The sequence below is a fragment of the Lethenteron reissneri genome, chromosome 69 (assembly GCF_015708825.2).
Source record: "Lethenteron reissneri isolate LAM-NWPU_2019-01 chromosome 69, ASM1570882v1, whole genome shotgun sequence".
NCBI classification, from domain to species: Eukaryota; Metazoa; Chordata; class Hyperoartia; order Petromyzontiformes; family Petromyzontidae; genus Lethenteron; species Lethenteron reissneri.
Window position 1 is genome coordinate 9,259,665 of NC_083847.1, and position 71,346 is coordinate 9,331,010.

Consider the following 71,346-nt stretch of genomic DNA (forward strand, 5'->3'; position numbering starts at 1 on the left):
TAATGCTAACTCCTCACCCGGAGTTGGCAAAACGGTATGGGATAGTGGGATCCGCCACGTTGGTAAACGCAGATGGGGACCGATTGTTTATGCGGATGTTTAACCCCCACAGTTCCCCAGCGATACTGCGACGGCGCACCCCGATAGCCACAGTACACCCCCTGCACGCACGCCACTCTAACGACTCGGTGTTCGCACTCTGGGCTGAGGACCCCGGTCGTCCTGAGGGTGAGCAGGACCTGGCCTGGCGAGTTGGCCCAACTCCCCGAGCCGAAGTCGTTCCCCTGCTCGATGCGTTACATGTACCATGGGCGGATTTACCTAAGGGAGAGGCCGATCGGCTGCGCGAGTTACTGCGGGAGTATGCCGACGTGTTCAGCGAACACGACTCGGACGTGGGTCGGACCGACCTTGTTAAGCACCAAATTGACACCGGTGCAGCCCGACCCATCAAACTCCCTGCATACCGAGTGGGCGCACCCGAACGCACCCAGATCAAAGAGGCGGTTGGGGACATGCTTCGCGATAACATAATTCAGCCCTCGGCGAGCCCCTGGTCAGCCCCGGTGGTACTAGTAACGAAAAAGGATGGGTCAACCCGGTTCTGCGTCGATTATCGTAAACTGAACGCAGTCACGCTCGGCGACGCCTTCCCCATACCCCGCATCGACGACACTTTTGACAGCCTCGCCGGAGCGCGATATTTTTCCACCCTCGATCTCGCGTCCGGGTACTGGCAGGTGGAGATGGCGGAGGAGGATCGGCCGAAAACCGCATTCACCACCCCGATGGGCCTATTCGAGTTTCGAGTACTCCCGTTCGGACTCACCAATGCACCCGCGACGTTCCAGCGGCTGATGGAGTTGGTGATGCGGGGTTTGCAATGGGAACAGTGCCTGATTTACTTGGACGATGTGATCGTGTTCAGTAGATCTTTGTCTGAGCATTGGTCCAGGCTACGAGAGGTGTTCCAGCGACTGCGAGCGGCTCATCTCAAGCTCAAGCCACGTAAGTGTTACATCGCACAACGCGAGGTGGGGTACCTCGGGCATCGCGTCAGCGAGGCAGGCGTGCGTACCGATCCGGAGAAGGTACGCGCCGTAGTGGAGTGGCCACGGCCAAGGAATCTGACGGAGATCAGATCATTTTTGGGGCTCGCCACCTATTATCGTCGATTTGTAAAGGGATTCAGCGAGATCGCACGCCCCCTCACCCAACTCACTTCCCCTAAGCACCCCTATCAGTGGACGGGGGCCTGCCAGACGGCCTTCACCACTCTCAAAGACCACCTCACCCACGCCCCCACCCTCGCTTTCCCCGATTTTACCACCGATTTTATTTTGGACACCGACGCCTGCAGCAGCGGGCTGGGCGCGGTGTTGTCACAGGTACAGGATGGGACGGAACGAGTCATCGCGTACGCCAGCCGGACCTTGAGTGGGGCCGAGCTGAACTATTGCGCGACCCGCCAAGAGTTGTACGCCGTGATTTTCGCATGTAAGCAGTTCCGGCCGTATTTGTACGGCAGGAGATGTCGCGTACGCACTGACCATTATGCTCTTCAATTCCTTCTTACATTCAAGGAGCCGCGGGGGCAGATGGCCCGTTGGTTGGCGCAGTTGCAGGAGTACAACCTGCAAATCGAGTATCGGGCTGGCCGGACGCATGCAAACGCGGACGCCTTGTCGAGGCGGCCCACGGTGTACGCCGAGACAAGGGCGGAGGAGGCCTGCCCCTGTTTCACGGGGGGACGCTGCCGGCAGGCAACGGACCCCCGAGAGGCCGCGGCCACTGACCCCCCCCCAGCGAGAGAGAGTGCAGTGTGCGCCACAGAGACCCTCACAGGTGGCACCGAGGATCCCGTCGACCGCCCGGCAAGCGCGGGACCCGCGGCTTGGGACCCGATCGGACGGATCCAGGAGGACGTCGGCTGCGCCTTCCCGGGCCTGAACGACGAGCAGCTGAGACAGACCCAGCAGCGAGATCCGGATCTGGCGGCCGTGGAGGCGGCACTGCGGGAGGAAAAAAGCGCCCTACCAGGACCCTGGAGCGGTTTGTATGCCCGGTTGTGTGTGCAGAACGGAGTGGTACGGGAGTTAACCGAGGCCGGCCAGCCGGGGTGCATCTGTGTTCCTGCCCAGGTGCGACCCCAGCTGCTACGGCTGGTGCATGACCACCCACTCGGGGGCCACGATGGGGAACGACGCACTCGAGAGACCCTGCGTCGCCAGTATCTCTGGCCCAAATTGGCACAAGACGTGGCGGCCTGGGTACAGGGCTGCCGCGCCTGTCAGCAGTGCGGGCCGAAACCGGCACGATACCAGGTACCCCTAAGGCCGTTCCGCGTCAGCCGCACGAATCAGCTGGTCGGGATCGATCTACAGGGGCCATTCCCACGATCCCATCGAGGCAACCGGTATATTCTAGTCGCAGTAGAGTATTTCACCCGCTACCCCGTGGCAGTGGCCATCCCTGATAAAACGGCCTTGGTGGTGGCCCGGGCATTCGTAGAACATTACGTACTCAAGCACGGGATCCCGGAACGAGTCCTCACCGACCAGGGTAGCGAGTTCGAGGCCGAGCTGTTCCAGGCACTGTGCCGAGAATTCGGAATCCAGAAGGACCGAACCACAGCGTATCACCCCCAAGCGAACGGTATGGTAGAGCGCATGAATCAGACCCTAGCGGGGAAACTCAAACGTATGGCGGCCGCAAATCAACGGGATTGGGACGAACACCTCCCCTACGCCCTTTTCGCCTACGCCACCACCGTACACACGTCGACGGGACAAACCCCGTTTTTAATGATGTTCGGCCGTGAGTCTCGTTTACCCGCAGATCTGCTATTCGGCGTCCCTTCCCCCCAGCCGGAGGAGGGAAGCTGCCCCGTGGAACACCTGTTGGAGACCCTGCGAAAGGCCCGAGGCCGAGCATACCCGCAAGGGGAAGCCGCGCATCGGCGGCAGGAACAGGGCACCCGACCCCGCATGGAACCCCCCTTATTCCTGACAGGCGCTAAGGTGTGGCTACACACCCCTCGCGTCGGGGCCGGGCAGGTGGGGAAACTGACGACCTACTGGCGGGGACCCTGGACCGTGGTGCGGCAGATATCCCCCTGGACGGTACTAATTTACGGCGGGGAGAGGGGTCGAGAGACGGTGGTCAATGTCCGCCGCTTAAAACCATGGAAAGCGGCCCCGGCGAGAGAGGACTCCGTCACCCGAAAGCCCCGAAATCCCAGAGTACCCGCACCCCTCGTGTTGGGGGGCCTCGCACACTACATGGGCCCCGCCGGGTCCCCGAGACGCCCCGATCCAGTCCGGAGACGGCGCAGACGACGGCCACTAAACCCTTCCGCTGCTGAGTTTGTGCCCCAGCCCACAGGTGCCGGGGGACGGGGAGAGCCGCTGGAGTGGAGGAGGAGACCGCCGCAGGAGCTACAGAGGACGGAACCACCCGCCCCGAGGCCAGCCACCAGGTCCGGACGGATCCCCCGGACCCCGCAACGTTTCCTCGTGGGCGCGGCCCAAGCGAGGTGCTCCAGTCAACCCGGGACGGGGACTGGCACCTCGGGGGGCTATGTGATGCCGCCGCCACGAAGCCGTTCGGCAGGCACCAAATCCCCGACCTCGCCACCACCAAGCAACGGAGCCGACCCCGCGTCCCCCTCACCTCACCTCACATGAACACACCTGCACTCATTCCCCCCCCCCCCCCATAGAGCTCCGAGGGGAGGTCGCCTGGCCGACCGGTTTTTATCCGAGAGACCCTTATCGGGATTAATTCTCACGGTTTCCGGCGATCAGGGAATTGGATGACCTCCCCCGTGCTACGTGGTACCGCGGCGCTGCTGCCGGCCTTAATATTGTGTGGTCGCGGCGTGGGGCATTCGGCCACCGCGGTTGAGGCGCATTTCCCCCCACACACACCCCCACGAGTCGACGGGGCAAGCAGGGGAGGCACGAGACAGCATGAATAGCGGGGTCACAGGGGCTGTTGCGCATAGTCATGGGGGGTTGGGATAATTGCGCTTGAGCGCGCAGGCCCCATTGTTAGGAAGGGTAAGGGAGTAATTAGGATGTACGCCGCCAACGTCGCTCACTGATTAGCATATCAACAGCGCCTGGGGACTGCCGTGCGCGGGCTTGGGGTGCACGAGCCCATTGTTCAGCGCAGCATCCCCTTTGGAGGTAGGGAGGATAAATAGAGGAGCGCGGAGGGGAAATCGCTCTCTTCTCTCCAGCGACAGGCGACAGGACGCTCTCCAGTCCAGCGACCCGATCGTCCGTGAGACGCATCGAGGTGCGCTTCGAGCACGGGATCAACGAACCGCCGTGGGCATCCAGCAGGAAGTAAGTAGGTGAATTAGAATCATAGCAGATAAATCGGGAATAGGTATAAAGGTATCAGCGTAGGCCAGCCTCGTCGACTCACTGATTTAACATTAAATTACCAGGTATCAGATAATAAATCATTAATAGCGAAGCGTGGTCTCGCGTGATATTGTCGTGCAGTGTGAGCGTGTGGGTGCGCGTGTGTACACTGTGGTTCACCACGTGAGTGAGCGCTGCGTAGAGCGGCGCACGAGTGGGTGTCGCGTGTGTGCAGGTGTGTGCGCTCGTAGTGTGGGTGAAGGGGTCGGTGCGTCCGCAGGTCCCCGATCCGTCTGTCGCCGCCGGGACTCGCGCAGTGTGAGGGCAGTGTCGTTCGCCCCCGACCCCCGTTTAATAGCGCGTGATCCGTGGAGAGACAACGCAGCGTCTGCAGGTGAACGAGGGCGTGCGGCGAGCTATGCCTCTCACACGAGCTCGCGGAGGGACGGACCAGGGAGGGGAGCCGTCGGGCGATGAGCCCAGCGACGGCAGCAGCTGCTCGCAGAGCAGCGAGGGGTCGGCGCACGGCGGAGCCCCTGCCATAGGCACGGAGCAGGGAGGGACTCCGGGGACCAGCGGCCCCAACACACCTTGAGAGGAACCGCTCACTGGCCATGTGAGCACCGCTCCTCCATCGCAACCGCATTTGGACCGTGATGAGGGGCGGCTGGATGCGCTTTGTGCGGGATCATCGGAGCTGTCCGACTCACAGCGTGAAAAACTACGAACCCTTTTGCACGATTTTTCTGATGTTTTTAGTCAACACAAATATGATAGTGGCTGTACTAAACTGCTGCGACACCATATTGACACGGGTGACAGTGCGCCAATCCGCCAAAATCCTTTTCGGTTGAGTCTCGCCGAAAAGGATCATGTCAAATCGGCTGTAGATGACATGCTAGCTGCGGACATTATATCCCCTTCTACCAGCCCTTGGGTTGCACCCATCGTGTTAGTTAAAAAAAACGATGGTTCTTTGTGCTTCTGTGTCGATTTTCGTCGGCTAAACAAGATCTCGGTGGCTGATGCATAGCCGCTCCATCGGATGGATGAATCGCTTGACGCCCTGGCAGGGGCGCGATTCTTCTCCACGTTGGATTTACTGTCAGGGTTCTGGCAGCTCCCTCTGGATGATGATTCTAAACCAAAAACGGCTTTCCAAACGCCGCACGGCCTATTCTAATTAACCGCTTGCCGATGGGGCTCCACTCAGCGCCGGCAACTTTCCAGCGCTTAATGGAATTGGTTCTTGCTGGCTTGCAATGGGATACTTGTCTGATTTACCTAGACGATATCATCGTCTTTAGTAAAACATTCGACGAACACCTCCAGAGGTTGTGGGCTGTTTTTCTCAAGATGCTTGCTGCTAATTTGAATTTCAAGCCACAAAATGTAATTTGCTCTGCGAATCGGTGTGGTATTTGGGCCACATTGTCGGACGGTCAGATATTTCCACAGATCCCGCCAAAACTCAATGTGTCAGCTCTTGGCCGACTCCCACCATCGGTGGGGGAGGTCAGGAGTTTCATTGGATTCGCATCTTAGTACTGGCGGTTTGTTGCCGATTTCACGATGATCGCTAAGCCCTTACATGCCTTGACATCAAAGGGGGTCAAGTTTCATTGGGGCCAGGAGGAGGCTGCTTTTCGCTCCCTCCGGCACGTCCTAGTGGGGGCCCCGCCATTAAGTTATCCCGACTTTTCTAAACCCTTCTTGCTCGATACGGACGCAAGCAACACGGGCATTGGTGGCGTGCTTTCCCAGGTTGTTGGGGGCGTAGAGCATGTTGTGGCATATGGCAGTCGATTTTTGTCTCCGGCGGAGCAAAGGTACGGTGTCACCCGTCGGGAACTATTGGCAATCGTTTACTTCATTCAGCAATATCGCCCATATCTGTACGGACGCCATTTTACCGTCCGCACAGATCATGCGGAGTTACAGTACGCCTTGCGGGTTCAACAGCCATCGGGACAATTGTGCCGATGGTTGGAGATTCTCCAAGATTTCGATTTCGAGACTACATATCGTAAGGGCATTCGCCACACGAACGCAGATGCTCTGTCGCGTTTGCCGCCCACTTCCGATTGCGCTTGCCTCCTGGGTTCGGGGCGTTGCAGACCTCCGAATGAAATCTCTAATTCGGTCCTTGCGGCCGCCACTGATGCGTCTTCAATTGCGGGTCCTATTGAGCAAGAAGGGAGGGATTCCTTGCTGGGATTGTCTGTTGCGGAGTGGGGGCACCTCCAAATGGATTACACCTCCCTCATCGCGTTGCGCCATCGCATCGGGGGATCTGTTCAGGGCGCGGCGAATGTCGACTCATGGGGGTTGTTCCAGGGTCTCCTGATGCATTGGGATGGGAGATCCCGCCGCCACCGGCTGGTGGTGCCTTCCACACTGACGGGTAGGGTGGTGTGGGCTGCTCACGAGCGACTCCTGCACCTGGGGACTCACAAAACCCTTGCCATGCTCCAGCTGGATTTTTCTTCGCCAGGCATGGCAAGGGACGTAGATGATCTCTTAGGGTCCTGTACTCAGTGCGTGCAATGGAAGCCACCAGCAAGGGGGTCCAACCCACCGCTGCAGTCTATTAAGGTTACCCGGGTTAACGAACTCGTCGCGCTTGATATTTTGGGTCCATTCCCCGTTACACCTAGTGGACATAAATACCTATTGGTTGGCGTGGAATATTTTACGCGATGGCCTATGGCCTGGCCCCTCACCAACCAGTCGGCAGCAGCCATCGCGGAGGCCTTTGTCCAGGGCTACGTCCTCGACAAGGGTACTCCAGAGCGGCTGCTGACCGACCAAGGCAAACATTTCTCTGGTAAACTTCTCCACGAGGTGTGCGAGCTCCTGGGTACGAAAAAAATTCGTACCTCGCCATATCACCCGCAAACTGATGGGATGGTGGAGCGTCTGCATCGGACTATCACGTCCATGCTGTCTCACCAGGTGTCTGAATTCCAGACCGACTGGGACCTTCATATCCCGGGGGTTTTGGCAGCCTACAGGATGGCACCTCATGCGGCGACCGGATTTTCGCCCTTCTTCTTAATGTACGGTTGTGTGGCTGAACCGCCTGTTGCGACTCAGCTACGGGTCTCCGCGCCGCATGCTAAATCCAAATTGGCCGACCATGTCAAGTTCAACATCTCTAAATTGACAGAGGAGCGGGAGGCGGCCATCCAAAATTCAGACCTCCGCCAGAAGGCGAATGAAAGGCTCAAGCTGGGCCGGGTACATGTGCTCCAGTGGAAACCGGGCGACAAAGCATGGTTGCACTGTCCCCAAGTTCTGCTGGCAACCTCGTCGAAGCTGTTGTGGCCGTGGACGGGGCCCATGGAAGTGGTGCAGGTCTTGCGGCCACAATGTGTCCGTATTCAGTGGGGGAAGCGTCGGTGGTTCGTGCACCCCTCGCGGTTGAAACCGTTCATTGCGCCCCATGTTCCTACTCTACACACACATGGCCGAACATGTGAGAGGTCCACCAGCTTCCGGAGTCCGACTTCGCTGCATGCGCCTGATTTGCCACTGACTCTTCTGCTTCCAGGTGCACCGGGACTGACAACCCCTCCCGGGGGGATCAGGGGTCGCTCGTCCGCGAAGCCGGACGCTCTCGCACCAGAACTATTGACACCCACCGCTGGGCCAGCCGGGGTTGGCCCTTGTGACGGTCCCGCTGCAAGAACGTGCGCCAAAATGCGCAGGCTGTTGTGAGGTCGGCCTCTTGTGCAGCCCTTGCTGGGGTCGTGGGGAGGGAGGGGGGGAATCCGTTCGGGGTGGGGAAACATGCAATTGTACATATGTTGGTTTCTTACGGAATGGGGTATTTATTGGCGGTACATCGTTTTTTTTCTCGGCATTGTTGTTGTTACTGTCGTTAGTGTGTTTGTTGTTGCTCTTGTTGTTATTAATGCGAGGCACACACGGGTTTGGGGGAATTCATCTTTATTGTTGAATTTTGTTGCAGCCGGGACGGCTGCGGGCTGTACAGGGGGGGGGGGGGGGGTGATGTAGGGGTGTTACGGGAGGGCAAACACACACACAAGGGGTGGTTACGCCCGCACGTGGAAGGATGCCTACATTCACGTCCGCATCGGTTAGCCCTGGGGGGCTGTAACGGCGCTGTGATCCCCCACGGCCCCACCCCTCGGGGGGTGTTGCTATATAAGGCGGTGTGCCGGTGGGCTCGGGGTTCAGTATTCAGCTTCACCAGTGAAGAGTGAAGACCGTCTAGAAAGGCCCTGAGACTCCCCTGGATCGCCGTCCTTCCAAGGACTGACCAGGGCAAGCCAGTGGCGTGGCCCCGAGAGCCCAGAGCCGATGCTCTTGTAAGACGCGGTCTGGTGGCTAAGGGTGCCGTGATCCTAGCTTGGCCAGAGCTGGATCAGCTAGCCTCCCCAAGCTCTCGAGTGGAGGACCTGGGAGTAGGCGAGCGTTAGTGGGGTCTCCCTGTTAGACGAGTGAAGGGGCCGCTACCCCTTCAAGTGTTGTATACATTGGCCTGTGTGGAGTATAAAGTAACAATAAATAAGTGTGCCTCCGACTACGTCGTCTACGTCTCATTGAACTCACAACACATGGTCCAGTTGCGTTAAAACTGTTCTCCAGGACACGATACGGTTACGGAGAGCTGTGCTCCATCAGGCCTTCGTTTTGTAAAAAAAAAAAAAAAGCCAGGCAATTACTTTTTTCGACAGTCACTTGATGCAAGAGAAATTTGGTCACATTCAGCCACAATACTCATTGGTAAATCTGCAAATTACGAATTAACCCCATTCTAATCAAGAAACCTAAACAATGGTGTTTGGTGAATTTTTTTTAACCCTTACTGCAGCCTTGCACCCCTGTGGTTCTCAATCGTTCAAAACACGTATAATGTTAATAATGAAACAAAGTAGTTGTACTTACACGCCTGTGAATAATTCGTTGGAAAATTTACTTCCTAAAAAACTGGCACGTCTCACACCCAGAAAGGGGAATCTCGCAAACCCAGAGGGCGAGTGCACCTCAGGTTACCAATCACTGCATCTAACAATTCAAAGAGCATTTAATAAAGCCTTTGCAGCACCGTGTTGGAACCTTGACGTTGTAAATTAGACACCACATTCCTGCGGAGGGAGCTGGTATGGAACGTTGGGTTGCTCGGTCAATGGCCAGGGGTCAACGGCGGCGTGGTGTATTCCACAAATATGGCCGACTGAGGGCAGCACAATCCGGCGCGAGTTTTATAAGGGTACCACAGGGTAACTTGTGTAACTTTGACATGCATCCAATTGACAGAGCTTCAGAGCTCACGTCCCTAGGATGAATAAATATTTTGATTTAAGGCTGTGGGCACTCTGGAAACAATTTCCACAGGTAAAACTCCAACCAGCTTAAGTACAATATTAAATGATCCTATTGTTTTGCACGGTTGTTGCACATTACCCGTCTTTGTAATGTACCATCAACGGCCAATTACTGCCCCGGTTGAAAACTTCTGGGGCCATTTTTCATGGCAGATTGAAGAGGCATAGGAATGCATTTGTCAGCTGAAATTGTTCAACTGCTCCATTGTACATGACAAAGAATGACTGCCAGTTAGGACAAATTGGGAATGTTTAAAAAAACATTTGCCTATATTAGGTACATCCCACTAGTCCTGCAACGTATGAATTGGAGACCACCGAATCGTTTCCATACTCGCCCTCATTAACTGGGCGATGGTGGTTACACAGTGCTCACAACACCAAGCAAAGACCCCACAAGACCAGAAAAGTAATGCACCAGAGTTTTATTATCATAGGTAAAGCAAAGCAACTGAAGATCAGAAGCTCGTTTCCAATCACTTTGAAGGAGTCGTGTGACGCCTCTTCGAAACAAACATAGCCACCGTGGCGCTTGCTGCGACAGCCATCACCAGCGCAGCCACTCCCAGACCAAGGACGGGAGCAGCACCTGTAGAACACCAATTGAGAGAAAGGGCTGGTGGATAACCGCGGAGCCGTATAGCTAGGGTTTCCACATGCCGGAGGTTGTGAGAGCATTTGACCTATCCAAGTATTTGGTCAAGGTGTGCTGTTCAAATATGTCACTCACCAAGGTTTGCCATATAACACTGGTAGATGGGTTTAACTTAGCATGTCACACATTATATATTATTTAAAACTATCACAAGTATCATTAGGTCTGTTAAACAGTTTGCCATCTTAAAACATATTTACATCGACGACCAAAGGACATTCAAGGAGCAGCATAGCAATACATCTTCGGCATACCTTTAGGGCACTGCTGTAATATCCGTATTTTGTACCTTTTCAACTAGTTATTGGGGGAAGGGGGTTGTAGTTGGATGTCATAGGCCCTTTCATAAGGGAAGAAGATGGAGTTCGAAAAACAAATTGCTTCCTCCCCAAATTGCAGAACGTTCCGTATAGAGATCAAGTATTACAGACGGCCAATCCAAGGTCAACCTGAGAGCGTCATTGCCGCATGGAGGTCCTGGTCTAGCCTCAATTGAATCGGATGGTATGCAAACGGGTTTTACTCTTTCAGGCAATAAAACAGGTGTTAATATATTCATACCAAATTGATATATTTTACAAGGAATCAAGTCTGCATTAACCACACGTACTTTTGGTGAACATGCTCCTTTTATATTGGTATCGTCTTTGAAATGGATTGGGCTACACCAGAGACAACCTTGTTTATGGCCTAGTCCGAGACAAACCAGAAAGCGCCAAAAAGGCAAACCGTACAATGACAATCCATGTATCAGAGCATTTATATCCCTGGGCGAGCAGATACATCATGGGACCTTTTTGCCAGTATCGAAGTATGAGAAATAGCTTTTAACCCCGAGACTGGAAAAGATGTACCATGAAATAATCTGGCAGGATTACCTTTGGATGCAGATGTAGAAACCCGTGGCTGCTGCCGTTTTGCAGGGCTGCTTGGCTCAGCACCATCTGAGAAGGGCTTGGCAATCACGATGGGGCCCAGCATCACATCTTCCACCGCATACGACGGTCCTGAGTGAGAGTACCACATTTGCAACGTGGCGAATGCCCAGGCTTAAGCCCATACACACCTGATGACGATTCCTTGTGTTGCAATCGAAACGTCATGCGAATTAGTGTTATTTGTATTATTTCCCTTCTATGCGACTTTACTGAAAGAACCAAGAATATGAATCCCTGCAGTCACAAAAGCTTTAAAACAAAAGTATTTCTGTTAAGTTTACTTGGCACATTACAGTACTTATTTCAATCGTGATGCCTCCCACTTTCGATTGCCACCTAACACCATTATTTAAGAAAGGCTTACATAGTGAATGTCGCAGTTTGGCTTTGGACACTTTCCAAGAACTTTACTCCCTTGATAGTCAAGGGTCTCCTGTGTAAGACTAAATGTCCGATTACGACGGATGTACTCACCAGTCACTGCTGCCACATCCCTGCGCCTTCTTCCACTGGGGCACGTGGACTCGCAGCAGCTGCACACCGAGTCGGATGCATCAGCAGAGACCCACCTGCATTGCACACACACATATACGAAGGCGCGGCTCAGTTGATGCTCCTGAATTTAGCCACGAGTGAGATTTGAACTCTGGCTACCAGGCTCAGACGAATTACGGACGTCGTATGCAGGCTTCTACACTTGTTGCTAAACGCAAGACCAGTGCAGGAGGCTATGACCAATAACCACCTGAATAAATCTAAACAAGAGCAGACCCGTGGAACTGCACAGGAAATGTTGTAATACCAGTTGCAGCGAGAAACCGAAGTCAGGTCTCGGGGGATCTTGGTCAAGCACACATGCAAGGCATGGATTGAGCTATTGAAATGGAAGATGCTGAAAAACAAATTGCTGAGCAATACAAGGAAGCAGACCAACCTGTATGCAGCCGAGGGGCTGTAGGTGCAAGCTTTATTGACAGCCGTTGGAGATGTAGCAACATCTGCAACCTTCAGCTGGCAGAAGATGAAAACCTGGACCGAGAAGAGGAAGATGGGTTCTTACTCAACCACACTGCCTACCACCTGGCTAAAGACGGTTTCTGTCGAGGCCTGCATGACAGTAGATCACCTGATCGCCATTGTTGGTCAACGTTGTAAGGAAGCGGAAGGAATCTATGAAGAAGCGAAGGACGTTGTCACTTTGCCGGAGCAGGAAGCCAGAAGTAAGGTGAGCATCATACGAGACTTTGCCATCCACAAGACACCTGCACAGACATCGTAGACGTATGACACGTGGCTTTAAATAGGGCAGGCCAGCAGAAGTATAATACTGCACCGAGCCCACCTCTTAAGGGGCTCCTCCCACCCACAAACCAAAGGTCACCAATAACGCACATGGACCACATCTCTCATCAGTAGTGTACCGACAGACACCACGTGAAAAAAAGCAATAACTGTACACAGAGCAAGATTCAGCGGCATTTCAACGTCAGGATGTTATATACTCAAGCAGTGGAATGCCACCTTCACAAGGAGCATACACATTCATCAGGTGGGATTAGGAGAGGGAAATCTCACCCAGAGTTAGAAATTATTTGGTAGCTGAGGGGAGAGTTCCTGTCCGGAACCGGGGTTGCAAAGCAGCTGACCACGAAGATCCGGAGTGGAACGTGGTTCAGTGTCTGCACGCTCGTCTCGACATGCAGAGTCTGGCCCAGCTGGTATACAGTGGAAGGTCGCGCCACACTCCAGTCGTCTTCATAAAAAAGAAACCAATTAGACAACTTCATAAAACACAATTGCCAAGGCCGAGTGCAGACTAAAAGCATAGCCAGGAAAATGCTTGCTCACGTCACTGCTTGTGGAAGAATCCCAGATAAATCATGGGACCTCCTTTGCCAGTACCAAAATGTGAGAATTGGTTTTCCTTTTTTCTGGCAACAGGTGTTAAGATGTTAAAACACCAACCTAAAACCTTTTACAAGGAATCGTGTGCATTAACCACTATTTGTGGTCGGAATGCAAACAAAGAAAACTCGAAAGAAAGCCGCCTCGTGTGGACCAGTTTCAAAGACGATGCATATATTATCAGAGTCTTTGTTTGCATTCCGACCAAGGATTGTGGTTAATGCAGACATGCCTTGTAAAAAGGTTTTAGTTTGGTGTTTTAACATTCTAACACCCGTTAACAGGGGAAAACCTATTCTTAAAACTAGGATAAAGTTTAGGAATGTCGGGCATATTCTTCAATACCAAGCAAACATCTTGAAGGGTTTAGTCTAAACTGCCATCCTGGTAGTAGCCATGTGCATAATAGGCAATCAACGTCCTCACATCACCACTGACCGGTCATGAGCCTCAGCGTGAAGCTCAGCTGCTGCTGCATAACCTTGGCGCTGCTGAAGGGGATCCATGTGGGTTTGATGGCATTGCTGGACACGTTCCCCTTCCTGCAGTGAGGAGGAGATCAGGCACACATTCTCGACAAACGAGCAGAGGTGGGCGATGCTCAACAGCACTAATTGACCAGATTCTTATTGCAATGCTGTTAACATCATCTTACAAGGAGTAGACAAGCGAAGATATACAACCATATTTTCAGAGTATATTTAACATCGCAACGTGCAAGACTTATATCCGACGATAACCAAATAAGATTAAGTAAGAGACTTGGTGCAATGAATGCTATGCAATGGAGTATAATTAAGGGGACCGGGGTTCACATTATGCAAGGCATGCACCACTTCAGGCGTGGACACTTGCAAGGCAGGATGTTTGAGGCAGGCCACGCCATACAGGAGCTTGATGTGAACCCATCAGTAAAGTTGGCACCAAAAACCCCCACGACAGACAGCACAGGGAGACCTTCCATCGGTGGATTAACTCGCTGTTATTTTGGCTTTATTGCAATTCAGGCCTCGCAAAGCTAAAGCACACGAAACGGCACGTAGTTTGTAAAGACAGTGATAGAATTGGAAGCAGTTTAGCTGGACTTCAAAATTAAGCAAATGTCAACAAGAGACTGCTGGTGAACTCGCCTGGGATAGCGGCAAACGACCGGCACGGCGACGTAGTTTGTGCGGATAATGCCCGTGTTGGACGTGGGGCGGTAGTAGAGGTAGTTCTCGTAAGAAAGCAGCTCTGCACTCATCTAAGGAGAGGGGAAGACGTGGGGTTTTTTTACCCATTGCAATACTAGAAGTAAAAAAAACATGCTCAAACACCTTGGTGGAAGACCCAATGCAGCAGTTCCATGGTTTAAATAATTCACCTAGCTCATGTCCACCATATAAAACCACGGCAGATGCAGATTCCCGATGCATTATGGAAGAATAAAACGCTCTAATGTACGACTGGTCATCCAGAACAGACCTTAACATAATAATGCAATAACCGATCTACAAATACCAAGGGAACTTCAAAGTGATACACCCCGCTGTTATTGAAGGAGATTGGCTCGACTCGAATGCGGAATTTTAGTTCTGCATCTACACTCGGCGAAAAAATATAGCAGTTGGACTGCGCAGATTATGTTACAGCAGCATTAGCAGTCAGTTACCTGGAGGCTGCTGCCACAGCTTTCCAGTGCGTAGAGGAACGTCACCGTCCCAGCAAGGGCGTCGCTCCCAGTGACGGGGCAGGCTGGCACTCCCAGGGACAGGTCACTCGCCTGGGCCAGGTGACCCGTGCCGAACAGGTCCCTGCTCACGGTCAGCGTGAGCGTCGCCTCGTCACACACCACACTCACCGTGGCGGAGGTGGCCACTGCAGCTGGCGGTTCCGCACGGGACGAGACGCGAGAGTTACCCAAAGTGACACAGGTGGTCAGTGAAGCCTTAAAAAGTCCGAGACGCGAGTCACAATCATCCACACGGAGCTGCTAATACTAGAGTCCAAATTCCGCAGTATTACCTCAATAAATGTATACACGCGTTACGACAGGTTGAGAATAAATTTTGGCAATCCACTACTGGACCAAGTCTCGCACATTGCGGTCATCAGTTTGACCATACAGATCAATACGGGTTGAATTAGGGCAAACCATTACCAGGACGCAAATTCGTGTTCAGGTATATAGAACAGTAAATTAACCACCACACCACACTACCAAACCCATCGTTAGTACCGGTATATTATGGTGTTCACATTAATAAACACGGCAGTTGCATTGAACGACGAATAAACAAGTTTGTAAAAGCATCTATCGACCAAACTCCACTCACCAGAGGCAAGACATAACAACCCCAAGACCGAAAACAAAGCCCTCGTGGTCTCCATCGCAAGGACAACAAAAACCGAGACTTAGCACGGCACCAGCAGAGCCAACGCAGCTACTGTCCCGACTCTGGGCTTTTATCTGCGCGCGGCCTCATTCAGTTTCAGTAATGAGCCAATTAACTCCTCCTGCGTACGTGCCGCGTGATTTGCGGTGCAGCTCCTATCCATGCACGTGCGCCGAGATCAAGCAAACCTCTACTGATGAGACAATCGGTGAATGGATCTGCTCTGATAAAATATCACTGATGAGGCAATGCGTGGGTGGATCGGATCCAATCTGGATCGGGATCGCTGAGGGCTCTCCATATAAAATGGGTCCATGGCCTAAGGGAAGCGACGCAGTCGTGTGGGTGTTTCCATATCGCTTTGGGTAACTGACCTGCGTGGAGAAATGCATTGAGATAAAAATGTGGAAGTGCGCTCCTGAAATGTCTCGCTTGCACCGTTGTGGGTGGTTGGGGTTACAAAGATGGTATTGCGTGGCGCTGTTCGCACCAACTCCATCGTGCACCGTGCTGGCCTTGAATAGGTGCTCCCTAAAATCACTACTGGCCATTTCATTTTTTTGTGGGATGGGGGGGGGGGCGGTGTTTGCCTCTATTCTCCCCCTGCGTTCTCTCGTCTTGGTGGTCACGTGTCTCGTGTTCCCCGCAGCTTCCTCTGCCTGGGCTCCGTCCACGCGAGGCTTCGCCAGTCACTGGGACCGCGGACGCTGGGGGAGCCGAGTGGTAGGGGGCGCTGCTGCTGCTGTCGCCACATGACAACCAAATCGCGCATTCTTCTCAATATCGATATCGTGTGTATGGACACCGCCATGCACAAGACTATAATGGCAGCGTCTCTCGTGAACTGGAAAAGCGTTACCGGCGGACACGAGTTGCCAACAAGAGCGCTGCCTGGATGAGTTGTGGGGGGGGGGGGGGGGTGAATTTGTTGTGCGCCTGCCGCCGGAGCGGTCACGTGACTGGACGTGATGGCTGCCGCTGGGCATGGGGCCGGCACGTGGGTAATTAATAATCCTCCAGCGCATGGAAAAGGGGGCGTTCGGGGACATTAACTCTCCCTTGCACGTTCCTTTTTTTACGATAATAACTATAAAAAAATATGGCTTGACTGATTGGCACGGCCCTTGCAACTTTACTTAAAAAGTGAATTGTACAGGTTTGTTTAGCACGTAGGCTTTCGCGACCAATATTGTTCATAATCAACGTTTTTGGGTTTAGATCGCGTTATTTATAAGTCTCGTAACCCTCCACCACCCGACACGGCCAATCGGTAAAAAAGCGTCACGTTGACAAAAGACAAATAGTTCACTGCTTTAGCCCACCGGTGTGTTGAAGCGTGAAACCACAACATTTACACTTTGAGTACGACGTTTCGCTGGTAATTGCGATTTAAGGTTTTTATTTCCTTTCAATCAAGAGCAGGCCTCTGCATTGTACAGCCAAAATAACAGCAAAAGACGGGAAAAACCACATGAACGTAACGGGAACAGGGGATCCTTTTTACAACCGATGCACCGAGTACGCCGCGATCGAGTTCCCCTCTTTCACACCCTTTACTCAGAAAAAACAAGAAGTCACCGTCGCAACGGAGGAAGGGGGGGTACGTTCATCCACCCATTCTCATCGAGGGGGGGGGGTCGTTTCGAATTCAGCCTATCCCGCACTTGGGTGGCGGCCATCGCCACTTCGCGTTTGTGGCTGCTCTGCCCGTTGTCGCCCGCTCCACCTCCACCACCCTCTCTAACAGCCCCCTGGCTAGTCGGTATACCTCGGGATGCGACATATAGACGCCCTTAATCAGCTACTGGCGCGCCGTCCACAGGGCCTCTTTTACGGCACCTATGACGGCCCATGCCTGAGCCCAGACCCCACCCGCCCTCTGCCTGAACATCCCCCAAATCATATTAGGCGCTGTGGCCTTTACAGGGCAAAAATGGGACAGCAGGGGTCGACTTAACTCCCACACCTCCTGGGCAAATGGGCACTGTACGAGGGCATGAGCAGCGCTCTCTCCCAGGTCGCAGCCTCTCGGGCAATCAGGAGAGCGGGCCAATCTGCGGGAACACATAAATAGCCTGCACTCCAGCCTGTCCCATGCGGCCAGCCAGGATAAGTCCCGCTGCCTTTTCGTCAGGGCTGCCGATGCTACATTTTCCCAAATTTGTCGGGCCCGGGTACCCCGAGCACCTGGCACCTCTGTGCAGACCTCCTTTTTCTACATTTCCGCCAGGACTTCCCTGGGAACCCATGACCCCCGTGTCCGGTCCGGCTCGTACTTAGTGATGTATTCATTTACCGCGGTGCACAACCACCCCTGAGGCCAAGCCAGGGGGGTGCCGCGCGGCAACGACGCCTCAGGAGCCACGCCAGTCTGTACAGAACATAATACGAGGCTTTCACTTGGAGCCCATTGGAGAAATATAGTCGCAGCGTATTACAGACAAAAATCGTGTCGAGGATGCACGCGACATTCGGGGGCCCCCTCCCACCGTTCTCGGCACGTTTGTACATTGTTTCTCTCTTCACTCGGTCCATCCCTCCCCCCCCAGAACTTGAAGAACAGGCGCTCCAACCTTTTTGCCATTTGCGCCCCCGGCGGGAACACGTAGGCCAGGTAGATAAGTACCGGGAGGATTTCCACCCTCAAGACCAACATTCTACCTTCCATTGAAAGGCGCCTGTCTGCCCAACCAGCCAGCCTGCCTCTCACCATGCACTCTTTTCCCCGCCAATTCTTAGCCGCAGAGTCCTCCCTATAGAACGTGACTCCTAAGATTTTGATCCCCTCCACCAGGACCGTTATACCTGGTGGGCGGCCCTCAAATAACCTGGGGTCACCGAATATCAGCAACTCACTTTTGCTTACATTCACCTTTAATCCTGAGGCCACTGCATTTCTTGAAGAAAAAACGCGTGCAACGCTCACCCTCCTCGACCGCCTTCACCCGAGCCCTGAAAGCAAGTTGCGCGGCCTGCTTCTCCAACACCGCAGAGATCCTATCTATTAGTTGCTTTATTTCTCCCATGACGAGGAATCCCAGTTCCATCAGTTTATACGCTCCCTCCAATCTCTCATTCAATCCCCGCAACGCAACCCCTACGCTCCTCCTTCTGCTCTGGGACTGGAAAAAGGTCTTAATTCGCCCCTTCACCATTCCCCACCATTCAGCTATCATGCCAAAGCAGCACCGCAGGCTCCTCCATTCCTCGTACTGCCTGACAAATTCCTCCACCACCTTTTTGTCCTCCAGCAGTCCCGAGTTCATGCGCCAGATTCCCCTTCCCAACCTCAGCCCATCAGGGATTCTGAGCCCCCCAGCTATCATCTTATGGTCGGAAAAAGAGAAAGGTTCGTTTTCCACCCTCTCCACCTTAACCTTGGCAGAGACAAAGAGGAAATCAATCCTCGAGTGTGAGGTTCCCAAACAACTCGACCACGTGAACCCTGGTCACTTTGGGTGTAATGACCGGTAAGAATCAATCAAATCAAAATCTTAAACCAAAGCCCCCAGCCTCCTAGAGGAGGGGTCCAACTTTCGACATCCGGCAACTGGCAGCGTGTCCGCCAGGGTTAGCGGGCAATTAAAATCACCCCCCATGACGATGTGCCTTCGTGTTAGCAGCAAGGCTGCCACGTTCTCTAGCAACTCCACACGTTCCAGAGAGCCTGTGGGGGCGTACACATTGATCAGCCGGACCGCCGCCCCACCATATGCAACATCGACATAGTGGAGTCGTCCCGGGACCACTTCTCGGGCCTCCTGCACCTCTGTTCTTTCTACCTTGGAGGATAACCACTCCTGAGCACCTATTAGCAATGCTTCCGGACCAGAAGCAGTGTCCCTCCTAGTCCCTAGCCAGATCCTCTCGACCAAGGAAGTATGGCAAGTGGCACTCCTGTAAAAAGTAAACGTCCTTTTTCAGGGACCGTAGGAAATGTAGAATGGCCCCCCTCCTAGCCCTGCCCCACTTTCCCCTCACGTTTACTGATGCTACCGTGAGGTCCATACCCAGAATTGCCTCTCCCTACCCAGGCTCGTCATCCAATAGTTCGTACAGGTTTGTGTCAGCCAATCCCTGCAACTGTTTCGCTCTCCTAGGCTCCTTGGGCAGCCCTCTTCCCTGGTTGGTCTTAGCCGCCACGGCACCATCTTCCGACGACCTCGCGTCCATCGAGGAGTCTGTTGCCTCCAGGTCCCGTTTGCGGGTCGTCCTCGCTGGGCCACGCGGCGCTTTCCGCTTCCTTTTCACCACCTTTTTGAATTTCTCCCTCCTGGTGCTCTCCCTCTGCTGCTCCTCTTCGTCCTCCCCCGCCTCCACTGCCTCCGCCCAGTCAACCACCGTTGGGTCGGGGGGTTTTCCCATGGGCTCCTCGTCCTTGTCCCTGGGGTGCTCCACCTGTCGGCCCGTGGGATCCGCGTCTTCCTCCGACGTCATCTCCCCCTCCTCCCTCCCATCCTGCAGTGGCGTACCCTGCCTGCCCACCTCTCCACCTCCGTCCTCCATCTTCCCGCCGGGCTGCGTTGGCTTCAGCCCGTCCTCGGCCACCTCCCCTTCTCCATCCGCCACCCTGTTCCTATGTGCGCGGACCTGGTTTGCGTACGACAGCGGGCAGTCCCTGTACAGGTGGTCTTTATTCCCGCATAGGTTGCACAATGCCGGGGCGCAGCATTCTGTCACAACATGGTCCCGTGCCTTGCATCGGAAACATATCCGTGCCTCGCACGCTGCAGCCAGATGGCCGCTTCCCCCACATCGCCTGCAGAGCTTCGGCTGCCCCGCGTACACCACGTAGACCCTATTGCCACCAATGTTCAGGGCGCTCGGGATGTGTTGCAGAGCCCCTTCTGCCGTTCTCAACCTCACTCGCCATTGTCTGGCGCCCGTCCAGATCCCTAAAGAGTATTGGACCCGTTTACTGTCCGAAAGCACCAGGCAGTGCTGCCTCAGCCACACCTCGACGTCGTGGTCTGGCAGAGTCTCATTATACAAAAACACGATGACAATTTTTGTGTCTAGCTCGGAGAGCAGTTGGAGCTTAAGCAGTGACAATGGCCTCTCCCCTGCCTTCTCCTCGAACAAAGTCATAAAGCGTTGCAGCAAGTTACTTGTCTTGAAGCTCACGTCAAAAGCCCGGCCACCCGGCAGGGCAATCAAACAAAACAGATCCGCAGGATCCACTCGCAGAGTTTCTATCATCACAGACCGCACGAACCTCGGTCTGTCGATAGTGACTTCCTCTGGCACGTCCTCTTTGAAGGACATCCATACATAATTGTGCCACTTGGCGTGTATCGGGGTGAAGTTCCCCCCCGATCCTCCGCGCCACCGCCCTGCGCGCTCCTGGGGCCGCCCTGCCCCCACAGGTCCAGGACTTGCCTGGACAGCGTCGCTTTGGGCACCCTGCGCCTGCAGGCTCGCCGAGCTCGGTGCTTCCTCCGCCTCCTCTCCTGGGCTGGCCGACACCATTCCATTCCTCGTCGGCTCCTCGCCCTTCCTCGCCCGCTGCCACCAGGTGTCCTGCTCCGCTCGCCTCGAAGTCGACGCTCGCGCCTCGTCCCTCTCCTCTGCGGGTCTCCCTCCTCCAGGCAGTCCCTCCTCACCATCCTCCGCCTCTGCAGCAGCCAACCCGGCCCGCTCACCTTGGCTCACCACCCCAGAGCGCTTGGTCGCCATGCTTCCGAGGGCCTGCGAGGCTGCTACTGGCCAGGCGGCCAGGGAGCCGAGACTTGGCACGACACCAGCAGAGATACAGAGGCACCCCCCCCCCCCTCCTCATCGGGCAATTCGCCAGAATGGTGAGGCTCTGCTGTGTCTCCCGTTCTTATATAGAGCAGCAGCAGGGTGACGTCATCATTAACTCATTAACTCATCAGGGGCAAAGATTTGAGGGGGGGGGGTTATTGTAATTATATACTTGATTAGTAATCAGGTATTTGTTACGATTCGAGTTGTAGATTAGTAATCATTTGGAATGTGTTTTATTGTGATTATGCTACATTAGTAATCAGTTAGTGTTTGTTTCCCTTCTAAGGAATTGTAATGTATCTTATTTAATAATACACTTCCAGGCCGCACTAAGCCTGTAGCTGTCTGAGCGATTAAAGTTATTTCTGTTTCTCTCAATTTCAATGGATTCTCTAATTAGTCTTTGCCAGTAGTAACTCATTTTACACAACACTTCAACGTTGTCAAAATCAATTGAGTGTCCCTGTTGGCATGCATGTTCTGCCACTGCCGACAGTTGTGTTTGCGATAGTTTAATATTTCTCTGGTGTTCTTTTAGTCTTACACTAACGTTACGCCCTGTCTGTCCAATATAGCATCTGCCACATACACAATTAATCCGATATACACCTTCTGTTGATAATTTAGGTAATTCGTCTTTAGTGCACGTTACTAGTTGTTGAATTTTGTGTACTGTACCAAATCTTACTGTAATGTTTTGCTTTTGCAAAACACGGGCTAATTTGTCAGTTACTCCTGAGATAAATGTAGAAGGTTTGACTGCGCACGACTATACGTAACACTCGCGTGCAAAATCCTCATGACCTTGTTCCTTTCCACTCGCCTTGATAATTTGCATTTATCAGGATCTACCTTGGCAACTTTCTACTACAATTTCAAGAGTCTAATGCAGGGGTCTACTACCAAAATATCATGTTTCAACCAGCGGCTTCGAAGCTGCAGGCTGACGATCCCTGGTATGAGGTTCATATTGTCGAGTCGTGCACGTGCCTTTTGACTTTGCGCCAAATAAGAACAACACACAACACCTTACAGACTTGTGTGCACAGAAAAGTGAACGGACTGATGTACGCCCACCCGGCAACTGTCACGGGCTGTGTTTTAATTGCTCCATAAGGTGTAGTTGATGTTGACGTCTCAACTTCTGAACTGCCTCCCCCCAGGTCTGCTGAAGCAATGCATCTCCTCTACCCGGGTTTTTCTGTGGGATGGAGCAGCTCCTCTCACAGTGACTATGTGTCTTTGTACGGAGTGAGTCCACGAACTTTCACTTAAATCGTGATAACGTAATTGACCATCTTGATCCATTGTATGATTGACTATATGATGCTTCTCACGGATACTATCAAATTGATTCGGGGCTGAGATTCTCTGGCCACTTGTTTGGTCCCAACTGCTTCGTTTTCGATGCGCTCTGACCTCTGCAGTTTTTCCTCTTCGGTGTCGATTTTGGGTTTTTTGGTTAACTCTGTGTTGTGAAATGTAATTCGCATGAACGATGGGAAATTTTATAATCTTTGGTTCAAAGCATGATAGTGTATTGGGTTCATTTCAACTAGTCTAATACAGCAGACGACAATAATCAACCCTTTTTTTCGATAGGATAACCGCGTGTGTTTATGACAATTGTTTTTTTACCCTTTTATCTGGCAGCAAAACTGACACTTTGTTTTTTACAAATGTTTGCATTGACCACAATACCTGCCGTCGGAATGCAAACAAAAACATAACTCTGATAATGTATGCACTGTCCTTGAAATTGATTGGTCCACACCCGAGACGGCTTTACTTGGAGCCAATTATCATCATATTTTGCTACTGGCAAACGAGGTTCTAATGGTGCATGTGTTTACTAAACGGTTGAATCCCTTATTTATCAATGCCTCCTTTTTGCTTGCATACGCAATGGGCTCTCCCTTCCTTTCATTGGAACATTTCATACAAGGTGGTACCTTCTGTTATAAACTGAACCTGGTGACTCCTGTCACTCTCGTTCTCTACTCGCATCGTCTGCATTTCCCACAAGTCCTCCGTTGTCGGCTTGGGAGATCTTGTCGCTAAATCTGACACGCAGCCTTATTTACTAGCAGCTATTAGACGAGGTCGTTGTACAGGTTTGGGAGTACCGTAACTCCAGCAGTGTATTGAGGATCCTGTTTCCTGGAGACTTCTTATTCGAGTTGATGCTGGCACCATACTTTGTTCTCTTTGCAGTCACGCTGCCCACATGAACTTGTGGTGCGCAATCCATCCAAATGCAGGTTTTTCTAACTTTGTTCTTGATGTCTCCAGCGGTGCAGAATGAGGCCGTGGATGTGGAGTCTGTGCAGGGGGACTGCGGCTTCTTCATCGCGAGGGACGGTGCTGCGCTCCACTTCACCGCTGCTGGTGATCCCTGCCACGTGCGCGTGGAGGTGAACACGAGGAGACCGTTGTGACTTGCGTCGATCCTAGTACCTGCTGTGGTGGTAGCGAAATTGATGTTTCGCAATCCATAACCGATCGCCTATCACGTGCCACCGATGTTGTCTGGCCAGAATCCAATTGGATTTTGTCTACGCTGGTATTTTCCCCTCCACGTTTGTTTAGCTCGTGCATTTATTTTTTAAGTTCCTTCCAATACTTTTTAGCTCGTGCCGTCCACTCTGGAATAAGTTTTTCAGATGGATTTTATTACTTTTTCTATTAATTCCTACAATATAATATTATTTCAATCATTCTAGATTTGAAGCTTTCGTGACTGCAATGATTCATATTCTTAGGTTTTTTTCAGTAAAGTCACGTAGGTAGAAAATTAAAATTAATAAAAGTAAAATAAAAATAATAATAAATCACGACGTTTCGGAGGCAACACAAGCTTCCGTCTTCAGGTGGAACCGTCACAGCACGATTGCTGTATCAAGTAAGAAATTCCAAGTGAACCGTCCTTGTATATATATACTGGTTGAGGGTGGGAGGAGCCAAAGCAGGCCCCTGGATATTATTATTGTGAGGTTGGTGCGGCTGAAGCACGCTGCTAGTTATGAGCCTTTATTGTGTAGACTGGTTTAATTGGAAGGTTCCAAGAGTTAAGGTGCGGCTGCTGTAAAGGTTCGGCTGCTATAAATGGGACTGAGCCTTTGTTATGTAGATGAAACAGCCCTTTGCTACGTTGCTGGGATTATTTCTAGATTTGCCAAATATGTGTGGTAAAACTTAAAGCAGGAAACCAGTGTGTGAAAAAAGAAGAAGAAAATGTATGGTAACTAAAGAATAGTGCCTGTCAAATAAGATGGCCCAAATGTGTAGTTAAATCTTTTTTGCATGGTTAATAACATCTTTCCAATGATTACGAACGTTTGTACCCATCACGGTTGAAATTATGTCTGTGTTTATATATTTGGATGGCCTCGTGTACAAACCTTTCATAGTAGCCAGGAGGCTTGCAGAGTACCTTGGTCTCAGAAAAGACAATTTCATGAGAGCCCACAGCGTTGTAGCAATAATCGGCAACGGCGGAAGAATCAGTTTTGCAGTGTTTCAAATCTGACTTGTGCTCGCAGACACGATCAGACATATGACGTTTCATTTCTCCAATGTAACAATCACCACAGCTGCAACTCAGTTTGTAGACTCCATGGTATTGTAAGTCAGGAATGACATCTTTCATAGATGGAATTAAATCACGGATTTTATGTACTGTACTGAATCGGACTTGGATCAGAATTTTGGAGATCTTCTTGGTCACGCCTGCTATGTATGGCAACGTGATGGATTTGATCGGAGTTTCAAGTAGCTGTTTCTGTATGGTGGGAGAAACAGCTTGGTGGATGGTGCGGTCAGAGTATCCGTTCATCCTGAGGGCCCGATGTACATGCCTTAATTCACTGGCCAGGTGGTGTTGGTCAGATATGCCATGAGCTCTGTGGTATAGCGTTTTGATGAGAGAATTCTTTTGAGATGGGTGGTGGTGGGAATCTGGTTTCAAGTAGGAATCTGTGTGGGTGGCTTTCCTGTAGACAGAATGTCCCAAGGATCCGTCAGGTCTTTTCTCAAACAGAATATCTAAGAATGGTAGTTTAACATCTTTCTCTACTCCCATGGTGAATTTGATGGATGGGTGTCTGGAATTGATGTGGTCCAAGAAGTGGTTCAATGCTGGGAGGCCACTTCTTGGACCACATCAATTTCAGACACCCACATTTTTCATGACTAATAAAACAAACAGGAAATATGTATGCGTAGTGGATTCAATTTAGGTACACACACTTCTTGGGAGGCAACACTCATTTATTAGAACAGTAAGTATTATAACACAGTACATTACACATAGGGTGGTGACCACTTACCTATTCTAGCTAACACACACTTCTCTAACTCTCAGCTACTCTAGCGTGACCCAGCCAGGTGGGCTACTGGCAGGTCCGCTGACTGGAGGCTTGACTCTTCTTGGCGTCTTCACGATGCATTTTCATTCTAGGCATGGGCAGCCTCGAACCTCGTTAGGAGGCTGCTTATATGGGCCTCGGCGTGCCCGGGCCCCACCCTCTCGAAGCCCCCCTGCTGTCCACGTGCCCCCCGAGGTGCCCCCTGGGCCCCCAGTCCCCCACTGGGATCCGGTCACGTGTCCAGCCGGGATCACAGAGCATGCAACGACCTCACACCACCCTCTTATCCTTCCGAGTTCAGAACCAGCCCGGATGTCATTCCCACCTCCAGTCGGGATGACGTCGTGTGTGTGTGTAGAGCCACGTGGTAGTGACGCTCCCGGAATAGTGACGTCACACGTGTGCGTGTGTACACAATAGTGACGCTACAATCACTACATCACCCTCCCCCATGTAAAAAAGAACAGCCGTCCCGGCTGTGACAATACAGAAAAAAACAGTGTGCTTCCAATAACAACGTCAATAAATAACCGGCGACCGATAATAACTACAGCGAGAACATATGTACACACCGAGAGGGGGAGGGGAGGGAAGAAGGTACGGAACGAGGGGAACCAACAACAACACATGTACACCGAGAAGAACTGGTCAACCTGCTTATCCCTCAGCACAGCCCATCCATGCGAAATTGTACGCACGCACCAACATGTGAATGTGACTGTTCGACAACGGTGTATGCAACCAACAAGGTGTGAGTGGCAAGCAACGCGGCCAGTCTTCGACGAATTCCCTGGAGGTCCTGGGGGAACTTGAAAAAGGCCCAAAGAGGGCACGGCCCCTCCCCAGGAGTTGGGCAACAGGATGAGCAGGAGTGATGTACGGGTGCTCCACTCCCCCCTTTAAGTCCACATCCGGTCAGCACAATCGGCGACTCCAAGTGCGGCAGGTGCAGGATTCCTGTGACGAGAAGAAACCACCTCCTGAGGGACAGCACCACAAGCCTGCGCCTCAGCTCGTCGGACACGACAGCCACCCGGGTCCAGGGAAATGGAGATGATCGTATTCCGCCCGGCGGAAGAAAGAAAAACAAAAATACATAGATTTCGACGCGTTGGATGCACAACCAACACCGGTAATCAAACCAAAATCACACAACCACCCCATGGATGGCAGGGTCTCACCGCTCTGCTACCATTCCACCCCACAGGTGGCAATAGGGCAAAGATCGAAAGTCTAACACCCACCTACACACACCACTTAACATTCCGGACGTCTCCCTACGTCCCAGGTCGAGAAGTCGCACTTCAGGGTCGACCCATGTGCTGGCTCAAGGAAGTCACGCTTCAAGGTCGAGCCAGTATGCTGCACCCAAAGGTACAACATCCCGGGTCAAGGAAGTCATGCTTCCAGGTTGACCCATGTACTGGGCAAATAAGTTTCACTTAAGGGTTGCCCCAGTATCTACATTTTTTGTGTGAAAATATGTGAAATCGACGTGGCACAAAAAAAAGATGCCTGCTCTTGCCCAGAAAGAGTTCATACGTGCAACCCCCACATCTCCGAGGCCACCCGTGGACGTACAAAATGGCGGCCGCATGCTCAACCCGTTTCCCCACGGCATTCCGCGCGCGCCCAAAACTGGCGGCCCAGCACATGAACATCGCTGTGGTTTTCTGCGCGTGCACAAAATGGCGGCCCAATGCGCAACCATCGCCGCGGCTCACGCGCGCGTACAAAATGGCGGCCATATGCTCAAACCGCATCTCTAAGGCTACCCATGCACGTACAAATTGGCGGCCGCACCCCCGAACCGCATTTCCGTGGTTTCCCGCGCTTGCGTCCCAGCAGCCCTCACTGAGGACCACCACAGACATTACGTGTCACCCTCTAGCACCCCCCGCCTTTCCGACGTGGCGTCTCCATCCTAAAACCGTGCACGTCATCCATATCGGGGGAAATTTCCATGTTACTATCCCACCGCCTTTCCGACGCGCGTCACAACCAGTTTCACGCGTCAGCTGTATCAAGCAGAATTCTAAAGCATGTCTCTCAGCAGGCTCGTATTTGAGCGTTCGGTTGTACAAAATCGAGACAGAAAGGACACATCGATCACTCTCTCCAAGACTCGCATTGCAGCAATTGGCTGTACACAATCGAGCGGAGAGAGCGATGCCATCTGGCGGCAATCCACAGCCCAACGCACCCCTGAACCACACAGAACCCAAGGGGCACCCTCGAACCCATCAGCGAGTTCGAACCACACCGGTCATGTCATTCAAAAATCCCACACAACCGCAACCATGGGATTTCCACGTGGCTTCGGCACCCAACTCAAGAAACACGCAACACTCAGTCATCCCACCCACAATCACAATTTCACAACATCACAAAACATACAAGCAATACTCCAGACAAACCGTACATAATAAATAATCACAAGCAAGTACTCAACAGTCCATACACTGTTAATACTCTCGAGCAAGGATCGATACAGTCCATACATAGATAACAATCACGAACAAAGCTCCATACGGTCTGTACCTTGGCAACAATGACGATCAAAGTTTCTGACAGTCACACATTGACAACGATCACGATCAAAGTTTCTGACAGTCACACATGAACAATCACGAGCGAAGCTCCATACAGTATACCCAATAATAATCGCGACTCCGCAACAACATGAACGATGTAATAACGCGAGTCATTAACACGGCAACCCACAGGACGTTAACGGAGCTCGGGACACCCGACAACGAATTAATCATTAACTCTAGATTTGAAGCGTTCGTGACTGCAAGGATTCATACTCTTAGTTCTTTCGGTAAAGTCACGTAGGTAAAAAATGAAATTAAAATTAATAAAAATAAAATAAAAACTCACGACGTTTCGGAGGCAACGCAAGTCTCCGTCATCAGGTGGGACCATCACAGCCAGAGTTGCTGCATCAAATGAGGCAGGGATTCAAGATGCAAGCTCTTAAATACAAGTTAAGGGGGAGGAGAGGGGGGTGCTCGTAGGCGTCGACGACGTGGACGTGTTTGTGCGCAAGTCACTGTTGTTGCACATGATAATGTATTGGAAGGGGGGGGGGCTAAAAGAGAGCATGGGGTGCAAGTGTACGTGGACATGCCTGTGCACAAGCACCTGTTGATGCACATGATAGAAAAGAACAAAGATGCCCATGTTTATACCAGTGTTGGCTGACAATAAAGAGAGTACTGTTAAACACTGGGGATGTTAACATTCGGTAAAGTTAAATAGTGCCTGTCAGATAAGATGGTCCAAAAATGTGTAGTTAAATCTTTTTTACATGGTTAATAACATCTTTCCAATGATTACTAAGTTTGTACCCATCATCACGGTGGAAATTATGTCTGTGTTTGTATATCTGAATGGCTTTGTGTACAAACATTTGATGGTAGCCAGAGGGTTTGCAGAGCACCTTAGTCTCGGAAAAAACAATATCATGAGAGCCCACCGCGTTGTAGCAATGATCGGCAACGGCGGAAGACTCAATTTTGCCGTGTTTCAAATCTGACTTGTGCTCGCGGACACGATCAGAGACATGACGTTTCGTTTCCCCAATCTTTCTCCACTTCCATGGTGAAGCAGCGACGTGATGTGCGTCCTGCTGCCCCACCTACAGCACCCTCTCCCTCCTTCACCGGGGCTGCAGACCCCGGTGCTGCCCGGAAGATGATTTTCCCGCTGTCCCCGTCATGTGAAAGCGTCCAGGTAAGTTGTAGTAATCGTGCGCATATTATACTGACTAGGATAACACCTAACGTTAGCCACTTCTAACACCAAATGTAGTGGGTTCAATTTAGGCGCACACATTTCTTGGGAGGCAACACTCATTTATTAGAACAGTAAGTATCATAACACTGCACATTACACATAGGGTGGTGACCACTTACCTACTCTAGCTAACACACACTTCTCTAACTCTCAGCTACTCTAGAGTGACCCAGCCAGGTGGGCTACTGGCAGGTCCGCTGACTGGAGGCTTGACTCTTCTTGGCGTCTTCACGATGCATCTTCATTCTTGGCATGGGCAGCCTCGAACCTCGTGAGGAGGGTGCTTATATGGGCCTCGGTGTGCCCGGGCCCCACCCCGGCCACACCTCCCTTCGAGAACCCTCTCGAAGCCCCCCTGCTGTCCACGTGCCCCCCGAGGTGCCCCCTGGGACCCCGGTCCCCCACTGGGATCCGGTCACCTGTCCAGCCGGGTTCACAGAGCGTGCCATGACCTCACACCACCCCCGTGGCCTCCCGAGTTCAGAACCAGCCCGGATGTCATTCCCACCTCCAGTCGGGATGACGTCGTGTGTGTGTGTAGACCCACGTGGTAGTGACGCTCCCGGCATAGTGACGTCACACGTGTGCGTGTGTACACAATAGTGACGCTACAATCACTACATCACCCTCCCCCATGTAAAAAAGAACAGCCGTCCCGGCTGTGACAATACAGAAAAAAACGGTGTGCTTCTGTAGAGGTGTAATTGTAAAGATGTATGGCCACGGATGGGTAACAAACACAACGGGCGTGGTTAGGGCCGTACACAGAGGAGGTGCTCACACCGACGTCCGCACCTGCATCCCCCACGGCCCCCCCCCCCCGGGGGCCGATTGCTATAAAAGCTGGTGAGCCGGAGGGCTCGAGGTCGAGTGTTAGCTTAAACCAGCGAAGAGTGAAGACCAGCTAGAATAGGCCCCAGAGCTCCCCTGGCTCGCTGTCCTTGTCAGGACCGACCAGGTCAAGCCGGTGGCGTGGCCTCGAGAGCCCAGACTGACGTTCTTATAAGAGCGGGTCTGGAGACTCAGGGTGCCGGGATCCCAGCTTGACTAGGGTTGGGATAGGTAGCCTCCCCTAGCTCCATAGTGGAGGACCCGGGCGTAGGTTAGCGGGGTTAGCCATTGGGTCTCCCTGTTAGATGGGTGAAGGGGCCAATATCCCTTCAAGTGCTGTGTATTCCCGTCGCTGTACATAAGTTGGTATTAATCAATAAGTATGCCTCCAACTACGTCGTCCGAGCCTCCTGCAACTTACTACATCTGGGGTCAGAAGTGATCGTTCAACAATGGACACACGAGGGATGACTCGTACCAGGGAGCCGGAGATGGAGGACACCTCGGCCGACTCGGCACTAGAGATGGCCGAAGTCGGATCCGGGCCGAGTACACCCGCGCCGCAATAACAGGAAGGGTGGGGAGCGTCGGCCGAGGGACTTCGGCTGGCTCACTCCCGCCTGGCGGAGCTGCTCTACGCTGCGGCGGCCACGTTGGAAGAGATCACGCAGTTGGGGGCTGGAGAAGCTGTGTGGGACGATGGCGGCCGACGCGCAGCGCCGTTTCCCGCCAATTCGACGTGGCTCGCAGTCAAATTTCCCGCCATCGCTACAGTGGGAGCAGAGGGCAGGGCCGGCCCGCGTCAGGTGACCGCCAAGGGCCAAGCAGAAGCCGCGACGTCATCAACACCGGCCAGCGCGTCGCCAACGGAGCGACCGGCGATGCCATACGCGCAGCCCGCCCACACTGTACCGAGTGCCGGGAATGACGGAGCGCGATCCACGACCACGGACGTCGCATTACAGCAGCGACTACCGCCTCTCAAAGAGTTCATGGGCGTGGACGGGGACTGGGATGGCTTTAAGAGACGGTTCCTCGCTCATCAGGAGATGGCGAGTTGGACGGACAGCAAAGCACTACGCGCGCTGCCGGCGATGCTGGACAACGACGCCCTGGCTACCCTCACTTCGGCGCCTAAGGAAAAGCGCGCCACGCTGCAGTTGGCGCTGCAGCTTCTGTCCGCTGTCTACGGCCCGCCTTCGGACTGCAGGCAGCTGTTTCACGATCGCCATCGGGGCGCCAACGAATCACCTCTGGCTTTCCGGACGGCTCTCCTGGCCCTGGCGAAGGCAGCTTTTACGCGGATGGATGAGGAGGGAGTGGACGCCATGGTGGCGGAAAAGCTATTGCTACTCGCGGACGAGTTGGACGTCGACGTCTTGGCACAAGACGACACAGAGATGTCTTCCTTGCTGGTTGCGCGCCACATCCACGCGGGCTTGCGGTCCCTGCGTCGCAAGGCCGGCAAGGGGGTGGCCGGCCATGCCATGGCGGCTACCACCCTCCCATCGGAGGAGGTCTGCGGGGTGGAGCGGCCGGGGGAGTGGAGATCTGCGGGACCACAGGCTCGGAACGGACCGAGCCGCCAGGAGCAGCCCAGGCCATCTGGGGCGCTCACACGCTGCTACAACTGTGGCCTTCAAGGCCACGTTGCTTCAGGATGCCGGGCTCCTCGACAGCGCGGAGCGACACCTCGTCCGGATGCCGCGCCGCCTCCACCCAAGCTCCAGCAGAGAAATACGGTGAGTCGTGGCACCTCACACGTTTGGCCCATGCACACATCTGTCACACGCTCACTCACTGAAACAAACAGGGCTCGCAAATCGCCGGGCGTTGCGTCGGAGTGTTCTGAAATGCAGCGAGCGCTCCAACCGGGCCAGTGGTCGGAGCTCGCTCATCGTGTCGTTGCCGCGTCGGCGGGGTCGTCGGTCGTGGTCGGTCACATTGATGGGGTTGAGGTGCATATTTTAATTGACACGGGAGCATCGGCGACCATTATATCTGATTTGATTTATAACATCCTTCCCGTTCAAAGCCGTCCTTTGCTCCCCGTTGACGTGCCATGCTATGCTGCTAACGGGGGCTCGCTGGGCATCATTGGGCAGATCCGCGCGAAAATTTGCATTGGGGACATCAAATTATCCGGGCCGGTATTGGTTTCCTCCTCGCTGGCGGTTCCGTGCCTGTTGGGGATGGATTTCTTGGCCAAAATGCCTATCCGTATATTGATCGACCAGGGGTGCATCGAACTCCCGTCGGGCCGACGTGTAATGTTTTTGTCTTCCCCCGCCACGGAGCGTCGGGCATTTGCGACGGTGCAGGCGCTCGTGGCAAGGACCGTACGCGTACCCCCGGGAGCTCAGATGCTCGTCCCTCTTAGGTTGCGTCGGCCGTTTGCTAAGGGGGTTGCGGATCGGGGGGTCTTGTTGGGACCATCTCGAGCCGGGGTCAATGGACCCGATTTGCTAGCGGCTCAGACCATGGTAAAAGGGGATGGGGAACCCTTCATTGCAGTCCTTAATGTGGGATCGCGAACGGTCGTGGTTCCTCAAGGGACTGTGCTTGCACACGCGACGCCGGCACCCTGTGAGGAATCGCTCGTGGGTCAGGTGAGCACCGATCCTCCGTCGCGACCACATTCGGACCGTGATGACGAATGGCTGGATGTGCTTTGCACGGGATCAGTGAGCCTGTCCGACTCACAGCGTGAGAGGCTGCGAGTTATCCTGACAGAGTTTGCCGACGTTTTTAGTCAACACAAATTTGATATTGGTTGTACTAAATTGCTGCGACACCACATTGACACGGGTGACAGCGCGCCAATCCGCCAAAATCCCTTTCGGTTGAGTCCCGCCGAAAAGGATCATGTCAAATCGGCCGTTGACGACATGCTAGCCGCCGATATCATATCCCCTTCCAACAGCCCTTGGGGCGCACCGATCGTTTTAGTGAAAAAACACGACGGCTCACTGCGGTTTTGTGTCGACTTTCGGCGGTTGAACAAAATTTCAGTAGCCGACGCGTACCCGCTCCCTCGAATGGATGAGTCGCTTGATGCCTTGGCGGGGGCGCGATTCTTTCTGGATTCTGGCCGCTTCCTCTGGATGACGAATCTAAACCTAAGACTGCTTTCTGTACACCGCACGGCCTTTCCCAATTTAACCGCTTGCCGATGGGGTTACATTCTGTGCCGGCAACTTTTCAGCGGTTAATGGAACTGGTCTTGGCGGGCTTGCAATGAGATTCGTGTTTAATTTACTTGGACGATGTCATCGTCTTTAGCAAAACATTCGATGAACACCTCCAGAGGTTGCGTGCTGTTTTCCTCAAAATGCAGGCTGCCAATTTGAAATTTAAACCGCAGAAGTGCCATTTGCTCCGCGAATCGGTGCGGTATTTGGGTCATATTGTTGGACGCTCGCGGATATCCACTGATCCCGCCAAAACGAAATGTGTCAGCTCCTGGCCGACTACCACCTCGGTGGGGGAGGTCAGGAGTTTCATTGGGTTTGCGTCGTACTACCGACGGTATGTGGCTGACTTCGCTACAATCGCGAAACCCTTGCATGCCTTGACGTCCAAGGGAGTCAAGTTTCGTTGGGGACCGGAAGAGGAGGCTGCTTTTCGCTCCCCCTGGGATGCCCTGGTGGGGGCTCCGCCGTTGAATTATCCCGATTTCTCACAACCCTTCTTGCTCGATACAGACGCAAGTAACACGGGCATTGGGGGCGTGCTGTCACAGCTCATTGGTGGCGTAGAGCATGTGGTGGCTTACGGTAGTCGGGTGTTGTCTCCGGCGGAACAACGGTACTGCGTTACTTGTCGTGAACTATTGGCGATCGTTTATTTCATTCAGCAGTACCGCCCATATCTGTACGGTCGACGTTTCACCGTCCGTACAGATCATGCGGCGCTGCAGTACGCCTTGCGGATTCCACAACCATCGGGACAGTTGTCTCGATGGTTGGAGATTCTCCAAGACTACGATTTTGTCACCACATATCATAAGGGCGTCCGCCACACGAACGCTGACGCTCTGTCGCGGTTGCCGCCCACTTCAGAGTGCGCTTGCCTCTTGGGTTCGGGGCGTTGTAGGCCTCCGAACGTGATCGCTGATTCGGTCCTTGTGGCCGCCGCCGATGCGCCTTCAACTTCGGGTCCTATCGAGCAAGAAGGGAGGGATTCCTTGCTGGGGTTGTCCGTTATGGAGTGGGGACGCCTCCAAATGGAGGATACCTCCCTCCTCGCTTTGCGCCGTCGCATCGGGGGGGTTGGTCAGGGGGCGGCGAACGTTGACTCGTGGGGGTTGTTCCAGGGGCTTTTAATGCACTGGGACAGGAGATCCCGCCGCCAACGGCTGGTGGTGCCTTCAGCATCGAGGGGTAAAGTGGTGTGGGCTGTGCAAGAGCGGCTCCTGCACCTGGGGACTCACAAGACCCTTGCCATGCTCCAGCTCGATTTCTTCTGGCCGGGCATGGCAAAGGACGTGGGGGATCTCCTGGGGTCGTGCACTCAATGCGCGCAGCGGAAGCCACCAGCGAGGGGGTCCAACCCTCCGCTGCAGTCGATAAAGGTTTCCCGGATTAACGAGTTCGTTGCACTGGATATTCTCGGGCCATTTCCCGCTACACCCAGGGGAAATAGGTACTTATTGACAGGGGTCGAATACTTCACGAGATGGCCCATGGCCTGGCCCCTGGCCAACCAGTCGGCAGCAGCCGTCGCGGAGGCCTTTGTCCAGGGCTACGTCCTCGACAAAGGTGCTCCGGAGCGGCTTCTGACCGACCAGGGTAAAAATTTTCCAGGGAAACTCCTCCGCGAGGTGTGCGACCTCTTGGGTACGGAGAAAATTCGAACCTCCCCATATCACCCGCAAACTGACGGGATGGTGGAACGGCTGCATCGGACTATTACGTCCATGCTGTCCCAGCAGGTATCGGAATCCCAGACCGATTGGGACCTTCACATTGCGGGTGTTTTGCAAGCCTACAGGATGGCTCCCCATGCAGCCACCGGATTTTCACCTTTCTTCTTAATGTATGGCCGCGAGGCTAACCCGCCTGTGACGACTCAGCTGAAGCTCTCGACGCCGCAGGCAAACTCGAAATTGTCCGACCACGTTAAATTTAACATCGGGAAATTAACGGAGGTGCGGGAAGCGGCCATGCAAATTTATGAACTCCGTCAAAGGGCAAATGAGAGGCTTAGGCTGGGGTGGGCACATGTGCTCCAATGGAAACCGTGGGACAGGGCATGGTTGCACTGTCCCCAGGTGCCACTAGCGACCTCGTCGAAGCTGGTACGGCGATGGCGGGGGCCCGTGGAGGTCATACAGGTCTTGCTGCCGCAATGTGTACGCGTCAAGTGGGGGAAGCGTCGGTGGTACGTGCACCCCTCCAGGTTGAAACCGTCCCGTGTTCCTCACACACACACGCGTGGCCAAACGTGTGAGGGGTCCGCCGACTCCCCGACTTCGCTGCTTTCGCCTAACCTGACACCAACTGTTCCACCTCCAGGTGCACCAGGAGTGACGTGCCCACGACCGCCAACCCCTCCCGGGGGGGTCGGGGGTCGCTCAGCAGTGAAGCCAGACACTCTCACACCTGGATTGTAGACACCCGCCACTGGGCAAGCCGGGGCTGACCCTTGTGACGGGCCCGCCGCATGAACGCGCGCCAAAACGCGCAGACTTTTGTGAGGTCGGCCGTTGGGGGGCCCTTGCGGAAGGGGGGGGGGGGCGTCCTGGGTACGTGTATATATGTTGGTTTTACGGGATGGGGTATTTATTCAGGGGGGGTGCGTCGGGTTATTTTTCTCTTTCCTGTTGTTATTGTTGTTATTGTTGTTGTTCTTGTTAAAATTACGCGAGGCACACACGGATTTGGGGGGGATGCACCTTTATTGTGATTTTGGTGCAGCCGGGGACGGCTGCGGGCTGTACAGAGGGGGGGGGGGTGATGTAGAGGTGTAATTGTAAAGATGTATGGCCACGGATGGGTAACAAACACAAGGGGCGTGGTTAGGGCCGTACACAGAGGAGGTGCTCACACCGACGTCCGCACCTGCATCCCCCACTGCCCCCCCCCCGGGGGCCGATTGCTATAAAAGCTGGTGAGCCGGAGGGCTCAAGGTCGAGTGTTAGCTTAAACCAGCGAAGAGTGAAGACCAGCTAGAATAGGCCCCGGGAGCTCCCCTGGCTCGTTGTCCTTGTCAGGACCGACCAGGGCAAGCCGGTGGCATGGCCCCGAGAGCCCAGACTGACGTCTGGAGACTCAGGGTGCTGGGATCCCAGCTTGACCAGGGCTGGGATAGGTAGCCTCCCCTAGCTCCATAGTGGAGGACCCGGGCGTAGGTTAGCGGGGTTAACCATTGGGTCTCTCTGTTAGACGGGTGAAGGGGCCGATACCACTTCAAGTGCTGTGTATTCCCGTCGCTGTACATAAGTTGGTATTATAAATAAGTGTGCCTCCAACTACGTCGTCCGAGCCTCCTGCAACTTACTACACTTCCAATAACAACGTCAATAAATAACCGGCGACCGATAATAACTACAGCGAGAACATATGTATACACACCGAGAGGGGTGCGGAGGGAAGAACGTACGGAACGAAGGGAACCAACAACAACACATGTACACCGAGAAGAACTGGTCAACCTGCTTATCCCTCAGCACAGCCCATCCATGCGAAATTGTATGCACGCACCGACATGTGAATGTGACTGTTCGACAATGGTGTAAGCAACCAACAAGGTGTGAGTGGCAAGCAACGCAGACAGTCTTCGACGAATTCGCACAGCTCACACTCACAAGCTCACTCACACGCCGCTCACTCACACGCCGCCATCTTACACAGGTCTAGTAACTATAGTAGCATTTACCGACTATAGTAGTGTAGGGGTTATTACGGGGAGAAGGGCGGACAGAAAACACAAGGGTGTCTGCACCCAGACACGGGTGTCTACATCCACGTCCACATCCGTTAACCCTGGAGGGCCATGGGGGCGCTGTGATCCCCCATAACTCCACCCCTCGGAGGGGATTCCTATAAAAGGTGGGGAGCCAGAGAGCTCGGGGCCAGTGTGGAAGAAGCTTACCAGTGAAGTCTGAAGACCGGCAGAATAGGCACTGGGACTCCCCTGTCTCGCTGCCCTTGTCAGGGCCGAGCAGGGCAAGCCAGTGGCGCGGCCTCAAAGCTTCTGGACCTCTGCTCTTGTAAGAGCAAGGTCGGGTTAGCTGGGTGCCGGGATCCGTGCTTTACCAGGGCCGGATCAGATAGCCTCCCATAGCTATATTAGAGGACTGGGAATAGGACAGGGGAAATAGTGCTAGGGGTGTTTTCCCATCTAGTACGGGTGAAGGGGCCGTTACCCCTTCAAGTATTGTTACTGCCCTTGAGTTGAATAAAAGAGTGTGCCTCGACTCCGTCGTCAGTCTCCCTGGAACTCACTACAATAGTAAATGCACATTTCAAAGGGGGGGGGGGGAAGAGGACATAAGTGGGGGCAACAGGCGAGGTGCAAAGCACCAAAATGCCTTCCAAACGAGCTAAAACGTGTTTTCTTAGCCCGTGCTGCAAAATGTATTGTGTAGTCTGGCTCGTTTCCCCATGCACGCTGTCCAGGATTATCATCAGCCTGTGCTTTTGCAACAGTAACGGTGCAGTCTCCGGCTTGTCTGGATTCAGGCTGCTCTGCAGTTTACTCAGCCCGTGTTGCCAAACTGCCTTCATCGTTTGGTTGCTGTTGAGAGCCGCAGCTCCTCCGTTTGTTTTGCACGCCACAATGCTGCCACACTGTTTATTTGGGAGGTTGTTTTTCTTGGCATTTTTTCTCAAACAAAATGGCCACCAAGTCTTTAGCGCCACATAACCTCCCGTCAACACCAAGCAACCAGTTTGCATTGCTCGAGGCAACCACGCATGTGCAGATGCGCGTTGTGGCTCAGTTATCATTAAGATCAGCGTACATTTTGGTTTCATTTAACAAGTTTATATTGGACCAAGGATACAAACAAATAGCGAGTATTCTTTCGGGGGCTTAGTTTGTTGGCTTTGTGTACCTTGTTGAAATGTTAACCCAAGTGTTTAAAGCATTATAAGTCAGTCAGACAAAATGACGTTCAGATGCAAAGAGGGAGTGCTTATATGGGTGCCATAGACATTAATATTACAAATGTTATCAGTTCAGGACAAAGTAATTTTATACTACGTTTCAGGCTATAGGTCAAGTAGGCAAGTGGTTCGTGTATTTTCTAATTTCAACAGGTAAGACTTAAAAGGAACATTCAAATCACCCCCAAAAAATAGAGCACTGGTTTATGCGTCATATGTCAGTTATTATGCAGGATGGAGCAAATCCAGGAGAAATGTTTTTTACAGGCTGTCCGTCCTTCAGTGCGAGAGCGTTCAGGACAAACGACATTCAGGCTTACTTTTCAGGTAGAATGGAGGCCATGTTCAGGGAGGGGGGGGGGGGGTCAATGATTTCCAGGCCGTGTTTGATGCAAACGGTCTTCCTAACAGCCGAGTTTTCCAGGCACATGGTTTCACCCAGTTCCCAGAGTTCAGGCAGTTGGCCATGTCCAAGGAGTGAACCACTGAGGAACCGAGTCGAGGCAGAGTTTTTCCAGGAATCACCCCAATGCAGCTAGAGACGGACGCGTCGTCACTGCATCATAACCCAGGGGTCTGAAGCACCAAGCCACTCGTGCACAAGGCCACAAAGAATGTCTAGTCAGGCCTCCATAGTGTTGTGAGGTGGTTCTTTTCCAGGGGAAGAGCACTTTTGACAATGTGGACAGATGCTTTGTAATGCCACAACCCAACCTTTACTTTAAGCTAGTTAACGTTCAGTATTCCGTTTCTCCCCCTTGCCCCACATTATGGATGTACCTTTGAAATAGTTTGCTATTGTGTGATGGAAATGTTCCTGGAACATGTACACGTTTGCATGTTTTATGGGTAAAAGATGAATTAAATAAAATCTGGAATCAGATTCTTTAAGCATGGCAAGGTGCTCTTGTTTGAAGGCAATGGCCTAAACCTTGGTACACGTTGCTGCTATCGAGGGACTTGCCTTGGGGAAGAAACGTGGCCAAAGGCAGCACTAATACTTCCTACATAGTGCACACAATCCTCGTAAAAAGGTCAAAACAGCAGTAGCGGATTTCAGAATTTAATTTTGACAATGGTCAGCAAAACATGCACGTGCCAGCAATCACAAGTAGTCATCAATAGCCACTCCCGTCAAGCGCCACAGCCCGGCTCCTGCGCCTCCTGACGGCAATGGCAGCAGACAGGAGCGCAATGACCGCTGTGGCAATGACGAGGAGAATGGACAGGGTCCCAGCCGAGGCCCACGACGAAGGAGCCTCCAGCAACAGCAGAGCAGCGTCGTTAACAGCTTCTTCAAAGAGCACGGGGCCCTGCAGCGACACCACGTGCTTTCCTACCACGCTGGAAGCGTCAGAGATGGCGTTGCGCTCTGGAACAAGAACAGAAAGCGGTCGATGACCACTGGCCCATACGAAAGGACATATGCTGCAGGTCAAGTTCCCCAGAAAATCAAACGAGTAGGTAATTATGGCATGCCACGGGTTGTCAAACCAGTCTGCAAAGGGCACAGCAAATGCACTCTAAATATAACGATAACATAGCAACATTAAAGCCCCTTCGTCCTTTGACAAATCGTTACTCTGCAAGGCTTTTCTGGGTAAACAAGCACAAGCTAGTCAATAGGTCGCGGTGGTGCTCACGGTAGCGCCTGGTCTGTCCACACTGCCGATTGCACTCGGTGAGGAAGTTGGTGCTGGAGCTGTCGCACACCACGAGAGAGCAGTGCAGGTAAACCTGTGGCAGACAGAATGCATCGCTCCTGTAAGTAAAGTTTCCATGTTTTTAGGTAGTCCTTTTGCCCTCCCCAGTTGTACACCGTAAACGTCATCCCTCCATGGTGACCTGGTTTTTAATGGACGGAAAGAATCGGGCACTCACTCTGTCACGGGTGGTGCTGCGGTCAGAGTTCATGAAGGCGAAGGCCTGGAGTGCCAGACGCTTGTAGTGAGAAGGCAGTGGCAGGTCAGCGACACCAGGGAAGAACACACTGCAACAAGGAGACTGCACGGGGCAGCTGCACAGGATAAAGTGCCGTTTACCCTCAATTCAAAGCAGATTGAATGCGCGCATCTTTATTTAAATCTGCACGCAAGGATGAAGGTCAGCTTTAGTCAAGACATGCTCACAACTAGCAAGGCAGCCCAAATGCCAATATGCAGTGCATCCGTGCAATGCAACCATCATTGCATGTAGTCGGGCCTTGTACAAATCACCAGCTCTGGGAGGCAGAGGGTGGCTGTGTTAACATCCAGAACAACCCAAGGAGCGGTGGCTATCGATATTTGGGGATGGCACTGCAATCCTGCTTAGACGCCAGTACTTGATAGTCACCATTCCACGAACCGTTGTCATTACATGGGGACGTAATTAGCACAACTCTGCAAACGTGGGAGAAGAAAGACAACCAATGCCTCAAACCAGGTTGCCTCTGCAGGCCCTGCTGTGGCAGTGAGAGCACTACCCCACCCAGCCTCACCCATCCACCACAAGCTTCCACTGCGTGGGGTCGGAGGCATCTGCCGTGGGCGTGGCCCAGCAGTCCTTCAGGAAGAGCACCAGCGTGGGGTCAGAGCGGTGCAGCAGTGACGCCTGCACGTAGAGCGGCGTTCCCAGAAGAGTTACCAGCGGGTACTGCCAGGGCTGGTACGGCGTGGTGTAGGAGTTGTCTGGCAGCGTGCAGACATGGTTCACAAGGCATGTGGATTAGTGATGTAAAGGACCTGTTTAGAGCACATTGGATAAGGCAAAGCACAAATCCCCCAAAACGTGCGCATTACTTTTGAATTGAACGAGTGCACATCTCAACATGTTCCTGGCATAAACCGTGGTTTATATTTCATTTGTATTTTCAGAATAAAATGCTGTGCCCCTCACCTACATACGGTGTTATACAACGGCATCTCTAAATGTCTGTAAATGTTGTAAGGGGCACGTTTTCACACGGAGGGATGGGAATCGGGTGCTAACAGTTGGCCAAGTTCTAGTCCTATTTTAGCCAATTGGTAACCAATGAAGCTATTGATAACAATTCGTTCAAGCAATTGTGACCCGACAATTGAGGCTAAGAAAGCCAGTCCAATTGCCCTGTAAACAATGCCCTCAAGGAGACCGTTTTGATTGATAGGGGCCATTGTCATCCCGTTCAATGTCGGCCCCACACCAACATGGTTTTAAGCTAATAGCTGCTAGATCAAAACCTCAGCAGAAATTAGCATTTGAAGTTACACGTCGTACTATGGAGAATGTGCAAGTTGTTCTAGTTCCCTTATGGCTAATTATGAACTGTTGGCAGGTTTACAATACTGGCAGCACAGCCTAGCACGTCATCCGTTTGCAGTTCAAGTCCAGCAGCCATGCCGATTAATGTTGCAGATGCATTCAAAAAGCGCATGCAGCTCCGCAAAGGATAAAATAAGCACGACTTGCAGCTGGCTTCGAGGCAGAGCTAATACGGAGAATACCGACATCAAGCCTTCCCTGGGCAGAGCAACCTCACAACCCGTGTTCCCCTGAAGTGCCATTTGTCCGCTCAGCTGCACAGGGCGTGGAGGGCAGTACTCACCAGTGAAGACCTGGAGCAGCAGGGAGAGGGGCCCAGTGGCTGTGGCTGGAGGTGGCGGTGGGAGAGTGCTCACCTGCACTCCAAGCTGCACGTCTCCACTTCCAAGGAAGCGGCATTGAAGAACCATCCTGGTAAACAAACACCACCCATCAAAAGGTCATGCACAACGCGCCCTCACGGAAGCAAGAAATTGCAGGAGCCACACAGCAGACAGGGTGCTTTGCAGTCGTACCAGTCAAGGGACAACTTTGGTTAATACCGTGTTTACATTAGCCACAAACCATATTTCTCCTACTTCAGGCAATGTTAAAAAGATCCTGTGACGAAGACGTTGCCCTTGTGCGTTGAATGTCCCAATTTGAAAATTAAATCGTTGAATATGGAAGCAGATTGGTCATGGTTCTGCAGGGAAATGCTGAAAATATTTCATGTTTCAGTGACAGTGGCCATCGATTGGGGTGGGTCTCCTCTGCAATCTCGTGCTTGACCCTCATGAGCACAGCACGTGCAGAGGGGTGGTGGCAGTGCTTACTTGTACGTGGACGACTTGGTGATGGCGACGTTTCCATCGACGCAGAGCTCCCGCTCGGAGACCAACATTAACTCGTACACGAGCTCCTGTCCACTCCACTGGTCACAACAAAAAGTAGTTTACACAACGATACTTCCATTGAGTGATCAAGCAGAAGACTGATAACGGGTACTGTCAGAGAGTCCAAATTGCTCAAAATTAGATATTAGGATCCTCCTAAATTCTGCTTTGGGGCTCGATTCATTTGACACGCAATCAGTGACCACGCTGTTCTTTATCAATTCGTGCATGATTGTACTCAAGTAGTTGTACATCGTGAAGGGTCCGATGCAGCACTTCAACAAGGCCAAACAACCATCAGGATGGGGGCAGGGCAAAGCAGAGTCCAGGAGCCCATTACCTGTACAGTGGCACCACACGCTGCCATGGGTACGTCAAAGACTGCAAGGTCTGCAGACACCAACACGGGGCTGCACTGCGCACTGCTACTGCCAGTCAGATGCACGGTACTCAGGTCCAGCGGTGGAGACGTTAGGTTCCGAGACACAGGCACCACAAAGCGCCCATCTGTGGTGCACACTGGGTGGAGCATGGTGGAAGGGTAATGGAGAGTTCGGTGAATCACGAAAGATGCCCATGTAGCCCGTGGTGATGCAACAAGTTCAGAGAACCAGCACAGCAGGATGCTACTGTGCCAACATTGAACCTCGCAGTAAGAGCCTAGTTTAGGTAGTAAATTATGGAATCTCTGTTTTGAGTCAGCTACGTACCAGCTTCACTGTAGAAGCAGCGGCGTTGAGTGGGGTCGAAGCAGCAGCCACCCTGTGCACAGACGTCCGCGCTCGGGACACTCTGCACAGAGTTGCATGGGAAGTTCCTGCTCTGACCAGAGCACGTGGCGATCTCTAAAAAAACAGCATGAGCACAACAGGTCATCGTACAAAACCCCACACGTACTTAAATACAAGTCATCGTTCGAGCCACGTGTCAAGTATGTGAATGAAAGTTACTTGGCACATGACAAAATCACCCGGGCAATACACCCAATCTCAGAAGCGGAGCAGGGTTGAGTGTACAGCAAAGATGGCCAAACAGTGCTCACTGGCTGTAAGATGCTATGGCAGTGCAGCACAATTTGTTGCATAGTAGGCCAGTGCTACTCAACCTTTGCCAACAAGGAGCGGCGTGGTGAAGCATGGTCAAATTAACCCTCAAGACCCAGGGCCGCACCAACTAGCAGTGCATTAGGTAAACGCGTTTATAAATGGTGCAATTATTGCAATCGGGGGGGGGGGGGGGGGGGGGGGGGGGGGGGGGAGTGCATCTGAAACGGAGTCAAGCTGCAAGTTTGTCCAGTAAAAGCCAAGGGCATGAAACGCATTTGCAGGAAATGCAAAAGCACCAGGAGAGATGATCTGGGTCGATACAAAAAGGCAGCCGTTGACCCAGCAGACCCATTCTAGAGCACCAAGTCAGAGGTAGTGCAGTCTGTGGGTCCGATTAGCAGTCAAGTCAATGGCACCAACCTCCAGCCCTCGCAGATCTAAGGTTCTCAGGGCAGTCGATGGTGAAAGCCCAGACGAGCCCATTCAGCCCCTGCCGCATCTCCTGCAGCTCCACCTGGATCTTCCTCCTGCCGTCCTGGTGAAATCAGCAGCCCTCAAAATCGGACTCAGCGCCAGTGCTCCAGGAAGGCTCAAATACAATCAGATTTCGTGCATTCTAAAGGTTTGGGTGAGGTCAGGTTAACGACAAGTAAAACACGCCACAAACTGCCACCCAAATTATGACAGGCAGACCCCGCACGTGGGGGTTGCATTCCTGGGTCCGAAATCACTTTCCCAGGTTAACCCTTGTTATTGTACAAATGGATGCTGTGCCGAGCTCTACGTGTAATACATTTTCCATATTGACCTCGCCACAAAACCTCCATTACTCTTCCCACAAAACAACCGTACTCATAAATTCTCACCCTGTACACGGGCATCACGATCCCTGGGCAGATAGTCCATTGTGTCAACTACACATTTATCTTTGGTTTCCACTTTCATGTCTTGTGCAAGTAACCTCAAGTAGTGCACATCTTTCTGGCACAAAGCTCGTACGTTGTTTAGGTCTGCCAAAAGTGACATTTTCTTGTTGTAGATAATACATGTGCAATATTTTTCTTACATCTACGTTGGTGCCTTACAAGCCAGCTTGGATAGAGATTTTCTGTAGCAATACATAGTGCTGTTTATTCTACACCACGCAAACTGCTCCGATTTCCATCTTTGCATTGAATAGTACTGCGAAAGCTGCATCCATTGGCAGGCGTGAAATACATTAACTGAACGCTTGTTTCGCAGTGTTTTTTGTGCGATGGAAATAGTTAACCGTTCACACATTGCCTCTATTAAAAGGCGACTACTTTTGCGACATGCACGTCTAGATGGCAAATCCTTTACCGTTAAGCACAGGAAGAACGATTATGCTAGAGATAAGACCGAGAAGAAACACGCAATGCAAGGCGAGGCAAGGACATGGGCAAGAAAGGATACTTAGGAATGGCTGGAAGCGTAATATAGCAACATGGCATAGAGTGAACAAGAGTACAAATGCAAAGCGCAAACAAAAGGTAAACTGATAAAAAAACTAGGATGGTAAGATCTTGATAACAAGACATATGAATGACCACTGCATCGACTGTACAGGGATACCAGTCGAGAGCTGCTATATAAACTAGAAACAAAGTCGATACCACTGAGGGATGATCGAAATAATTACATTGTAGGAATAAATAGAGAAAGCAATAAAAACAAATTCCAGATTGGACGGCATGAGCTAAAAAAAAATATTGGAAGAGACTTGAAAAATAAATGTACGTGCCAAGCAAACGTGGAGGGGAAAATACCAGAGTAGACAAAATTCAAATCGATTCTGGCCAGACAACATCGGTGGCACGTGATGGTCGATCGGTTATGGATTGCGAAACATCAATTTCGCTACTGCCACAGCAGTCCCAGCGGGTACTAGGATCGACGCAAGTCAACGGTCTCCTCGTGTTCACCTCCACGCGCACGTGGCAGGCATCACCAGCAGCGGTGAAGTGGAGCGCAGCACCATCCCTCGCGATGGAGAAGCCGCACTCCCCCTGCACAGACTCCACATCCACGGCCTCATTCCGCACCGCTGGAGACAAAGAACAAAGTTAGAAAAATATGCATCTGGATTGCGCATCACAAGTTCATGTGGGTAGCGTGACTGCAAGAGAACAACAAAGTATGGCGTCAGCGTCAACGCGAATAGGAAGTCTCCACAGTACCAGGAACATCTCCAGGACACAGGATACTCAATACACTGCTGGAGTTACGGTACTCCCAAACATGCACAACGACCTGCGTGTCAGATTTAGCGACAAGAGCGCCCAAGTCGACAACGGAGGACTTCCGGTGGGAAATGCAGACGATGCAAGTAGAGAACCAGAGTCTGACAGGCGTCACCAGGTTCAGTTTATAACAGAAGGTACCACCTTGCATGAAATGTTCCAATGAAAGCCTATTGCGTAGGCATTGATAAGGAATTCAACTGTTTAGTAAACATGTACCATTGGAACCTTGTTTGCCAGTAGCAAAATATGATAATTGGCTCTAAGGAAAGCCGTCTCGGGTGTGGACCAATCCATTTCAAGGACAGTGCATACATTATCAGAGTTATGTTTTTGTTTGCATTCCGACTGCAGGTTTAGTGGTCAATGCAAACATTCTTAAATTTCCCATCGTTCATAATTATATTTCACAATGGAGTGGGAACCAAAAAAACCTAAAAAGCGACACCGAATAGGAAAAACTGCAGAGGTCAGAACGCATCGAAAACGAAGCAGTTGGGACCAAAACAAGTGGCCAGAGAATCAAGTTGCTAGGATCCTTGAGAAGCTTGATATATTCAATCATGCAATGGATCAAGATGATTAAGTGTGTCATCACGATTGAAGTGAAAGCTGGTAGACTCACTCCGTACAAAGACACGGTAATCACTGTCAGAGGAGCTGCGCCATCCCACAGAGAAACCCAGAGTGGAGGAGAGGCATTGCTTCAGTAGACCTGGGGGAGGCAGTTCAGAAGTTAAGACGTCAACATCAACTACACCTTAGGGAGCAATTAAAAACACAGCCCGTGCCGGTTGCTGGGTGGGCACACATCAGTCCCTTACCTTTTCTGTGCACACAAGTCTGTTAGGTGTTGCAGCGTTCTAATTTGGCGCAAATTAAAAAAGGCACGTGCACGACTCGACTGTATGAACCTCATACCAGGGATCGTCAACCTGCAGCTTCGAAGCCACAGGTTGAAACATGGCTCTTGATATTTGGGTTGTAGACCCCTGCATTAGACTCTTGAAATTGTAGTAGAAAGTTGCCAAGGTAGAGCCTGATAAATGCAAATTATCAACGCGAGTGTACAGTTCGTTGTTACTACAAATGGAAAAGAATAAGGCCATGATGATTTTGCCACGCGAGTGTTACGTATAGTCGTGTGCTGTCCAAGTTGTACAACTCACTATTTACAGTTTCAAGAGCCGTACCAATCAGTCAAAAGCCGTATTTTTCGAAAGGGTTATTATTGTAAAAAGAAACGTGCAAGAGAGTTAATGTCCCTCCCTGAACGTCCCCTTTTCCATGCGCTGGAGGATTATTAATTATCCCCATGCCGGCCCCGTACCCAGCAGCGATCACGTCGCGTCACGTGACTGCTGCAGCGCACAATACAGGCACCCCCACCTCGTCCAGGCAGCGCTCTTGTGGGCAACTCATTTCGCCGGTAACGGTTTTCCAGTTCACCGAGAGACGCCGCCCTTCTAGTCTTGCGCACGGCGGTGTCTGTACACACGAGGTGGTATTGAGCGAATGCGCGATGTGGTTTTGTGGCGGCAGCAGCGCCCCCTACCGCTCGGCTCCCCCAGCGTCCGCGGTCCCAGCGACTGGCGAAGCCTCGCGAGGACGGAGCCCAGGCAGAGGAAGCTGTTGGGAGCACGAGACACGTGACTGCCAAGACCAGAGGACGCAGGGAAATAGGCAAACACACCCGCCCCCCCCCCCCCCCAAAAAAAATAATATTAAGTGGCCAGTAGCGATTTTAGGGAGCACCTATTCAAGGCCAGTATGGTGCACGATGGAGTTGGTGTGAACAGCGCCACGCAATGCCACCTTTGGAACCCTTACCACCCACAATGGTGTAAGCGAGACATTTCAGGACCGCACTTCCACATTTTTATCTCAATGCATTTCTCCATGCAGGTCAGGTACCCAGAGCGATATGGATACGCTCGCTCTTACAAACGTACACATGACTTCATTATCCAGAGATATTGAGTAACATCCCTGAAAACCACTCAGCACGCTCCTCCGCCTCCTCACCTGGTCAGGAGCAGTAGAAAAACTCGCAGGGTCGCCATCGTAAAACAAATCGGCTGCGTTGCCTACTTTAGGCCACGGCCCCCTTTTATATGGAGAGCCCTCAGCGATCCAGATTGGATCAGATCCACCCACGCATTGTCTCATCAGCGAGATTGTATCAGAGCAGATCCACTCAATGATTGTCTCATCAGTAGAGGTTTGCTCGATCTCGGCGCACGTGCATGGATTGGAGCAGCACCGCAATCACGCGGCACGTGCGCAGGAGGAGTTAATTGGCTAATTACTGAAACTGAATGAGGCCGGGCGCAGATAAAAGCCCCGAGTCGGGACAATAGCTGCGTTGGCTCTGCTGGTGCCGTGCTGAGTCTCGGTTTTTGTTGTCCTTGCGATGGAGACCACGAGGGCTTTGTTTGCGGTCTTGGGGTTGTTATGTCTTGCCTCTGGTGAGTGCAGTTTGGTCGAAAGATGCCTTTATAAACTTGTAGTTTTGTTGTTCAATGCAACTACCGTGTTGACTGATGTGAACGCCATAATATACCCGCACTAACCATGGGTTTGGTAGTGTGGCGTGGTGGTTAGTTCACTGTTCTAGATACCTGAACACTAATTTGCGTCCCGGTAATGTTCACATCGGCGACAAGTGTGTAGACCTGGGCTTTGCCTAAAACCGGCCCGTTCTGATCTGTATGGTCAAACTGACGACCGCAATGTGCGAGACTTGATCCAGTAGTGGATTGCCAAAACTTATTCTTAACCTGTCGTAACGCGTGTATACATTTATTGAGGCGCTACTGGGGAATTCGAACCCTAGTATTAGTAGCTCCGTGTACATGATTGTGACTCGCGTCTCAGACTTTTCATGGCTTCACTGACCACCTGTGTCACTTTGGGTAACTCTCGCCTCTCGTCCCGTGCGGAACCGCCAGCTGCAGTGGCCACTTCCGCCACGGTGAGTATGGTGTGTGACGAGGCGACGCTCACGCTGACCGTGAGCAGGGACCTGTTCGGCACGGGTCACCTGGCCCAGGCGAGTGACCTGTCCCTGGGAGTGCCAGCCTGCCCCGTCACTGGGAGCGACGCCCTTGCTGGGACGGTGACGTTCCTCTACGCACTAGAAAGCTGTGGCAGCAGCCTCCAGGTAACTGGCTACTAGTGCTGCTGTAACATAATCTGCGCAATCCAACTGCTTTATTTTTTAACCGAGTTTAGATGCTGAACTAAAATTCAGCATTCGAGCCAAACTTCTTCATTAACAGCGGGATGTATCACTTTGAAGTCTCCTTAGTATTTGTAGATCGGTTATTGCATTATTATGCGGAGGTTTGTTCTGGATGACCTGTCGTGCATTAGAACGTTTTTATTCTTCCATAATAGATCGGGAATCTGCATCTGCCATGGTTTGTGTGGGTGTGATTTTTATGGTGGACATGAGCTAGGTGAATTATTTAAACCATGGAACTGCTGCATTGGGTCTTCCGCCAAGGTGCTTTTTGGTTTTTACTTCCACTAGTATTGCAATAGGTAAAAAAAAAACCCACGTCTTCCACCTCTCCTTAGACGAGTGCAGAGCTGCTTTCTTACGAGAACTACCTCTACTACCGCCCCACGTCCAACACGGGCATTATCCGCACAAACTACGTCGCCGTGCCGGTCGTTTGCCGCTATCCCAGGCGAGTTCACCAGCAGTCTCTTATTGACATTTTCTTAATTTTGAAGTCCAGCAAAACTGCTTGCAATTCTACCACTGTCTTTACAACCTACGTGCCGTTTCGTGTGATTTAGCTTTGCGAGGCTTGAATTGCAATAAAGCCAAAATAACAGAGTTAATCCACCGATGAAAGGTCTCCCTGTGCTGTCTGCCGTGGGGGTTTTTGGTGCCAACTTTACGGATGGGTTCACATCAACCTCCTGTATGGCGTGGCCTGCCTCAAACATCCTGCCTTGCAAGTGTCCACGCCTGAAGTGGTGCATGCCTTGCATACTGTGAACCCCAGTCCCCTTAAATATACTCTATTGCATAGCATTCATTGCGCCAAGTCTCATACTTAATCTTATTTGGTCCTCGTCGGATATAAGTCTTGCACGTTGCGATGTTAAATATACTCTGAAAATATGGTTATGTATATCTTCGCTTGTCTACTCCTTGTAAGATGTTAACAGCATTGCAATAAGAATCTGATCACAATTAGTGCTGTTGAGCATCGCCCACCTCTGCTCGTTTGTCGAGAATGTGTGCCTGATCTCCTCCTCACTGCAGGAAGGGGAACGTGTCCAGCAATGCCATCAAACCCACATGGATTCCCTTCAGCAGCGCCAAGGTTATGCAGCAGCAGCTGAGCTTCACGCTGAGGCTCATGACCGGTCAGTGGTGATGTGAGGACGTTGATTGCCTATTATGCACATGGCTACTACCAGGATGGCAGTTTAGACTATAAACCCTTCAATATGTTTGCTTGGTATTGAAAAATAGGCCAGATATGTGCCCGAGGTCCCTAAACTATATCTGCGTTTTAAGACTAGGTTTTCCCCTGTTTGGCAACAGGTGTTAAGATGTTAAAACGCCAAACGGAAACCTCTTTTACAAGGAATCCTGTCTGCATTAACCACAATCCTTGATCAGAATGCGAACAAACTCTAATATATGCATTGTCTTTGAAACTGTCCACACCAGACGGCTTTCTTTCGAGTTTTTTTTGCATTCCGACCACAAATATTGTGCTTAATGCACTATTCCTTGCAAAAGGTTTCGGTTTGGTGTTTTAAAATCTTAACGCCTGTTGCCAGAAAAAGATAAACCAATTCTCATATTTTCTTACTGGCGAAGGAGGTCCCATGATTTATCTGGGATTCTTCCACAAGCAGTGGCGTGAGCAAGCATTTTCCTGGCTATGCTTTTAGTCTGCACTCGGCCTTGGCAATTGTGTTTTTTGAAGTTGTCTAATTGATTTCTTTTTTATGAAGACGACTGGAGTGTGGCGCGACCTTCCACCGTATACCAGCTGGGCCAGACTTTGCATGTCGAGGCGAGCGTGCAGACACTGAACCACGTTCCACTCCGGATCTTCGTGGTCAGCTGCTTTGCAACCCCGGTTCCGGACAGGAACTCTCCACTCAGCTACCAAATAATTTCTAACTCTGGGTGAGATTTCCATCTCCTAATCCCACCTGATGAATGTGTATGCTCCTTGTGAAGGTGGCATTCCACTGCTTGAGTATATAACATCCTGACGTTGAAATGCCGCTGAATCTTGCTGTGATGTGTATAGTTAATGCTTTTTATCACGTGGTGTCTGTCGGTACACTACTGAGAGATGTGATCAATGTGCGTCATTGGTGACTGCTTCGGTTTGCGGGTGGGAGGAGCCCCTTAAGAGGTGGACTCGGTGCAGTATTATACTTCTGCTGGCCTGCCCTATTTAAAGCCACGTGTCATACGTCTACGGTGGATGTGCAGGTGTCTTGTGGATGGCAAAGTCTCGTATGATGCTCACCTTACTTCTGGCTTCCTGCTCCGGCAAAGTGACAACGTCCTTCGCTTCTTCATAGATTCCTTCCGCTTCCTTACAACGTTGACCAACAATGGCGATCAGGTGATCTACTGTCATGCAGGCTTCGACAGAAACCGTCTTTAGCCAGGTGGTAGGCAGTGTGGTTGAGTAATAACCCATCTTCCTCTTCTCGGTCCAGGTTTTCGTCTTCTGCCAGCTGAAGGTTGCAGATGTTGCTACATCTCCAACGGCTGTCAATAAAGCTTGCACCTACAGCCCATCGGCTGCATACAGGTTGGTCTGCTTACTTGCAATTTGTTTTTCAGTTTTCCATCCAATAGCTAAATCCATGCCTTGCATGCATGTGCTCAACAAATCCCTGAGACCTGACTTTGGTTTCTAGCTGCAACTGGTATTAAAACAATTCCGGTGCAGTTTCACGGGTCTGCTCTTGTTTAGATGTATTCAGGTGGTTATTGGTCATAGCCTACTGCACTGGTCTTGCGTTTAGCAACAAGTGTAGAAGCCTGCATACGACGTCCGTAATTCGTTTTAGCTCATTTTGACAAGTCTCAGCCTGGTAGCCAGAGTTCACATCTCACTCGTGGCTAAATTCAGGAACGTCAACTGAGCCGCGCATTCATATGTTTTTCTCAAGCTGATCACCAGGGCTAGTGTATCACACGACATTGAAAGTGGTGCTGGCCACAGACTGAACCTTGATGCTACAAATACTTTCAGTAGTTTTCCTATAAAACTCTGACTCTACAGGTCGGGTGCCATCATACAGTTAAACAAAACTATGCCCAGAGTTGGATTCCTGGTGTTCTGCCTCACGGCAGGGGTCTTGCCTCACGGCAGATGTGGGGCGTGTGTACACAGGAATTTCCTGTTTTTGATGCCACGTTTGGTCACGTGACCAGGAAGTTGCCATTTAAGATTCCTGCTCAACCACGCGGGCGTCGGCCATTGCACACATAATTCAAGATGGCGGCACACATCGCGTCCCAGTGAAGCCAGCCGCAATTGTCCATTGTGGGACTTTAAGAAGCATTGTCTGTAAGTTCGTTTATGTTCTTATAATATTGGCAATGCTGTTATAATGCTGTTAAATTGTTATGATAAATACGAGGCCAAGTTAACGAAGCCTGCAACTTTCCTTATTGTGAATGTTACTTGTAATTTAAGTCGAGTAAAACTTGTACCCAAGTAACGATTGCGATCCTGAGAGCAAGGATGACAAAATATCTCATCCACAATTTAATGTTACGTGTAATACTGTACATTTGGGGTGCAGTGTGAATACACTATGTGCCTTTATGTAACAGCAGCTTGTGCTCTTGTATAGTTATTCGGTGGCAATGTAAGGGCCTGGTCCATCCAGGATCTATTGTTTAGAGACATGTTATCTAAGACAATGTTATGATGCTGTGGTGTTAATTAATTGTTGGTGTTTCCAGTTTTACTTCGTTAAACTCTATTAATGACATTTGGAGTCGGACGTTCACCCTGGCTCTGAGGGTTTATTGGACGCGAGGTTAACTACTCGGCTAGCGGTGCAACGCAGCGCACAGCGAGGCCGAGACACCTGGCCACTGCTCCAATCGACTGGTGTTGTCGCCATCGGTCTGGTCGAGTGTGGTGCTGGCCAAATGGTACATCGCTGTACGTTGCTTGCCCTAAACGGGTGCTCAATCGTCACCTTTCCTCAAATGTGATGGGCTACAAGTGAGCATTGCCTCTAACTACAGGCGACGTTTGTGTGCAATGCAGGTGGGTCTCTGCTGATGGCTCGGACTCGGTGTGCAGCTGCTGTGAGTCCACGTGCCCCAGTGGAAGAAGGCGCAGGGGTGTGGCAGCAGTGACTGGTGAGTACATCCGTCGTAATCGGACATTTAGTCTTACACAGGAGACCCTTGACTATCAAGGGAGTAAAGTTCTTGGAAAGTGTCCAAAGCCAAACTGCGACATTCACTATGTAAGCCTTTCCTAAATAATGGTGTTAGGTGGCAATCAAAAGTGGGAGGCAGGCATCACGATTGAAATAAGTACTGTAATGTGCCAAGTAAACTAAACGCAAATAATTTCGATTCAAAGCTTTTGTGACTGCAGGGATTCATATTCTTGGTTTATTCAGTAAAGTCACGTAGAAGGGAAATAATACAAATAACAATGACGTTTCGATTGCAACACACGGAATCCTCAGGTGTGTATGGGCTCAAGCCTGGGCATTCGCCACATTACTAATGTAGTTCTCTCACTCAGGACCGTCGTATGCGGTGGAAGATGTGATGCTGGGTCCCATCGTGATTGCCAAGCCCTTCTCAGATGGTGCTGAGCCAAGCAGCCCTGCAAAACAGCAGCAGCCACGGGTTTCTGCATCCAAAGGTAATCCTACCAGATTATTTCATGGCACATTTTTTCCAGTCTCGGTTAAAAGCCATTTCTCGTACTTCGACACTGGCAAAAGGTCCCTTGATGTATCTGCTCGCCCAGGGATATAAATGATCTGATGCATGGATTGTCTTTGTACTGTTCGCCTTTTGGCGTTTTCTGGTTTGACTCGGGCTAGTCCATAAACAAGGTTGTCTCTCTGTAGACCTATCCATTTCAAAGACTATACCTATATAAAAGGAGCATGTTCACCAAAAGTACGCGAGGTTAATGCAGACTTCATTCCTTTGCAAAAGGTATCAATTTGGTATGCATATATTAACACCTGTTTTATTGCCAGAGTAAAACCTCTTTTCGTACCATCTGATTCAATTAAGGCTAAACCAGGACGTCCATGAGGCAATGACTCTCAGGTTGACCTTGGATTGGCAGTCTGTAATACTTGATCTCTATACAGAACTTTATGCAATTTGGAGGAAGCAATTTGTTTTTCTAACTCTGCTTTCTTCCTCCTTTTGAAAGGGCCTATGACATCCAACTACAACCCCCTTCCCCAATAACTAGTTGAAAAAGTGTACAAAACACTATTACAGCAGTGCCCTGAAGGTATGCCCAACAGATTGCCATGATCCTCCTTAAATGTCCTTTGGTCGTCGGATGTAAATATGTTAAAGATGGCAAGCTGTTTAACAGACCTAATATGATATGTGTGGTTTTTAATAACATAAGATGTGACATGCTGAACTAAACCATCAACTGTTAAATGGCAAACCTTGGTGAGTGACATTTGAACGGTATGCCTTTCACACCTTGACCAAATACTTGTGTAGATCAAATGCCCCACAACCTCCGGCATGTGGAAACCCAAGCTTAACGGCTCCACAGTTACCCACCAGCCCATTCTCTCAATTGTTGTTTTACAGGTGCTGCTCCCGTCCTTGGTCTGGGAGTGTCTGCGCTGGTGATGGCTGTCGCAGCAAGCGCCACGGTGGCTATGTTTGTTTCGAAGAGGCGTCGCACGACTCCTTCAAAGTGATTGGAAACGAGCTTCTGATCTTCAGTTGCTATGCTTAACCTATGATAATAAAACTGTTACATTACTTTTCTGGTCTTGTGGGGTCTTTGCTTCGTGTTGCGAGCACTTTGTAACTACACCATAGCCCAGTTCATGAGGGTGAATATGGGAACGATTAGGTGGTCTCCAATTCTTTTGTGCCAGGACTAGTAAGATGTACCTAATAATGGCAAATCGTTTTTTAAACCTTCCCAATTGTCCTAACTTGCAGTCATTCTTTGACATGTGCAATGGAGCAGTTGAACAATTTCACGTAAGAAATGCCTTCCTATGCCACTTTGATCTACCATAAAAATGGCCCCAGAAGTTTACAACCGTGGCAGTAATTGGGCATTGTTGGTACATTACAAAGACGGGCAAGGTGCAACAACCGTGCAACTAAAAGTAGCCTTTAATATTGTACTTAAGCTGACGGTTGGCGTTTTACATCTGGAAAGTTGTTTCCAGAGTGCCCACAGCCTTAAATAAAAATATTTATTATTCCTAGTGACATGAGCTCTGAAGCTCTTTGTCCGTTGGATGCATGTCAAAGTTACAACAACCAACAATACAAACTATGGGAGTGCATAGTTTCTTCAAGGTACATAAATTACACTATACAAAGTATATACTTTCAAATGGCATGAATACACCAATTCCCATGCTTGGGCAAGTTGGTCCCAGACCAGAGAAAGTCCCTTGCTAAAATTTAACTCCTTACATGAGTAAGGATGGAAGTTACAAATCCCATTGCAAGTGGAATTGGAACTGATTTCGGATGTTTTTAATGTCTAATTTACAACGTCAAGGTTCCAACACGGTACTGCACAGGTTTTGTTACATGCTCTTTGGATGGGTAGATGCAGTGATTGTTAACCTGAGGTGCACTTGCCCTCTGAGTGAGCAAGATGCCCCTTTCTGGGTGTGAGACATGCCAGTTTTTTTAGGAAGTAAATTTTCAAACGAATTATTCACAGGGCACGTAAGTACAACTACTGTTTCATCATTAACATTATACATGGTTTAACGATTGAGAACCACAGGGGTGCAAGGCTGCAGTAAGTGTTAAAAACCACTGGTTAGGTGACTATTATTAGGTTTCTTTATGACAATGGGGTTAATTATTTCGTAATGTGCAGATTTACCAAATGAGTATTGTGGCTGAATCGGGCCAAATATTTATCTTGCATCAAGTGATTGTAGAAAAAATATATTGCCTGGCTGTTTTTTAACCAAACGAGGACCTGATGCAGCACAGCTCTCGTAACCGAGTCATGTCCTGGAGAACAGTCCCAACGCAACTGGAGCATATACAGGGGAGCTGCTGCCTGAACCACGTGAGGATACCACGTTGTGGGGGGTCAGGTGGGGAGATGGGAATTTTAAATGGAGGGGATGACGGAATCAGGTTTCGGATATGAATCTGTGTAGCTTTCCTGTAGACGATGTCCCAAAGAGCCATCGGGCCTCTCAAACAGAACATCCAGGAATGGTAGCTTACCATCCTTCTCCTTCAATGGTGAAAATGGATGGATGTATGGCGTTAATGTGGTCGAGAAACTGGTTCAATGCTGGCAAGCCATGTGTACAAATGACGAAAGTGTCATCCACATCTCTTCCACATGGAAGATGGATGTCTGGATGGCGTCTTTCAAATTTCTCCATGAAAACATTTGCTACCACTGGTGATGAGGGGGAACCCATGGGGGTACCCTCATTTTGTTTGTAGAAAGGACCATTCCAGGTGAAGTACGTGTTTGGTAAGGCAGTGCCTAACCAGAGCAGGAACATCAGCGGTTCAGTCCTTGTTGGACCAAGTCTTCAATTATTGCTATGGTGTCAGGCACTGGAACCTTGGTGAACAGAGAAACCACATCAAAGCTGACGAGGAAATCATCCGGGGACGGTGAAATGTCCTTAATTAGAGAAACCAAGTGAGCTGAGTTCAGTACTGTTGAGGTAGTCTTGCCAGTGAAAGGCAGCAAGGTATCGGACAGAAAACGGGCCAGCTTGAAGGTAGGTGAGTTGATCGTGGACACGATGGGCTGAAGTGGAGTGCCTTCTTTATGGATCTTGGGAAGACCATAGAATCTGGGTGGTCTAGCAGCCGAAGGTTTTAGGGAGAGCCGTTTGACTGGTTCGATTAGAGAAGTCGAACTGGTAATGATATTGTTGGTTTTTGTGGTTAGGCTGTTAGTAGGATCTTTATTGATTTTGGAGTAGCTACCAACATTGAGAAGGTCCTGGATTTTGTTGTTGTATGTGGTTTTATCCATGATGACAGTAGCATTGCCCTTATCGGCCGAGAGAATGACTATGTCATCCCTCTTTTTCAAATTTGCGAGTTCAGAGCGTTCGTCTTTGCTGATGTTGCTAATGTGTCCCAAGCCTTTGAGGGCTACATCGACCTGGGAGATTATATCATCCACTGGGATATGTTTAGGGGTAACTGCGAAATTCAGTCCTTTAGCTAGTACCGATTTTAGGTTGTAGGAAATTGGGATGCTACTCTGATTGATGACAATCTTGTTAACATCGAACTTTTTAATATGTGGATCTGGCCTCTTTTTTGACAGGAGATTGAATTTAGCGATCAATGTAGCTTTGAATTTGGTTGACAATGAATTATCAGAAGAGACTGGCATGTTATCAACACGGTCGCAATCAGAAGGGGACATTTTTTTCTGTTAATGTTGTAGGGGTGTTACGGAGGGGCTGTTATACAGTGTATCAGACGGTAAACAAACACAGTGGGCGTGGCTATGTCGGTGCACAGGGGGGTGCTCACAGCGACGTCCGCACCGGGCAGCCTGGGGGGCTGACTCGGAACTGGGATCCCCCGGGGCCCCACCCCTCAGGGGGGAGTTGGTATATAAGGGGGTGAGCTGGAGGGCTCGAGGCAGAATGTATGACGCTTAACCAGTGAAGAAGGAAGATCTGCTAGATAGAGCCCTGGACTCCCCTGGATCGCCGCCCTTGTCAGGGCCGACCAGGACCGAGCCAGTGGCGTGGCCCCGAGTGCCGGTGCTCTTGTCAGAGCTGGTCTGGGGACTCCGGGCGCCGCAAGCCCAGCTTGCCAGGGCTGGGCTAGCTAGCCTCCCCTAGCCCGATAGTGGAGGACCGAGAGGTAGGCGAGGGGTAGCCTAGAGTGTGTCTCCCGAGTTAGACGGGTGAAGGGGCCGACACCCCTTCCAGTGTTGTATGTCCCGGTCTGTATTGTACCTTGTACGGAATAAATAAGTGTGCCTCCAACCCCGGCGTCCAAGTCCTCCTGAATATTATTACATCTGGCGTCAGAAGTGGTCTTCTACGAACATGGACACGCGACGGACGGCTCGTGCCAGAGAATCGGGGACGGATAAAAACGCTGCCGACTTTGAGCCCGAGATGGCTGAAGGCGACGCCGAGCAGCCAGGGCCGGGTCCATCCACACCGCAACGTCTGGACGGATGGGAGCCGTCGGCTGACGGACTGCGGCAGGCTCATTCGCGACTGGCAAAGCTACTTTACGCTGCAGCCGCCACACTAGAAGAAATTACGCGGCTGGGGGCTGGTGGAGCGGCACGGAGCGACGACAGCCGACGGCCAGCGCCGGTTCCTGCCATTTCCACGGGGCCGGATTTCGAATTTCCCGCCATGGCTACAGTGAGTGCTCAGGGCGGGGCCGGCCTGAGCCTCGCGTCCGACGTCGGGCATACAGTAGCCGCCACGTCATCAGGAGCGGTCAGTGCGTCACCAGCAGAGCGACCGGCGATGCCACACGCCCTTCCCGCCAAAGCCGTGCCGAGCGACGGGGGGCGACCATCGACTGCGGCCGCCGCGTTACACCAGCGCTTACCACCTCTCAAGGAGTTCGTGGGCGAAGACGGTGACTGGGGCGGTTTCCAGAGGCGTTTTCTCGCTCACCAAGAAATGGCGCAGTGGACGGATGCCGAAGCTCTCCGCGCGCTGCCGGCGATGCTCGACAGTGATGCCCTCGCTACTCTCACCTCGGCACCGAAAGCGAAGCGCGCCACGCTGCAGATGGCGTTTCAACTCCTGGCTGCAGTCTATGGACCACCTTCGGACTGCAGGCAGCTGTTTTATGATCGCCAGCGGGGTGCCAAGGAGTCGCCCCTGGCGTACCGTACGGCTCTCCTGGCACTGGGGAAAACGGCTTTCCCGCGGATGGATGAAGAAGGGGTGGACGCTATGGTGACGGAGAAAATCCTGCTGTTGGCTGACGAGTTGGACATTGTCGTCTTGGCGCAAGACGACACGGAGATGTGTTCCCTGCGGGCCGCGCGACACATTCATGCAAACTTGCTGTCCCAGCATCGAAAGGCCAGCAAGGCGGCGGCCATCCATACCGTCGCTGCAGCCACACTCCCAGAGAAATAAATCTGCGCCGTCGATCGCCCGACGGAGTGGAGATCGGGAGTACGACCGGCTCAGGACGGACCGAGCCGCCAGGACCAGCCCAAGTCATCGGGAGCACTTACGCGCTGCTACAATTGTGGCCTCCGGGGCCATGTGGCCTCGGGATGCCAGTCTCCTCGGCAGCGCGGGGCGACGCCTCGACAGGACGTCGCGCCTCTTCCCAAGCCTCACCAACAAAACCCGGCGAGTCGCGGCACCCCACATGTTTGGCCCACGCACACACCCGTCGCACACTCACGCACCGCAACGGACGGGGGTCGTAAATTACCTGTTGTCGCGCCAAAACGTACCACTATGGGGACTGCATTTCAACCCAGCCAGTGGTCCGAGTTGGCCCATCGCGTTGTTGCCGCGTCATCGGGGTCGTCGGTCGTTGTGGGGCATATTGACGGGGTTGAGGTGCAAATCCTGGTCGATACGGAAGCATCGGCGACTATTGTTTCCGAATTGATTTATAACATTCTTCCCGTTCAAAGCCGTCCTTTGCTTCCCGTTGATGTTCCGTGCTACACTGCTAACGGGGGCTCACTGGGCATCATTGGACAAATCCGCGCACAAATTTGTATTGGGGATATTAAATTATCTGGCCCAATATTGGTCTCCTCCTCGCTGGCGGTTCCGTGCCTGCTGGGGACGGATTTCTTGGCCAAAATGCCGATTCATATCCTGGTCGATCAGGGTTGCATTGAGCTTCTGTCGAGCCGACGTGTTTCGTTCCTGCCATCCCCTTCTACGGGTCGGACGGCGTTTGCGACGGTACCGGTGCTGGTTGCAAGGACAGTACGCGTACCGCCGGGAGCCCAGATGCTCGTGCCTCTTAGGCTACGTCGACCATTTGCTAAGGGGACTGGGGACCAGGGGGTTCTGCTAGGACCATCTAGGGTCGGGGTTAGCGGACCTGACTTATTACCGGCCCAGACCATCGTGAGAGGGGACGGGGACCCTTTCATCGCGGTCCTTAATGTGGGGTCGCGTACGGCGGTGGTTCCTCAAGGGACCGTGCTTGCGCACGCAACGCCGGTGCCCTGTGAGGAACCCGTCATTAATCACGTAACCACTGCTCCTCCACTGCGACCACATACGGACGGGGATGAAGGGTGGCTCGATGCGCTTTGTGCGGGATCGTCGGACCTGTCCGACTCACAGCGTGAAAAGCTTAGAATCCGTCTGCGCGAGTTTTCCGACGTTTTTAGTCAAAACAAATATGATCTGGGCTGTATTAATTTGCTGCGACACCATATTGACACGGGTGACAGCGCGCCAATACGCCAGAATCCTTTCCGGTTAAGTCCCGCCGAAAAGGACCATGTCAAATCGGCCGTTGATGACATGTTAGCCGCCGATATCATTTCTCCTTCTACCAGCCCTTGGGGTGCGCCAATTGTCTTAGTTAAAAAACATGACGGCTCGTTGCGCTTTTGCGTCGATTTTCGTTGGCTGAACAAAATTTCTGTTGCTGATGCATACCCGCTTCCTCGGATGGACGAATCGCTTGACGCCTTGGCGGGGGCGCGATTCTTCTCCACATTGGATTTGCTTTCGGGATTCTGGCAGCTCCCTCTGGATGACGATTCAAAACCAAAAACTGCTTTCCGTACACCGCACGGCCTTTTTTAATTCAACCGGTTGCCGATGGGGCTCCACTCAGCGCCGGCAACTTTCAAGCGATTGATGGAATTGGTCTTGGCTGGGTTACAATGGGATTCATGTTTGATTTATTTGGACGACGTCATCGTCTTCAGTAAAACATTCGACGAACACCTCCAGAGGTTGCGGGTAGTTTTTCTCAAAATGCGGGCTGCTAATTTGAAATTCAAACCCTAGAAATGTCATTTGTTACGCGAATCAGTGCGGTATTTGGGACATATCGTCGGACGCTCAGGTATTGCTACCGATCCCGCCAAAACGCAATGTGTCAGCTCCTGGCCGACTCCCACCTCTGTGGGAGAGGTCAGGACTTTTGTTGGATTTGCGTCATACTACCGACGGTTTGTCGCTGATTTTGCGACGATTGCAAAGCCCTTACATGCTTTGACATCGAAGGGGGTCAGGTTTCACTGGGGACAGGAGGAGGAGGCTGCTTTTCGATCCTTCCGGGACGTTCTGGTGAGAGCTCCGCCATTGATTTATCCTGACTTTACTAAACCCTTTTTGCTCGATACGGACGCGAGCAACACGGGAATTGGGGGCGTGCTTTCGCAGGTGGTTGACGGCGTGGAACGTGTGGTAGCGTACGGCAGTCGGGTGTTGTCTCCGGCGGAACAAAGATACTGTGTCACCCGTCGGGAACTATTGGCAATTGTTAACTTCATTCAACAGTATCGCCCATATCTGTACGGTCGTCATTTCACCGTCCGCACAGATCATGCGACACTACAGTACGCCCTGCGAGTTCAACAGCCATCGGGGCAATTGTCTCGATGGTTGGAGACTCTCCAGGACTTCGATTTTGAAACTACGTATCGTAAGGGCGTTCGCCACACGAATGCAGATGCTCTGTCACGGCTGCCAACCACCTCCGAATGCGTGTGCCTCCTTGGTTCGGGGCGTTGCAAGCCTCCGAATGAGATATCTGATCCGGTTTTGGCGGCTGCCGCTGACACGCCTTCAATGATGGGTCTGATTGAACAACAGGGGAAGGATTCCTTGCTGGGGTTGCCTGTTGCTAAATGGGGGCGCCTCCAGATGGAGGATACCTCCCTCCTCGCTTTGCGCCGTCGCATCGGGGGAACTGGTCGGGGGGGGGGGATGTCGACTCGTGGGGGTTGGTTCAGGGTCTGTTGATGCATTGGGACGGGAGATCCCGCCGACACCGGCTGGTGGTGCCTTCTGTTTTGAGGGGTAGAATGGTGTGGGCTGCGCATGAGCGTCTCCTCCACCTGGGAACTCAAAAGATCCTTGCCATGCTGCAGCTGGATTTTTCTTGGCCGGGCATGACAAGGGATGTCGGGGATCTGTTAGGGTCATGTCCTCAGTGCGCGCAACGGAAACCACCAGCGCGGGGGTCTAACCCGCCATTGCAATCTATCAAAGTTTTCCAGGGTGAACGAGCTTGTTGCGCTTGATATTCTAGGCCCATTCCCCGCTACGCCCAGGGAAAATAGATACCTATTGACCGGGGTAGAATATTTTACGCGCTGGCCTATGGCCTGGCCCCTCGCCAACCAGTCGGCAGCAGCCATCGCGGAGACCTTTGTCCAGGGATACGTCCTCGACAAAGGTGCTCCGGAGCGGCTGCTGACCGACCAAGGTAAAACATTTTCGGGTAAACTTCTCCACGAAGTCTGCGAGCTCCTGGGAACGAAAAAGATTCGTACCTCCCCATATCATCCGCAAACTGACGGGATGGTGGAGCGTCTGCATCGGACTATCACGTCCATGCTGTCCCAACAGGTCTCTGACTCACAGACCGGTTGGGACCTTCAGATTCAGGGGGTGTTGGCGGCATACAGAATGGCTCCCCATGCGGCAACGGGATTTTCGCCCTTCTTCCTAATGTACGGCCGCGAGCCTAACCCACCTGTTCCGACACAGCTGCAGATCTCCACGCCGCGGGGTAAATCTAAATTGGCCGAACATGTTAAATTCAATATCGATAAATTGACAGAGGCACGGGAGGCGGCTATGCAGAATTCGGACCTCCGCCAGAAGGCTAATGAGAGACTCCGGCTGGGTCGGGCGCATGTGCTTCAGTGGAAACCAGGTGACCGGGCGTGGTTGCACTGTCCCCAAGTACCACTGGCAACCTCCTCTAAGCTGGTGCGGCCGTGGCGGGGTCCTGTGGAAGTAGTGCAGGTTTTGCGGCCACAGTATGTGCATATAAAATGGGGGAAGCGTCGGTGGTTCGTGCACCCCTCCAGATTGAAACCGTTCGTTGCGGTCCGTGTTCCCACTTCACACACGCGTGGCCAAACATGTGAGGGGTCCGCCGACTCCCGGGGTCCGATTTCGCTGCTCTCCCCTAACTTGCCGCCAACTGTTCCGCCTCCAGGTGCACCGGGAGTGACGGGCTCACGCCCGCCAACCCCTCCTGGGGATGTCGGGGGTTACTCAGCAGCAAAGAATGACTCCCTCGAAACCGGACAGTTGACACCTACCATTGCACCAACCGGGGTTGCCCCGTGTGACGGGCCTGCTGCAAGAACGCGCGCAAAAATGCGCAGACTTTTGTGAGATCCTGGAAATTGTATATATGTTGTTTCCTGAGATTTGTATATGTGTTGTTTTTTTTCCTGAAAATTGTATATATGTTTTTTTACGGGATTCGGTATTTATTCGGATGGGGTGCGTCGGGTTATTTTCTCTTTCCTGTTGTTATTGTTCTTGTTGTTATTGTTGTTAAAAATTTGTGAGGCACACACAGGTTCAAGGGGGGGATACATCTTTATTGTTATTTTGTTGCAGCCGAGACGGCTGCGAGCTGTACAGGGGGGGGGGGGGTGATGTAGGGGTGTTACGGAGGGGCTATTATACAGTGTATCAGACGGTAAACAAACACAGTGGGCGTGACTATGTCGGTGCATAGGGGGGTGCTCACAGCGACGTCGGCACCGGGCAGCCTGGGGGGCTGACTCGGAGCTGGGATCCCCCTGGGCCCCACCCCTCAGGGGGGAGTTGGTATATAAGGGGGTGAGCCGGAGGGCTCGAGGCAGAATGTATGAAGCTTAACCAGTGAAGAAGGAAGATCTGCTAGATAGAGCCCTGGACTCCCCTGGATCGCCACCCTTGTCAGGGCCGACCAGGACCGAGCCAGTGGCGTGGCCCCGAGAGCCAGAACCGGTGCTCTTGTCAGAGCTGGTATGGGGACTCCGGGCGCCGTAAGCCCAGCTTGCCAGGGCTGGGCTAGCTAGCCTCCCCTAGCCCGATAGTGGAGGACCGAGAGGTAGGCTAGGGGTAGCCTAGAGTGTGTCTCCCGAGTTAGACGGGTGAAGGGGCCGACACCCCTTCCAGTGTTGTATGTCCCGGTCTGTATTGAACCTTGTACGGAATAAATAAGTGTGCCTCCAACCCCGGCGTCCAAGTCCTCCTGAACGTTATTACAATGTTAAGTGTGATTGTAAGATAATCTTGTCTAAATTATCGAGTTCAAATCGAAGCAATCTTATTCTCTCTGAGATTAGTGATAGGCTAGCTTTAAATAAAATCCGTTTAGCGTTCAGTGAAGTGACAGCAGCAGATGTGAGTGTAAATGCGATAGGTATTACCTTGTTATGGCGGCATCTCTTGAGGAATAGATGAAAAATATGTTATTAACCAAGTTAAATTTAACAGTTCATAGTTGTTCCATCTTATTTACCGGACACTAGTCTATTTTACCGAGTTAATTACATCCTCAGCGCTCAGCAGCGTGGCTATTCTGTTGTGAGTGCCACCATCCGTTTTGGCGGCAATCGTTGTAGATGTGTAGCTCTATCCCCACTCCCCCCCTCCCCCGCGCACCTACAGCCCCGCCCACTCCCCCCACCATGCCCAGTATAACCCTTTGACTCCGGCTTCTCTCCCACTTCAGTAAAATGTATTGCTGTGATTGTCACACCTGATGATGATTGCTTGTGTTGCAATCGAAACGTCGTGATCTAAAATGTTTTAAATAGTTTTTTTACTTACGTGACATTACCGAAAGAACCCAGAGTATGGATCCTTACAGTCACGAAAACTTCAAATCAAGTTGAAGGTACCCCCATGGGTTATCCCTTATCTCCACTTGTAGACAATGTTTTCAAGGAGAAATGTGAGACAGATGCCATCCAGGCATCCACCATACGTCCTTCCTTGTGGAAGAGATACGTAGATGACAGGTTCGTCATCTGGCTACATGGCCGACCAGCTCTAGACCAATTTTTCAACCACATCAATTCCATACACCCAGCCATCAAATTCACCACGGAGGTGGAAAAGGATGGCAAGTTACCATTCTTGGATGTTTTGATCGAAAAGAGACCTGATGGAAACTTAATTTGGAGCTTTCGTGACTGCAGGAATTATTCTTTGGTTCTTTCGGTAAAGTCACGCATAAAAATAAAATAATAAATTAAATAAAATACTAACATACGACGTTTCGATTGCAACACAAGCAATCATCATCAGGTATAAATTAAATAGAAACACAAATCTAGTATACTTAGAAATGTAATGTAATACAACAGAGAGTCGAATAACATAACAGTCAACACCCTATCTGGTTGATTACGTTCTTCCTGAGAATGCTAAATTTGAGAGAGAGATTAAACACAGAACCAGAAACATAGACAGACATATAATCAGACAGATATCACAGAGATACATAGAAAAAGACCAAACAGGCACAAAGAGAAAACTACGCCTCTGTGTCGAGGCCTTAAATAGAGAAAGGGGGGGCGGGGGCGGGGAGAGAGGGAGGGGTTAGAGAAATTAGCATGTCCATGAGTGGAAAGGGTGAGTGGCAAGGTGTAAAAAGCTTGAGAGAGGAGGGCAGGGGCGGAGAGAGAGGGGTTATAGAAATTACCATGTCAATGAGTAGCACGATGAGTGGTACGGTACGAAAGCTTGTTGACTTTAATGGAGGCGGTCCTTACGTGTTCAAGGTTCATGGCCAAATTTACCATAAGACAAGCCATCTTCAACCACCTAACGGTCAAGCAAAACAATATGCTCAACTTTACGTTGTCGACAGCACACAAGCAATAGAAATTCGAACAAATCATCCTGTCAACGCTCAGTACAATCCACGGCTTCTGGATCAAATCGACCGCTACTATCGAATCCACGATTGACTCGCCAACACATACACCATGCTTCGCGAAGCAGAAGATCGAGCTGCACAACAAGCAAATGCTGCAAGCGAGGCGACGCCGATTGTGAAATTGGTGTTTTGGCGAGATCGTCATTCGGATAAGCGTCCCTACAATGCATCAACTGCCAACGAGATCGCTATGGTGTTTGTGAACAACGATGGTGAGCCGCCCTTTGAACGTGACATTCGCGTGTATCCGAAGAATCCAGACAACTCCCAACAGACTTTCATTAATCTTAACATTCTGAGCCCAAATTTGGAGCCAACGTCCTATCCGCTGTTGTATCTGTTTGGTGAAGCTGGATGGCAACCAAATTGGCAATGTGAGGCTTATGCTGGAGCTCAAGTCAAGACAACGAGAGTGAATGTCACCATATTACAGTGTTGCAGCGCTAACGGCGATCAGAGGCACATTCAACCCACGAATCAGTGCTGGAAAGTTCACGCAATAGTGGATTGTCGATTCGTACCTGCCGCTTGAAGCTAATAATTAGAATTACATTCGCCAACATAAACAGAAATTACGAGTTGGGCTCTATCAAGGACTTGCCGATCACATGGTAAACGCTGGAGGACAAGCCGGAGCACAAGCCGGAGTTCCTGTTATTCTGCCGTCATCTTTTGAAGGTTCACCGCGGAACATGAAATAGCGAAGTGCGGACGCGATGTCAATTTTCGCGAAGCAAGGCGCTCCCGATCTCTTCATTACATTCACTGCGAATCTAAGGTGGCAATAAATCACAAAAAATTTGCATCAAGGTGAACAAGCATCTGATCGACCGGACTTAGTGGCACGTGTTTTCAAGTTGAAACTTAAAACGTTGATGCAGGATCTCACTGTGCGTGGTTTTTTGGGAATCTCAACGGCTTTCGTCTACACCAGGGGTCCTCAAACTACGGCCCGCGGGCCACATGCGGCCCGCTGAGGACATTTATCCGGCCCATGGTCACTAATTGGGCTGCGCTTGTGAGCACTAATTGGGCTGCGCTGGTGAGCACTAATTGGGCTGCGCTGGTGAGCACTCATTGAGCTGCGACGGTGGGCACTGATTGAGCTGCGGCGGTGGGCACTCATTGTGCCCACCGCACTGCGATCTGTGAACAAAACTGCAGGTGTAATTAACTTTTTAATGGCACCCGCACCAGTGTGAGCCTGGGGTAAAAGCGGAGTTCCCCCAATCAGACTGCATTGATGGGCAGTGCAGTCTGTATGTCTCTGTGTGGGCAAAGTTATTGCTGGTATATTGTTTTTGTAGCGTTTTATATATATATTGGTATTTTACTAATAGCAATTTTGACTCCCTAGGAAACAATGATGTCAAGAAAGAGAAAAATTGACTCGGAGTGTAGGATATTCAAATAACAGTGGACTTATGATTACTTTTTCATGCAGTACAAGGAAAGAGCTGTGTGTCTGATATGCCAGAATATAGTGTCTGTGTTCAAAGAATACAATTTACGTCGACACTATGAAACTCAACATGAAGATAAATATGATTGTTTGGTCGGAGAAGTGAGAAAAGATAAAATATTAAAACTGAAAAATACATTAACAACTCAGCAAAATACTTTTGTGAAGCAGAAGCAGCTAAATATTTCATCACTGCGAGCAAGTTTTCAAGTTGCCAAGCTAATAGCGTGCACTGGCAGACCATTCGTGGAGGGAGAATTTGTTAAAGAATGCCTTCTTTCTGTTGCCAAAGAGATGTGTCCAGAGAAGGCCGATTTATTTAGTACAGTGAGTCTTTCAGGACCTACAATTACACGGAGGATTGAAGAAATGGGAGACAATTTGCATCAGCATTTGCAAAACTCCACAAAAAAACTTTCCTATTTTTCCTTGGCACTCGACGAAAGCAATGATGTTCGTGATTTTGCACAACTTCTAATTTTTATTCGTGGGACGAATGACTATTTCAAAGTCACAGAAGAGCTTGCTGCACTGCAAAGCATCAAAGGAACAACTACAGGAGAGGATATCTATGAAAAGGTTTGCCAAACTGTGAATGGTTTTGAGCTGAACTGGGCTAAACTAGCCAGCGTGACAACTGATGGTGCTCCTAGCATGGTGGGGTCTAAGAAAGGAGTAATTGCTCGCATTAACCAAGCGATGGACAAACATAACCATTCTCATCCAATAGCCATACACTGCCTCATCCACCAACAAGCGCTGTGTAGTAAATCACTGAAGTGGGACTCTGTTATGAAAATTGTGGTATCTTGTGTTAACTTCATTAGAGCTCATGCACTAAACCACAGACAATTTTAGGAATTTCTGTCTGAGCTAAATGTTGACTATGAAGATGTTCTGTACCACACAGAAGTCCGTTGGCTGAGTTGAGGGAGAGTTTTGAAACGTTTCTATGACTTATTTCCACAGATTACAGCTTTTCTGCTTTCAAAAACACAAAGAAGTACCAGAGCTCAATGATGCAGAATGGAAATGGCACCTTGCCTTTCTGACAGATGTAACAGAGCTACTCAACAGTTTCAATGTGCAACTTCAAGGAAAGGGAAGCTCATCTGTGATATGCAATCACATGTCAAAGCATTTGAAGTAAAATTAGGCCTCCTCATCAAACAAGTGAAGGAGGAAAACTTCTGCCATCTCCCCACAACTCAAAATCTATTAGCGGAAAAACCATTGGTTGCATTCCCAAACAAAACATGTGTGGATTCACTGGAAAAATTGCAAAAGGAGTTCCAATTTAGATTTAAAGAGCTTCATCTCCATGAACAGGACATACAGCTTTTCCGTAACCCATTTTCTATTGACATTGAAAATGTGGATACAATTTACCAAATGGAACTGGCTGAACTGCAGAATTGTGACTCTTTGAAAGACGCATTCAAGTCAAGCAGCCTTCATAATTTATATGCATCTCTCCCCTCTGAGACATATCCTCATCTCAGGAACCATGCACTCAAAATGGCAACCATCTTTAACAGCACTTATGTCTGTGAACAGACTTTATACAGAATGAAACATTTGAAATCTCCAACCAGATCTAGACTAACGGATGCACACTTGCATCACTTGTTACGACTAGCAGTGACAAATATGGAACCGGACATTGACCATCTCATTAGCCAAAAAGCAGGCCCATAGTTCCCATTGAAATACTGGCAAGTTTGTTGATTTAACTTTACTTGTTCTTCATTTTAAAAATTGTATTTTTCCCGTTTTGTTTCTTCACTTCAAAATAAGATATATGCAGTGTGCATAGGAATTTGTTCATAGTTTTTTTTAACTATAGTCCGGCCCTCCAACGGTCTGAGGGACAGTGAACTGGCCCCCTGTTTAAAAAGTTTGAGGACCCCTGGTCTACACCATCGAGTTCCAGAAACGCGGACTGCCTCACGCACACATCTTTATAACATTGCGAGTTGATGATACATTCACGAGCTCTGAGCGCATCGATCAGGTTGTGTCTGCTGAAATTCCCGTTGCGACTGAAAATCCGTGGTTGCACGAAATTGTCACTAGATGCATGATGCATGGCCCATGCATAGCTGCGAATCCTCAACACCCTGCATGCAAGATGGAAAGTGCTCAAAGGCGTTCCCGAAGCAATTTGCTACCACGACAGCGCACAATGTGAACGGATATCCTCTGTATCGTCGGCGACAAGGAATTTCAGCAGAAGTTAGTGGATCGTCAATGGATAACAGATATGTGTTACCGTACAATCCCTATCTGCTGCTGAGGTACAATGCTCACATCAACGTCGAAGTCTGCAAATCACTAAGAACTGTGAATTATATTTATAAATATATTTACAAACGATTCGACTGTGCCAATATGACGATCACTGCCGGCGAGAATCCTCAACTTCGACACGACGAGCTGTCAATTTCATCAACGCAAGACACGTGAGTGCACCAGAAGCTATGTGGCGTTTGCTCGAGTCGCCAATACACGATCGTTCGCATGCCGTGATGAGATTACCCGTGCATTTGCCAAATCAGCAAGGCGCTATGTTTCAAGAAGGTCGAGAAGAAGAGGTGTTGGAAGCCGCACAAACAAGTCGCACTAAGCTAGAATCTTGGTTTCAGCTAAACGTCATTGATCCAAACACCCAATATTTTCTCTAGAACGACATTCGCTACAATTATGTGTATGTCAACAACAACTGGAAGCAGAGGAGGCACTAAGATTGTTGCGATATTGTACACTGTTGGAATCAAAGATGAGGAGCGATTATATCTTAGGATGCTCTTGCTGTACGTAAAAGGCGCTACCAGTTTTGAATTCCTCAGAACCGTCGATGGCGTAGTTTAAACCACATTCAAGGAAGCTGCCTTTCATCGTCATTTTCTGGACTCAGACGAAGAATGGGATCGATGCATGCAGGAGTCCGCGACATATCAAATGCCGAAACAAATGCGACAGACGTTTGCGTACATTTGCTGCTTGTTGTGGAACAAGCATTCACTTGAAATGTCGCTGGATTATCTACGAGGTCATGACGAAAATGTTGCATTGAACATGGCTCTGCACGACATCAACGCGATTCTCAAACAACATGGATTGTCTTGCGCATCAATTGGTATTCCGCAACCGATAGGACATGTAATTGAAGCTCGGCTATATGACGCAGTGCAAGAAGCTGAATTTGCTCCCTAAATGGGAAACAGTTTGAAGCTTTCTCAGCAATAATGAGAGCTGTCGATGATGAGCATGTCCACAACAGACTTTTCTACTTAGATGGTCCTGGCGGCTCTGGAAATACTTTTTTTGTACTCCACGCTGCTCTCATTTGTTCGTGGAAAAGGTCAAATCGCTGTTCCTTTTGCGACAACTGGAATCGCAGCGACTTTACTGAAAGGTGGACGAACTGTGCACAGCGGATTCAAGCTTCCAGTTCCACTCCTCGACATATCGTCTTCATCGATCAGACTGAATTCGCCAGAAGGCGAAACGCTACGACAAGCTTCACTCATCATCAACTCTTCTACACAGAAACCTGGTATTTTTATCATCACCTTCAAAATATTCACATAGTTTCGTTTGTGTGCTCACAACTATTATTTTATTATTCACTTGCTCTGCATTCTTTTTTTTGTGTCAAATCACCTTCATAGAAACCTTTTTTTCAATAATCACCTTGATAATATTACATTCATAATGTTTGTGTGCGGACAAATTATATTTCTGTTCCAACCTTCTTCCACTAAACTCATGTACATAGAAAGTGTGTGTCAGTCCATGCGTGTGTCTGTATTTTTCTCCCGGGCAATGCCGGGTACTGACCGCTAGTACCATATACTA

General features: G+C 51.0%; 2 protein-coding genes and 1 pseudogene across 2 annotated transcripts; 1 reads left to right on the forward strand and 2 right to left on the reverse strand.

The window, feature by feature from the left end:
• Nucleotides 1–10,150: 10,150 nt before the first annotated feature.
• Nucleotides 10,151–15,595, reverse strand: LOC133360537 (zona pellucida sperm-binding protein 3-like). Its single transcript, XM_061579324.1, has 10 exons — nucleotides 15,541–15,595; nucleotides 14,877–15,088; nucleotides 14,352–14,468; nucleotides 13,664–13,763; nucleotides 12,896–13,073; nucleotides 12,447–12,582; nucleotides 12,255–12,349; nucleotides 11,795–11,889; nucleotides 11,261–11,389; nucleotides 10,151–10,316 (listed from the first exon to the last, which is right to left on the reverse strand). Exons 1-10 carry the CDS (start codon nucleotides 15,593–15,595, stop codon nucleotides 10,204–10,206), a joined length of 1,230 nt encoding a protein of 409 aa, XP_061435308.1. The 3' UTR covers nucleotides 10,151–10,203.
• A 23,981-nt stretch (nucleotides 15,596–39,576) lies between these two features.
• On the reverse strand, nucleotides 39,577–48,173 carry LOC133360499 (zona pellucida sperm-binding protein 4-like; annotated as a pseudogene).
• Nucleotides 48,174–48,335: 162 nt separating this feature from the next.
• LOC133360543 (zona pellucida sperm-binding protein 3-like) lies at nucleotides 48,336–54,865 on the forward strand. The gene is made up of 10 exons (XM_061579332.1): nucleotides 48,336–48,390; nucleotides 48,874–49,085; nucleotides 49,505–49,621; nucleotides 50,209–50,308; nucleotides 50,909–51,086; nucleotides 51,402–51,537; nucleotides 51,635–51,729; nucleotides 53,209–53,303; nucleotides 53,701–53,823; nucleotides 54,753–54,865. Exons 1-10 carry the CDS (start codon nucleotides 48,336–48,338, stop codon nucleotides 54,863–54,865), a joined length of 1,224 nt encoding a protein of 407 aa, XP_061435316.1.
• The last annotated feature ends 16,481 nt before the right edge of the window (nucleotides 54,866–71,346 follow it).

Excerpts from the sequence above, each read along its gene's own strand:
- LOC133360537 (XM_061579324.1), bottom strand. The coding sequence starts at position 15,595 with ATGGAGACCACGAGGGCTTTGTTTTCGGTCTTGGGGTTGTTATGTCTT. Across the intron at positions 14,469-14,876 it reads GCTGTGGCAGCAGCCTCCAG|ATGAGTGCAGAGCTGCTTTC; the intron begins GTAACTGACTGC and ends CCCTCTCCTTAG. Across the intron at positions 12,583-12,895 it reads CAAATAATTTCTAACTCTGG|GTGTCTTGTGGATGGCAAAG; the intron begins GTGAGATTTCCC and ends ATGTCTGTGCAG.
- LOC133360543 (XM_061579332.1), top strand. The coding sequence starts at position 48,336 with ATGGAGACCACGAGGGCTTTGTTTGCGGTCTTGGGGTTGTTATGTCTT. Across the intron at positions 49,086-49,504 it reads GCTGTGGCAGCAGCCTCCAG|ACGAGTGCAGAGCTGCTTTC; the intron begins GTAACTGGCTAC and ends ACCTCTCCTTAG. Across the intron at positions 50,309-50,908 it reads CACGCTGAGGCTCATGACCG|ACGACTGGAGTGTGGCGCGA; the intron begins GTCAGTGGTGAT and ends TTTTTTATGAAG.